The sequence below is a fragment of the Phocoena sinus genome, chromosome 18 (assembly GCF_008692025.1).
Source record: "Phocoena sinus isolate mPhoSin1 chromosome 18, mPhoSin1.pri, whole genome shotgun sequence".
In the NCBI taxonomy this organism is placed as follows: Eukaryota; Metazoa; Chordata; class Mammalia; order Artiodactyla; family Phocoenidae; genus Phocoena; species Phocoena sinus.
Window position 1 is genome coordinate 50,392,594 of NC_045780.1, and position 72,089 is coordinate 50,464,682.

Below are 72,089 nucleotides of genomic sequence, written 5' to 3' on the forward strand. Positions count from 1 at the left end.
CATTAAACTATATGCTTCTGTGCAAATGGCAATTATAGTCTTGAATTATATTAGCGATATTCTTATGTCTTCAGAAATGGTAATCATGAAATTTCCTTTTCTTTCCTGCTCCAGAGATTCACAGTTAAGGTATTTTCCTACTTATATTTATCAAAACATTCCTTGTTACAACTTCAAATGACTCCTTGTGCTGACTTTAATGAGGTTTATCTTCCTTAAAAGTTATGGCCTATTTTACAGATTCTCATCAGAACAAATTCAAAGCCAAGCCAAATTAGAATAGTCAAAATATTTCTATAGAGATACAAAGGAAATGTTTTAAAATGCTTTTCTCAGCTTTTATAAGAAATTGCATTGAACTTTCACTAACTGTCAACATTGATAAGGAGGAAATTATTACAATCTTATATGTAGCTTATGATTTCTCTGAAATGAAATAATCTCAGACTTTAATATTCTTCTTGTCAATTAACAACTTGGCATGAGGATTAAATACTGGGATAAATTATACTTTTAGGGAAGCTAAAGCTTCAGGAAGGCAAGTGTTCTTGAGCTAAGTTTCAAAGAATGAGAAAGGTTCAGAAGGTAGAAACCCTGAACGCCATTCACAGCTGAGGGAACCACGATGATATAGGGTCACAGTGACTATCTCTTAAAAACCCATTATCGTGATTTGCTCCGGTTTCAGAATTACTATTATCTCCTTGGCCTCCTGTTTCTATTATATTTTCCTTGTACTCAATGTCATCCTGCCTACTTTCTCACTTCTGTATATCATGGTGCCTGAAATCAAGAAAATAATTTAGAAAGTTGTTGTAGTAGGTTTTAGGATTTTGCAGTTTGGCATGACCACGTTGCTCTGCGAGGACATGCATGATGGAAAGCAAGTATTTGCCACCAAAAGCAACTCATGTCATAATTTCACTAAAAAAGAAAAAGACCAAAAGAGATACAGAACTTTTAAAAATTTTGTCGTGAACGCAAGAAGACTTGCCGTAAGCATTTTACCAAACATCTTCACATACCTTATCTCAAATGTTATCTTTCTGGTAAAATGAGATTTTCATCAGTAGAGATAAATAGTACTAAATAAAGTGTGTGTGCAAGGAAGAAAATAACTTTTATAGAAAAATAATTATATGTGCTTATATAATTATTTATGTGTATAGTGTTATGTATAGAATATAAGTGGCTACTTACACACACAAAGACTATATATGGAGTGCATGCACAAATATAGATATTTAAAATGACAGCCTAAAAATTATTATTATCACTTCTCTTTTCAGAACACAAATAGTTCCTTTTTATACTTTAAACACAAAAACGGAATTTTCTCGCTCACTCTAAGCAGAAAGTATTTCACAACTTCTCAGGAGAGAGAGAGTCTTAGCAATGACAAGCCAAATCTAAGTCCACAGCCTATGATGATACGATTGTCAACAAGCTGACTTTTGACCATTTATGTCATATTGTAAATAAAACGCCTGCTTGACGGGCTCTCTGAGATGAAAACCAGCTGTGACATGGTTGGTTACTTATTGCATTTTAATTCTTACTTGCTATCCGTAGAAAGGATTAAAATTGTTGTACATGTTTGCTAACGAACTAAAAAATATGAAAACCATCTTATTCTTGGAGGCATTTTTGACTGAGTGTGTATTGACATCAGAGGGGGGGAAAAAGTCCCATATGACAATGTCCTTGGGCTATTGTCTATTAAACTTCAATTAACAACGTGAACAAAGATACTCTGAGTTTAAATTACAGGATTACTTTCTTCATTTCCAACACGTCTTGATGTTTACAAGCTTACAGACTCCTGATTCACATCTCAGCAAAAAACACTCAAATCGTTCAAACCATTTCACTGAGGAATTAAAATGGACTTTTGTGTGAAAGGAGCAACTAAATTGAAAATTTAAAAACCTGATATGTATATTAAAGGCAGGGATAGGTTCCACTATGAATGGTTTTGCATTGCAGAAACTGAGGAGCGGCCAAGATCTGTTTCTGTTTCGTTTATCAGGTCTATCACAGAGCAATTTGATAGTTCCAAACAATTATCCATTACACACTTTTTTTTTGCAGTACGCGGGCCTCTCACCGTTGTGGCCTCTCCCGTTGCGGAGCACAGGCTCCGGACGCGCAGGCTCAGTGGCCATGGCTCACGGGCCCAGCCGCTCCGCGGCATGTGGGTTCTTCCCTGACCGGGGCACGAACCCGTGTCCCCTGCATCGGCAGGCGGACTCTCAACCACTGCGCCACGAGGGAAGCCCCATTACACACTTTTGAAAGATACTTTTTCTCTTTTAGTTTTCAAATTGTGAGATGACTTGAAGAAAAGTTTTGTTAAGAAAACACTCTGAGTGTAAAGGGAAATGAATTAAAGTTCAAGATATCTGAATATACCTCCTAGCCTCTCCTTGACTTTGCTCTGGATCATATGGAAAAGCCTTTAGGTGATTTGCACTTAGATGATTCCCCAGTGAAAGGCCAGATATGCTCTGTCCTAGTTTAAAGAAATATTTCAGATCTTTAGGTCTGACTTAATTTATATGGACTGAATAAACCCTTTCCTGCTTAGAAATATTATTATAGTTAATGTCTCAATGTTTTGCGTTTATGTTTTTGTTATTCATATAGACGTGTCTTTATATTTGTATTGCTATAGGGTTTCTTTATATTTGAAATGGCCCTAAAGTTTTCTTCCCATTTTTTATGTAATTTTGTGACATCAAATGGTGATACGTATATGTGGATGGCTACAGGCTATATTAGCAGAAACACAACTTGATGTTTTGTTCATTTTCGCTTTGCTTAATTGAATCACAGAAAATTAGGACCCCAAAAGAGTAATAATGATCTAGTTCACTTTCTTATATTACAAAAGAGAAAATACACTCAGGAGATTTGATTGGCTTATCCAAGGAGACACACAAAGATGGTGAGCAGAGGACATATGGCTGAGGACAATTTCTAATGGGTTTTCCACCATCTTATAGCATCATTCTCCTGAAAGAGATCTTTGCTGATAGGAGTCTCTCTTGGTTCCAATATGACCAGTAAAATTATTTTATTGAAGCTTTCAAATCCTGTGGAAGTTCTAATACACGAATATTTGGACACATCTTTCTATGAAGTTTAGCTTCAAGATAAGACTATGGACACTTGAAGTCAGCCCAAAAGCAGTTGAAACAATGGCTCTTATAATTCCCAGAATATTAATTCATAAAGCCACTGGTTCAGATAGGAATCTATAAATAACTACAATAATGTCACAACTTTGAGGAGTGAGACCTTCCCTTACATCCAGCCAGCTGTTGTCACAAAGAATCAAACCTAAACCTGCAGACATGTGAAGGGTGGACTTTGATGTAGGCCAAGTTTTAAATTGTCACTGATAAATTAGATGTTCAATTCAAGAAGATTTTAGTAAAATGGCCCAACACTGTGTATTAGCATTCAACAGGCATGACCAAGTCCTAACAAAATATAGGGAGTATCCAGAGAAATATTAGAAAATGAAATGTTATTCTGATGTTTTTCAAAAGTACTCTTTAACATATAACTGTCCCATCAGAGAGTTGAAAATAAAAATAATAATGAGCTTATGCTCTTTAATATTTGATTGTGTGTCTTGATATTATCATGCTAGAGAACTCTATCTTCTAATTTATAAGTTTATGAAAAGTTATATTCAAAGAAACAGTGGTGTTATACTATTCATTTCTTGTGAGGACATTTAGCCATTCAATCTCTATTTAATAGCTTATACTTTTCCAAATTATGACTAATGATACTTAGATCTATTTGTTAAATAAGCAAATCTCTCTGCTTCTGACTTGAGTTTGAAAATACTGTTCTTGCCTTTTTCTCTTGTTTCTTTTTCCTGGAAGAGTGATCAAATAATTCATACAAACTACTGCGATTTCCCTTATTAGTATTTATTTACAATTGAAAACATTAGAATTCAATAAATAATAGTGAAATAGTTCTACTTAATATTTAAGATGTGGGCATGTACTTGGAGTTCTATATATGGCATTCACATACATTTTAAAAATCTCTTTTAAATGGCTCATGTAAATTTAAACCTTAAGCTAATTTTGTGTCATTTAATATTTATTAATCGTTCCTAATTTAGACACTGAATACTTCCAGAAATGATGGAAGACACCTCATAATGGAAAACATATATTAAAAATAACTATTAAAATATAAAAATAGACAAAGCGAGAGAGTGGCATGGACATATATACACTACCAAACGTAAAACAGATAGCTAGTGGGAAGCAGCCACATAGCACAGGGAGATCAGCTCGGTGCTTTGTGACCACCTACAGGGGTGGGATGGTGGGGTGGGAGGGAGGGAGGTGCAAGAGGGAAGAGATATGGAACATATGTATATGTATAACTGATTCACTTTGTTATAAAGCAGAAACTAGCACACCATTTTAAAGCAATTATACTCCAATTATACTCCAATAAAGATGTAAAAAAAAAAAATATATATATATATATATATATATATATGTAATACAATGTCAGAGTGAAGAAGTTATACATTAAGCACAAAATCAGGGGGAAAAAATGTGGCCAAAAAACTATTCCAACTGAATACTAAGTTTAATCTTGACTTGTACTGTAGGCAAGGTGAAAGAGTATATAAAGCAATTCCGTACTGAGCATTCTGTCACCAGCATCTTCAGAAGTTCACACAACTGGACACTTTTCCAAACAATCGTAAGCATGAAGCAATTGCCAGGGCACATTAGTTCAGATGAAATCTCAGGCTAGAAATATCCAGGGCCAGGTTCTCCTGCCTCAGTAGGGGCTATGAGGCTGAGAAATATGGCTCTGGATTAAGCTTTCATCAAAAGGAAGCGGTATCATCCATAGCACAGTGACATGGTCTCACCCAAGTCCACATTAACAATATTAAAAAAAAAAAAAAAAAAAAAAAGACGGTAGGATCAAAGCCAGATAAACCAGTTATTGGCTTCAAGTATGTTTTATGTTGCCTTCCAGTTAAATGAGACTTAAAATTCAGGGGCTTCCCTGGTGGCGCAGTGGTTGAGAGTCCGCCTGCCGATGCAGGGGACACGGGTTCGTGCCCCAGTCCGGGAAGATCCCACATGCCGTGGAGCGGCTGGGCCCATGAGCCATGGCTGCTGAGCCTGAGCGTCCGGAGCCTGTGCTCCGCAGTGGGAGAGGCCACAGCAGTGAGAGGCCCGCGTACCGCAAAAAAAATAAAAATAAATAATAAAATTCAAAGACTTGACTGATTTCCTTTTATGTCCATATTTGCATGAAATTCTGGTCTAGCTTCATTTGCATATACATGAATAGGCATAGATAAGCTACAGAAAATACCTCTTTGGAAATAATATAACTTTAAAACATCTCAAAAGCTATTGGTTAGTGTGAAAAAAATAAAAAGCAAGCTTCCCTTATCTCACAGCATATGCAAAAATCAACTCAAAAATGGACTAAAGACTTAAACATAAGACATGAAATGGTAAAACTCCTAGAAGAAAACATAGGGACAAGCCCTTTGATTGATTTTAGTAATGGTTTTTTGGAATCGACACCAAAAGCACAAGCAACAAAAGCAAAAATAAATAAGTGGGACTATATCAAACTAAAAAATTTCTGCACAGCAAAGGAAGCAATCAACAAAATGAAAAGGCAACCTGTGGAATGGTAGAAAATATTTGCAAGCCATATATTTTATATGAGCTAATATACAAAACATATAAGAAAGTCATACAACTCAAGAGGGAAAAAATAATTCAACTAAAAATGGCAAAGAATCCAATAGACATTTTTCCAAAGACACACAAATGGCCAACAGGTATATGAAAGGATCCTCAACATCACTCATCATCAGGAAAATACAGATCAAAACCACAATGAGATATCACCTCACACTTGCTAGAATGGCTATTACCAAAAAGTCAAAGGTTAAAAAGTATTATAGAAGTTGTGGAAAAAAGGGAACTTTTGTGTAGTGCTGGTGGGAATATAAATGGTACAGCCACTATGGAAAACAGTCTGGAGGCTCCTCAAAAAATTACAAATAGAACTACAATATGATCCAGCAATCCCACTTTTGGGTATATATCCAAAGGAAACTAAATCAGTATCTTGAAGAGATAACCTGCATTCCCAAGTTTATTGCAGCATTATTCACAGTAGCCAAAACAAGGAAACAACCTGTGTCCATCAACAGATAAATGGACCAAGAAAATTCTGGATGTTTATATATAATGGAATATTATTCATCCATGAGAAAGAAGAAAATTCTGCCATTTGCCACAACTTGGGTGAAACTGGAAGACATTATGCTAAGTGAAATAAGTCAGGCACAGAATGACAAATATTGCATGATCTCACTTGTATGTGGAATCTAAAAAAAAAAAACAACAACCAAAAAAACCAAGCCCAAAAAACTGAAACACATAGTAACAGAGAGTAGAATAGTATTTACCAGAGGCTGGAGGGTAAGGGAAATGGAGAGTTACTGATCACTTTCAGTTATAAGATGAGTAAGTTCTGGAGACCTAATGAACAGCATGGTGACTATAGTCAATAACAACGTACTGTATACTTGAAATTTGCTAAGATCCCCTGTGTTCTCAACTACAAAAAAAAAAGGAACTATGGGAGGTGATGGTTATCTTAATCAGTTTGATTGTGGTAATAATTTTACAATGTATACGTATATCAAAACACTTATAGACCTAAATATATACAGTTTTTATTTGTTACAAAAATAAAATTAAGTAAATACAAAATAAAAAACAGGTTTAAGTTTCAAATGCCAGATCCGTACATTATTAGTAAGTATTGAGCAGTATATTTAAACTCGCAGGGTCGCTATTTTCTCATCTGTAAAACAAGGATAATATCTACCTCATAGGAATTTCTTAAGTATGGTAGGTAGTTGCTAAAAGGACACTTGGTAGTCACACCCTTGTATAACCTCTTCCCCTCGAGTGTGGGTAGACATAACAATTTATTTCTAACAAAATATAGCAAATGTAATGGGAAATTACTTCTGATATTAAGCTACAAAAGACTGTGAGTTCCATCTTGCTTGTTTCTCTCACTCTCTTACTTGCTCTGAGGGAAACCAGCTACCATGTTTGGGTTGTCCTATACAGAGGCCGTGTGGCAAGGAGGTGAGGGAAGTCTCTACCTAGCAACCAGTAAAGAACTGAGGCTTTCAGTCCAATCACCCATGGGAAACATGGTCCAACTACATGAGTGTGTGTGGAGACTTGAGACTGCAGCCCCGTCTAACACTTTGCTTGCCTCCCTGTGAAAGACCACGAGACACATGGCCCAGATAAGGGAGGCCCAGATTCATACCTACAGAAACTGTGGAAAAATAAATGTTGCTGTGAGCCATTACGTTTAGGGCAAATCCCTACACAACGATAAATATATAACACAATATTGTTATCCATAGAGCTATTGAAATACAGCTCTGAGTCTTAGGAGAATGTACTGAAATTAGAAAGTATATCAAGAAATACAGTCTGCCTTAAACTGAGTAGAAAATATACAGCAGAAACGAACACAACAATGTAAAGCAATTAAACTCCAATAAAGATGTTAAAAAAAATTAACAACAACCAAAAATTGAGTAGAAAAGAGGGTAAGCCAAATCCTTAGAAATAACCAATCTTTAAGAAAAAGAAGATCCATCAGTGGAAGAGAAACCCATAGTGAAGGTCAAAAGGGGCAGTTATAACACTGAGATGACGGACGCCAAGTGAGGAGAGAATTTCAAGAAGGAAGTTAATACCAAAGTTTAATTAATATTGAGGCAGAAGGAAGAGGAGTAATATTTGCTAAAAACTCATTATGAGACAGGCACTTACAGGTGTTTTGCAAGTACTAACTTATTTTGGTGCTTATAATATTAAAGCATATTTTTTTCCCATTTCACAGATACGAAAGATGCTCAGATGAGGGAGATGCCTTGCCCAAAGTCACACAGTGTGTGAAAGTGTCAAGATTCAAATATAGATCTCTCCAATTCCAATCTCTGGCTTTTTCCACGAATACACAATGACTCACTGACTTGTATAGAATAGCTTATGAAGCTGTAACATCACTGACTTGTATAGAATAGCTTATAAAGCTGTCACATATAACAAACCTACTTAGACTGATATAAAATCCCTCTGAGGTGGTTAGGAAGTTCCTCTCCAACCACTGGATGGTGCTCAGGCTTTACCATTTAACATTCCTGAAGGAACTATGTTCTCTCAGAACCCTGCCCGTGTTGGAAGGGCTACTCTTCCCCCCTACCTTTGTGACTCCTTCCAGATACCATTTAAACATTACCTCCTCCAGCAAGGTCAATGTCCTATCTCAGGTGGAGTTGGTGACTCGAAGTTCAGATGCATACCTCCATAGTAGCACTTACTATGCTCTGTTTTAGTTGTTGCTTTATGTCTCTATCTCTTCCATCACAGGCTGTGTCTATACTTCCTGTCATGATGTCTATACGCCTGACTTATAATAGACAATAGATATTTGTCAGATGTAGATTGAATGAATCAATGAATGAAAAAATTCCTGAAGACTGAATAAGATGAGAAAGGTAGAGGAATGACAAGCAGAAACAAGAGCATATATGAAACTCTGAAAGCATAAAAGAGCATGGGGTATACAGAAGAGAAAACATTGCCATATGGAAATTTAAGCTCACTTCATCACACATATACGAAATTCAGAACCATATGGTTATGGAATTCGCTAGGAGGAGCAGAAAAAGAGGTGGGAAAGCTAAGGGTTGTAACAGACAACTGCTGGCTGCTGTCTAGTAGCCAAACTGTAACAGAGAAGAACAAACCTGACTCCATATTAGATCTATTTCTTTAGCTCTAACCCTTGTGGTCTGTTGCCTATGCTTAGTCATGCTGGCTCTGCACCTTTTGTAAAAGATGTTGCCTCTAGCCTGAAATATACAGGATAGCCCATTCTCAAGGCTCTGACCTTCAAAGGTATAACTTTTTTTTTTTTTTTTTTTTTGCTGTACGTGGGCCTCTCACCGTTGTGGCCTCTCCCATTGCGGAGAACAGGCTCCGGATGCGCAGGCTCAGCGGCCATGGCTCACGGGCCCAGCCGCTGCGCGGCATGTGGGATCTTCCCAGACCAGGGCACGAACCCGCGTCCCCTGCATCGGCAGGCAGACTCTCAACCACTGTGCCACCAGGGAAGCCCAAAGGTATAACATTTTTCCATTTATATGGAGATAAAAATTTGCAGAACAGAAAATAACAATTGTCTTGTTGGAAGTTTATAGGAACATTGTGAACAGACCCACATGGACAACTAACTGTAGGAACAAAGGATTCCGACACCAAGACGTTTGCACAACGAGCCACACCCTCTCCTCTTTTAGTATAAAAGCAGCCTGAATTCTAACACAGGTAAGATGGTTCTTTGGGACACCGTCTTATCAGTATGCTGCCTTTCCAAATAAAGGCACTATACCTTGTCCCAATACCTCCTCTCTGGATATATTGGCTTGTCACGTAGCAAGCCAGCACGAGCTTGGACTCCGTAACAATATCTCCTCTCCACCTTCCTAACAGAACTCTGAGTTCAGAAGTTCACCTGCATGTAACCATGTGCTTCAGGGACTGCTTATTCCCAGGCTTGGGAAGGAAGAGCGGGGGTTCATCTTGTCTAAGGCAGCCCTGACGGGTACATACCTCTTGCCCAGGTTGGTGTAGATATGCGTATGTGATGCAACATATCCAACCATGTGCTTATGCCCGGTAGAAACTTCCTTTGTATTGATTAGTCACCACCTACTAATCGGGGTGATCTCAAGCCACTATCATTACCACATAGTAATAATTGTCATTTATTGCGCATGTGCTGTGCTAAGCACGGTAACAAGCGCTTTAGACACCTCGTGTATAAACAAGCCCTAGGAGCAATCTCTTTGTTGGGGGAAGGGTTCAGGACTGACTTAATTTCTAGACAATGTATTTCAATTTGCATTAGCTAATCCATTTTGTTCACAAGAACAAATCACTCTTTGACCCCAGTGGGAAGAAAAAGATAAGGCCTATTTATTACACGTCAATGTCACAAGAGAGAAGATTCCTTAGACCAGATATTCTTCCCTGGGTAGATGCAGTATTGATTTTCACGAACCTACCTTGGAGAAAGTCCAGCTGCTGCAGGATGGTCATTTGAGTCACGCAGGAATGCTCAGGGTGGCTGGGCTCTGGCTCTCGAGTCTGCTAGGAGGCCGCCTTCTTCTGACTGGCCGGGCAGAACGGAGCCCCGCCCAGCCGAGCTGCTGGGGCCCACGCAGCGCCGGCCAGCAGCGCGGCCGCGTGATGCGTCCCTGCCTTGTCCGCTGCAGTCGCCACCAGCGGCAGGCTGGGAGTTGAAACGCCAGGCGATTCCCCCCGCCCCACCACCAGGCCTCGTATCCTATCCCACAGGACAGTATGCACCTTCAGGTCCTAAAGAAAAGGCACAAAATGTTCAAGGAATGTTTAGAAATAATTTGAGAGGGTGCGTAGGGAAACCATGCCGTCATCAGGACACCAGCTCTGGGATGCTGAACATCATCCTCCCCTGAGTGACAATGACTGTTATGACTCTTCAGCCTCCTCTGCCTTCGAGGCTGACGTGGCAGACAGAGTTCATCGTGGCAGTTCATCCACTTGGGCCGCGGCAGGATCTGTGCCTGTGTCACGTGGCTTCTGGTCACCTATGCGATCTTTCTGGTGACATTGGTCTTGCTGCTGCCTTCCAAAGACTTCTGGTACTCCGTGGTCCACGGGATCATTTTTAACTGCCTGGCGGTGCTTGCCCTGTGGTGTCTCACCTGAGGACCGTGCTCACCCAGCCGGGGGCAGTACCCAAAGGAAATGCTACTAAAGAAGGCATGGAGGTTTGCAGCTGAAGCCTGGAGAAGGGATCTGTACAAGTGTCCCAAGTGCTGATGTATCAAGCCCGAGCGCGCCCACCGCCGCAGTATTTAGAGGGTTGTTTTTTTTTTTTTTTTTTTTTTTTTGTTTGTTTGTTTTGTTTTTTTGCGGTACGCGGGCCTCTCACTGTTGCGGCCTCTCCCGTTGCGGAGCACAGGCTCCGGACGTGCAGGCTCAGCGGCCATGGCTCACGGGCCCAGCCGCTCCGCGGCATGTGGGATCTTCCCGGACCGGGGCACGAACCCGTGTTCCCTGCATCGGCAGGCAGACTCTCAACCACTGCACCACCAGGGAAGCCCCCCCGCCGCAGTATTTAAACCCAGATCCACTCCATATACAATGACAAAGCGGAAATAGAGAGGCTGAAGAGCGAGAAGCCCACGTGGGATCAGTGGCTGCGATAGAAAGGGATGAAGTCCGTCTTTGGGGGGCCCTGTCGAAGCTCTGGATGAACCCCTTCTGCTTTAGGCAACTGCAGACAAGACCCAGGAAAGGGGGCCCCCCGTTCTCAGTGTGAGGCCCTCTCATCATGCTGGAACTTGTTAACGGACTTTATTTGGGGTCGGAAAGGGTATCAACAGCTCATCTGTGACCAACAGGGCAAATGGAACCTACACAGACCAACTGCTCGGAGCAAGCAGAGTTTTATATATTTATGGTCACGGATGGCAGATTTTCCACACTAGTAACTGGGTGGCATTCTGATCAGTGTCACTGTCCAGTAATGAAGGTCTGTGGCCACACGAAGAAGCCAAATGTCATTATCTTCCAGCACAGTTAGGAGTTTTGTTAACGTGCTTCACATTTCCTAAGAAGGTGTGCGGGATATTACACTGTTTATTAAAAATCCTGTGTGCCGAGCTGCTTTTCTCAATCATGAAGAAAACAAACCAATCCAGTGGACAAGAATCCTGCAGCTGGTGGTTTCAGGGAGCTCCCACTGACCCTCTTGTTCACCAGTGACCCCCTCCGTCAAGCAGGAGCCTGTGGAGGCTTCCACAGCTCCCACACTTTTCACTGAGCAGCAGGGGGGCTGCAGCCACGCTCCCCTGCCAGGAAATGGTGGTCCCTGACCCTGTGGGCAGGTCTGCGCGTGTGTGTGTGTGCACGTGTGTTTTGAAGTGGGCAGTGTTGTTCAGGTGATGTAACAAGTAATGGGCGTGTGCAGCAAACAAGCTATGTTTCAGAAACCGACGTTTCAGGGAAGAGGGGAGAGTTGTGTGGAGTCCTCCTGCCCCGGGATTTACTATGAATGTATTGCATATTGGAGAATATCTCGATCCAAAAAACAATTATTCCTGTGCAGTAAAAAAAAAAAACAAAAAAAACCCGATCTAAACACACACGCAAGGTATGGGTTATAAAAGACCCTCTTCTTGACCAGGGCCCAGCAGGCTCTTCTTCCAGATCTTGCCCACAGAAAGGTTAGCATCTCAAATGTCCTTCTCCCTGAAAGTTGTTTCATTTGAAAAAATGAGGGTTCATTGCTCATTGGCTTCACTACAGTCTAACCACCAGGACCTCCTTGTACTTTTCAACCTGCCAAGATTGTCCCCGCTTCAGTCCTCTGCATTCCATGTTCCCTCTGGCCAGATGGATCTTCCCCAAGATATCCCATGGCTCATTTCTTCATATCTTTCAATTTACTTAAATTTTATACTCTCAAAGTAACCTGATGTCTCTAAATAAATTAGCAGCCCTGTCACTCTATCACCTTAGCTGAATTACTTTTCATAATAGAACTTGTTGCTATGTGGCCTTGTACTATTATATTTTTACCCTGGGTCACCCCAACTGGAATGTAAATTCCCTGAGGCTGAGGGCCGGACTTTGTCATTTTGTTCCTGATTTGCCCAGAGCCCAGAAGAAGTGTGCCTGGCACAAAGTCAGCACTCAATAAATAGTGCTGAATAAGCAAATGAATCATATTTATTATAGAGGTAAAATGTATTAAACTAAAAAAATTAGACAGATTCTTAACTGATCAGTACATGTTTTAAACCACTGGATCGTGAATATTAGTATGTTCTGCGTTTTCTTTCTCAAGTGTGTCTATAGTGGGGGAGGAGAGAATGTTCTTAAATTTTTTAGGCTTATTGTAGAGATCAGGACCTTGAGAGTCACATTCTTCTTTAAGGCCCGTCTAGCACTCCTCCCACTCCCCCACTTGTTAGGCTGCCTCTGGCATTTCAAGGTTTACATGGCAGATAAGAAGAGGTTTGTAGTGCAAGAAATATCTTACTTAACTCTGGCATTGACCTGGCCTTGGTACTTTCTGGGCTTGGAGGGTGTTAAGACTACTTCTGTTTCTTAGGGAGTGGTTGTAGTTTCTTCAGACATCACTCCTTCGCTGCTGGGATCTCTCGCTGATGATACTTAGTGCAGGTAAAGTCTTCCCCTGATGCTACTCGCGAATCTCTGCCTTTCCAGCCTCCAGTTCCCTTGGTCCGCTCCTCACAGGATATCATCTAAATTAGGATCCCATCATCCCTCTAGGCAGCCCTTTTGAACCTTCTTTTTAATCACTCTCGCTCAGCCTTCGGAATAACTAGACAGCTATAGCTTCTCACTTTTAAGCTTTGTCAGACTTTGAACCAGCCTTCTCTGCTGGACAGACTCCGAGTAACACAAGTGAAGCAGTCTGAGTGTTCTCCTTGAAGCACTGTCCAAAGCTATACATGGGGAAAATGCAAAATATCTTCTAAATTTCTGAAAGTTCCTGGAGTCTTACTTTCTATAGTCCTTTCTTCTTCAAGCCGCATTGTCTGTGCATCTGCTCTTGAACTGCACTCTAATTGACTCTGAGTTCTGCCAAGAAATCCACTTACACCAAAGCTTTCATGAACCATGTAAACCTTTTTCAGGAATTTGTAGGGGTGGCAGAGGCAATATTGAAATCATACCACTGACAGTAACCAAGTCAAACCACATCGTGCACACAACCTTTCTCTATCGTACAAAGCAATTCAGGCTTCTCAGACTCCTGCTCCCTAATTTGCCTACCCAAGATCAAGATTTTTCAACCTAACAAATACCATTTCTATAAGAAAGGATCTGTCCTCAAAAAAAAGCAGTCATGTTTATAAATATCAAAGTTTCTTTCTTGCATAAATGTATATGTATGTGAATGTACATGTCTATTTACATGAACAGAAAACACTACATGATGGATTTCTTTACACTTTAATTTGAATAATATTAAAAATGCAAAATGTTGAAAGTTACAAGATCATCCCTGCTTTAAATATTATGTGCGTGCACACACATAGGAAATAGGAAGCAAATATCAACCTCAGCTCCCACACTGTCTCAGATGGGACCACTTTAGCAGTTTGATGTATTGTCAAGTGTTCTAAGGCTAATGCAGACATTTGCATGCGTACGTATAAAGGTGTGTGCAGTTTTTATAGAAATATAATTGTGTGAAACACATTGATCTGTAGGTCGTTGTTTCTGTTAACAATATATCCCCAACATCTTTCTGAGCAGTACATACACCAGTCTATTTTTTTGGCTGCAGTACATTCCATTTCATGAATGCAGCGTAGTTGATGCAGACCATGCTAGCCACACCTCCTCACCCCCACAACCACATCTCCAGTCTTTTATAGCACCTAATCGGGGATAAGCACATCTTTTCCCAAATGTTTTGACTATGTTGTCTTTTATTCTCCACCTAAACTTTAGAATAATGTTTGAAAGGTCAAAGAAAAACAAACATCCCCCTGAAATTAACATTACGGGAAATGGAGATATCAATTTGAGGGTGAATTAGCATCTTAAAATGTTGTCTTTCCATCCAGAAACATGACATCCTTTTACATTCATTCATGTTCAAGTTGTTTGTTTGACTGACTTTATGGCCCTTGATAAAGCTTTGTGGTTTTTATCTTAAATGTCAGACACGAGCAACGATAAATGGGTGCTTAATATGCGTCCCAGGAAGTTTTGCAATTAAACTTATAAACGAATTTCTAGATAAAAAAAATTTAAAAGCTGCCTTTGTGTTCTTACTTCTTAAATAATTTCAGTTTTTAAAATTTTAATGGCTTCTGTGGGATGTCAACTTTTTTCATTGCCAATATTTCATTCAATAATGAAAATAATCTAAATCGTAGGAATGTATCTTTTTTTTCCCCTGGAAGGTTCAACAAAGCTATTAAAATTTTGAATGAAATGTGTCAGCTAACGTATATGTAGTTTATTCTCCTGAATCGATATCATGCAACAAACTTTGCTTGCCTGTGTTAGAAGTCCTAAACATTTCTTTTAAATTGAGTCTTCCTAATGAAGTATCCGTGAGGGGTCAATCAGGGCAATGATAAAAATTGGTCCTGTTATTTTAAAACACTTATCTGTGTTTTCTATTGTAGCAAACCATAAATGCTTGCTTGGAGGAAGAAGCTGGTCATTCACCTCCTTACTCTGGACTTACACTTGAAACTTTAAGTGTGTACACCATACACAAATGCTGAGAATTCTATTGTGTAATCTTAACATTTAAATGGTCTATCCGTCCATTTTGGTGGGAAAACAAAAACTACTCTACTTGTTTTAATAGGAAGGGATTTAATAGAGGGAATTGGATATTTAAAGTGCTGTTCATAAGGGCAAATAAAGGTCAGGGTGTGGCACTGCTGGTTTTAGGAAATCAGGAAGAGTGGAGATTCAGAAAAGTGTTGCCGAATCTCTCAGTTGCCTACAGCACTGAAGCAGTGATTAAAAGAAGCTCATCCAGAAGATGCTGCAAACCTTATGTCTACAGTCAGCTGAACATGTCACCTGTTACTGCCAGAAACAAAAAATGACTTCAGTCTGTCCTTCATATCTCTTGTGACTAATCCTCTTGTTGGAATTAAATTTAAACCATGTGGCTTGTGGCAAAGGAGTTTGGGAAATGCAGATATAGCGAGGATCTTAGAAGGGCAAGGATGGTACTCAATATTAAGAGACAATATCTCACCCCAATGTTCTATCATCATTCCTAAGATTGTAGTGTCCCTTTAGACACCTATAATACACATACTCATTTCAGGTTTGATCACTCTATAATTTTCGACTTGATCTGAACTCATCTGGATACCCTGATTCCCTACTTGCAAAATCCTAAGTTAATACTCCCTCAGCCAGCAACCCCTGTTGGCTGTACCCTCTCAGACTTAGAAAATGGTGTAAAAATCCCTTTCCAGAACTGGCCCAGCCGAGCTGATTTATATCCTCTCTACTTTTATTTCCTTCTACTACAACAGTGAGAGAATGAGTTATAAAACTTGGCTAGCACTTCTCCTAGCAACAAACCAAATTAATACCGCCTCATTTCTCTTGGGTCACATTTCTACTCAAGAAGATTAACGTGTTTTCAAGATTGGCTAGGTGGTTTTGAACAACCGAAACTGTCAGTTTTATGGAATCATTCTTGGAATTGATTTGAGTCTTGTTGAGAGTGCTATCTTTAAAGCCTTAATTTGATTATTCACAGAAGGACTTCATGCAGTTTTTGAAATATATTATCCGTCTCCATGTCAAAGAGCCTGGAAGTTTGTATAATCCTGGATAGGTTCCAGCAACATCGTTCTGAGTGACTATGAGAATCGAGATCCAAAATCTTTAGACAGCAAATTTCCATTTATATCCCCTAATTTTCAGCTCCAGAGTCCTATAAAATGATTTCATGTGAATTCTAAATATTTATTAATATCAAAATCTCCACTATGATAAAAAGAACTTTGTACCAAAATTATTTTTCTCTTCTCTCAAAAAGAAAGAGTCATGAACAATTCAGTCAAATTGTTAGCATGGAAAAATCCAGAAATGCAGACAGAAACTAACAGAAAAGAGTCACAAGTTAATGTCACTCTACGTTGAATAATTTAAAGAAAACTTTCAAATTAATCATCAATTATCTAGCTTTTAATTTTTTTAGACTAATAATTTTCTGAATTTGGTTGGTACACAGGAATATATTCTGCCTCTATAGGAATTTTGTGGTCATCACTATGGTTTCATTAAAATCTATACATGTTATACCAAACGAAAGGTAGATAGCTAGAGGGAAGCAGCCGCATAGCACAGGGAGATCAGCTCGGTGCTTTGTGACCACCTAGAGGGGTGGGATAGGGAGGGTGGGAGGGGGATGCAAGAGGGAAGAGATATGGGAACATATGTATATGTATAACTGATTCACTTTGTTATAAAGCAGAAACTAACACACCATTGTAAAGCAATTATACCCCAATAAAGATGTTAAAAAAAAGTTTAAAAAAATCTATACATGTTATAGGAGATGTTAATAATATCAAAATTATTCGCCATACAGTGATATGTAAAGCAGATTTCAAAATAATGTACTCTGACCCCATTTTTACTAAAAAGATGAATTGTATTCTTAGAAAACCATTAATTATCTATGGCCAGTGATACTATGATTGATTCTAATATTCCTGTGTGTTTTCAGCATTTTCCTGTATAACTTTTGTTATTAAACATAGTTATTTTCAAATAAAAGAACCAGTCTTCATCTGGAAGTTTCCCCCAGAGGATCAACCAATCCTCTCCTCTTAAATTTACATATTACAAGTAATTTTTGACAAAAATACAGTCATATTTCTGTGGAAAAGGGTCTTCTTTCCAACAAATTATGCTGTAACAATTGTATATACATAGGCAAAAAAGTGAACTTTGATAAATTCACTCTATACAAAAATTAGCTCAAAGCGAATTTTAGATGTTAAATCTAAAATTATAAAACTTCTAGAAGACCACATTGGGAAAAAAATCTTTGTGACCTTGAGTTAGGTAAAGATTTCTTCGATATGATTGAAAAAACATAATCTGTTTTTTAAAATGAATTGATAAATTAGATTTCATCAAAATTTAAAGCTTCTGCTAGTTTATGACACTACTAAAGGAATGAAAAGCCAAGTTACAGATTGGAAGGGAATATTTGCAAATCATATATGATAGAGAACATATAAAGAACTCTCAAAATTCTAACAACAACTCAATAAAAAATTGGGCAAAATACTGAGTCGAATCTTCACAAAAAAACTTACAGATGGCAATTAAGCGCACAAAAAGATGTTCAGAATGATTAGTCATTAGAAAAATGCAAACTAAAATTATAATAGTATGCAATTACATATCTATTAGAATAACAAAGTTAAGAAATCTTATCATACCAAGTGTTGGCAAGTATGTGAAACAACTGGAACTCTCTAGCAATGTAAAATGAGGCAGCACTTTGGAAGAGAGTTTGGCAGCTTCTTAAAATGTTAAACATATACTTATCATGTAACCCAGCCATTCCCTTGCTAGGTATTTCTTGAAGAGAAATGAAAACATATATCCATTAAATATATGTACATAAATATTCATAGAAGCTTTATTTGGAAAAGGCTCAAACTCTAAACAACCCACCTCTCCATCAATAGGTGAATGAATGAACAAACTGGTATATCCAATGCTGAATATAAAATGGATTACTATTTAGCAATAAAGTGGAATGAACTATTGATAGATGCAACAACGGGAATGATTCTCAAAATAATTCTGCTAAGTTAATGAAGCCAAACAAAAAGAGTCCATACTGTGTAATTCTATTTACACATGATCCTAGAAAATGCAAAGTCATTTATAGCAACAGAAAGCAGACACGATTGCTTTGGGGTAGGCAAGCTGGGAGTGTGAAGAAGGAGGAATAAGCAAAGGTCCTCAGCAACTTTTGGGGGGAATGGTTGGTATGTTTATTATCTTGATTTTAGTGATACTTTACAGATACAGTTCCATATCATACCTATATAATTATATCATATACAGTTAACCCTTGAACAATACTGGTTCAAACTGGGTGGGTCCACTTATACATGGATTATTTTCAATAAACACAGTACTACATGGTCTGCAGTTGGTTGAATCCAAGGATGTGGAACCCCAGATATGCAGGAACCATTATACTGAGAGCTGACTAAAATTTATGGGTAGGATTTTTTCAACTGGGTGAAGGATTGATGCCCCAAACACTTGCATTGTTCAAAGGTCAACTGTATATATAAAAACTTATCAGATTGTATTCTTTACATATGTACATTTAATTTATTATATGTTAATTATATATATTATTATATATAATATAGCTATCAAAAAAAAAAAGGAATACATGCTGTTTTGGGTATCTATTACTATGTAAATAATTCCTCCAAATCTTAATGTCTTAAAATAACAAGCATCTCCGGGAATCACAGATCTGGAAATGGCCTACCTGGATGATTCTCTCTCATATCATGAGGTTGCAATCAGGATGACAGGCAGGGCTGCAGTCATCTGAAGGTTGGGCTGCATCTGGGGGATGCTCTTTCAAGATGGTTCACTCACATGGCTGTTGGCAGGTGGCCTCAGTTCCTCTTCATATGGACCCCACCATAAAGCTGCCTTGTATCCTTTAAAATAAATCATTCAGATGAGTGCAAAAAGGAAGCCATGTTGCCTTTTAAGGCAGATCATCATTTTTGAGATATTCTACTGGTCACACAAACTAACCGTGATACAATGTGGGAGACAAATATACAAGGGCATGAATCCCAGGAAGTAGGGATCCCTGGGGGCCATCTTGGAGCCCGACCCTTACATATGTTCATTGTAGACTATGGCAGTATTTAAATTTGGAAGTGAAAACTCTTTGTATTCCCACAGCCAAAGTTAACATTTTCTGTTTATAAGTATTCCATAAAAAATATCATGCCTACTGTTTCACATTTTTTTCTTCACTTAATACACTATAGACATCCTTCCTTGTGAGTGTGAATTTGCTGAAAGTGACGTCTCATCTTTTTTGTCTTTTTTTAAACAACTTCATTAAGTTATAATTAACATAAAATGAAACACACATAAAGTAAAAACAAAACACAACCAGTTAACATGCCTATTTGAAAAATAATAAATTGACCTATCTCAATAATTAAATTTATGCACTTTGTTTATTAGCACCCCCTGCCTAATAAATTGGTATATGATAACAAGCATTTGAATCTAAGAGTTAAAAAAGTTTAGGTATATTTTAGACTTACCTTTTTCCCTCTAGTCACTTTAGACCTTCTTGGGCTTCTTTGTCTTGACGGAAAGTTCTGGAGATTATAGTTTGTGGCATTTGAGCTAGGCGAGAGATGAGGGATCATTGCAACTTCAAGGCAGGATGAAAGAACAGGAAGAATTCTGGGTCTCAAATTCCTTCCCACAATGCAGGTAGCTGGCAATTAGATATATTCATAGTAATCATTCCATTAATAGTACTTATTTAAGCTTTAGGATATTTATGGTAATAGAAAAGTTATAAGTTTTTAACAAATGAAGTCACGCAATACTATTATATAAGAAAAGAAAAAAAAATTTAACCTCAGTATTTTTTCTTGTACACAGTCTTCATAATGAATTAAGCAACAAACAACCTCTTTTTAAAAATAGACTGAATGGAGTATGAATTTGGCAAAGTGGCTTAATTTTCTTAGTACTTATTTTAGCTACAAAATGGGGTTTATAAAAAAGGCTTCAAGATTTAGATGAAATATTTAATATTTCTAAATTTAATATTTATAGTTCTATGGAAAATCTTTCACTCTCTTCTTTGCAGTTCAATTTATTATAACGAAGTTGCTTTTAGAAATTTTCTCTTGGAGACTTTAAAAATACATAGCTTCACCAAAATGGAGAATTAAAGAGAAATCAACTATAAGCTTGGTGAAGGGAGGCTTATCATTCTACCACCAAGATCTGACACACTGCAGGTGCCCAGGAAATAAGAGTCAAAGAACAAAGCTTAAGAGAGCTGGACATCAAGCATAGCTGCACAGCAAACCAGCTGTGTGCTAACTTAGGCAAATCATGCCTCATTTTCCTTGCTTAAAATGGAGTGTTTCTGATCAGTCCTATTAATTGGGACTTTTAATTGTAATAGAAATTCATATAAAACTGGTCCAGCTAAAAAAAAAAATTTAAGTGGCTGGGGGCAGAATTTAGTGACACAGAGTTCTTGCTTCTCTACATTCAGAAGATTTCTTGTACACCATCTTCCTTATCTGGGACTGGCTGAAAAATCTCAGAAATACCACTTCTTCTATCACATGTCTGTCCACAAATAGTCACTGCCTCTAAGGGCATGTAGTCTTCAGCTAGGCAAGGCCCTTAATGCTGGTGGGACATGGAGTGAGGGAGAGTGATCACTCCATCCAAATCTCATGGAATGGATTTCCTTAGAAAAAGAGATTTTCTTACCAAAAAGGAGAAAGGGGAGCTTGACATATACAGCCTATCCATTACAAGTATCATGGAATAAATAGCCTTCCATATTTTAAAGATGATTAAATACCTGGTTCTGTTTTCAGGATTTAATGCCTCCTAAATTATCTTTATTAAGTAATCCTTCGCTGTTAGGACTGCATATCTTAAATGTGAAGGTCAATCTTGTCAAAATACCATGGGCAGCTATTAATCGTTTAGTGGCATGTTCTTTTCTAACTGAAAACAAAAACTTTGTGATATCTATATGCTTTTAGAGAAGCTTAAGGAAAGTTGCTTTGCAGAATAATCTCTCTTGTCACAGACACAATCCCCCCAGACTGTGTTCCCAACTGGACTTCATTAAACTTTTACTGTTTCTTTGTTTAGCTCAAACTAACCACACTTGCACACTTAGGGCTGCTTCCAAGCGGTGTCTCTGGCAATAACACTCCTGTCTACACAGCCTGTTCTTAAAATTGTGACCATATGAAAGAGGAAATTTAGCCCAGGAGACCAATGTTTATGTTTTCATAACACCAAAGTCAGCCTGTAATCACTTTTGAATTACCATGATATCTGCTTTGGTTAATTTGAATAAAGTTGCAATTTTTAAAGGCCTATAAGTTTTGAGTATGTAAGTACTGAACATTGTAAATGAGGTTTATAAAGTGTGATTGAAGTACATGCCTAGTTAAAAAAAAAAAAGTATAGCCAGAAAAGCAGAAGAAAAGCTTCAGTCAGGTCTTATTTTACCGAGAGAAATGTAATCCCTGGAACCCAATCTAAAAATCATTTCAGAAAGATTTTTGTCAGGGCTGTTTAGGCTAGAGAAGAAAACTTGGAGTGGCTTAATCACTGTCTTGAAGTGTATGAAGGGATTTTATGAAATTGAAATTTATTACTTTTTCCCTTTCCATGGTGAATTGAATGAAATAAAATAGCATTAAATTAAGTCAGAGGCAATTTAGGTTGGACATAATGAAGAACTTCTTGGCTACCAGAATTGTAACACAGCAGAATTCCTCCAAGGGAAACTGGGAACTATTTGTTCTTCATGGTCATCAAAAAAAAAAAAAAAAAAAAGCAAAGAAAGGAAGGAAACAAAATGATAAAAGACAGAAAAGGAAAAAAGAGATAGAGCTTTTCCCAGTTCTCTCAGCTGAAATTGTTGTATCTGCTCCACAAGTAATTGGTGTCACTTCTATTGTGTTGATTGTCACTCTCACCCTTTGTGTTATTCATTTGTCTTGGACAAGAGAGACTCTGCTTTAACTTTGACCACGAGATTTCTAAACTATTGCCAAGGAGAGGCTGAAAAGAGATTAAGTGGAGCTTGGAGCTGTATATCCAGAGCTGCTGATCTCCTGCATGTGGTGGAACTTAATACCTCAGAATCCGGGACATGTGGTGAAGCCAGACAATTGTATAATTTGGGGACCACATGGCTGGATCGTGTCCTTCTGTGTGGAGTGAAAGTAATATCAGGACAGAAAATGAGGACATGGGGGAAGGATACACGTTCCTCCTTTTTCTGGGACTGGTGTCAGTATGGTGTGGATAACAAGGAATAAGCTTGATAGAACACTCCTGGTATTAGAGAGAGGATGGAAGGAACCAGGTTCATCAAGAGAGGAAGCGGCCCAGGAGACCCTGTCCGGATCTGGATATAATCTTTCCTTGCTGTTTTAAGACACTCCACTAGAAGCTGAATACTCCAGGTATATGCACAAGCATGACGGAAGCCTCAATGAAAACGAATATCTTAAGATGTGCATACTGACAAGAATCAAGATGATTCACTCCTGGGAACCCAGGAGTTTTAAGGGTTGTAGGCAGAAGGTGTGCTGGAAAGTGGGTTAAGACATGAGAGACTGAAAACAGGATTGGCTGACCCTTCATATGTGGGACAATCAGAGGGACTGTCCCCATTCAACTAAAGCAACAGCCCCCCTAATACTCCTGCCAGAGATGAGAGATTTATTCCCTGCAGAAATTGTACTAGGAACGTCCTGGCTTAGGGACACCAGGCAGTGAGATACAGTACACATGCCAAAGAGTGAGTCCTCTTCACTCATCCAGAACTAGCTGATAGGCTGCCCATCAAGGCAGAAGATTGAGAACTTTCTCTAGAATGAAAAGAAAACTACAGATTTGGGGATCCCTCAGTACTATAGCTGACCTGACAGACACACAACTTTACTGTGTCTCTTTTAAGTCAGTCAGAAACCAACAGACATTTGAGGAAAACTTCTAACTCTAACAAGAAGACTAAAATACACCACCATCCATATACAGTGTAAATAAAGACACAATGTCTCAAAATAAAAGAGACAATGCAGGAAGAAAAAAAAAAACTTTAAAAAACAAAAATTTTTATCCTTAGAAAAAAATAGAAAATATTAAATTCATGAAGTAAACATGATGCCATTTTTTAAAGAATAGTTAAACAATATGGAAAAATACATATATAGATGAAAGTTAAAAAAATTTTTAAAGAGTGACAAGATAAATTTAAAGAACCCACACAATAGGGCTAAAAGACAGAGATAAATAATAGGAGGAAACAAAGATAAATTATTCTGAATGTGGATTGAAGTTGCTAATCCAGAGTCATTTTCATTTCCAGTATCCTACCTTTTTTTAGTTGCCTTGGACTTTGGGAGTCCTAGGATAACGTGAAAGAAAAACAAATATAAATCAGACTGGCTGCATCTTGATTTTGTTTTTTGTTTTGTTTTCTGCGGTACGCGGGCCTCTCACTGTTGTGGCCTCTCCCGTTGCGGAGCACAGGCTCCAGACGCGCAGGCCCAGCGGCCATGGCTCACGGGCCCAGCCGCTCCGCGGCATGTGGGATCTTCCCGGACCGGGGCACGAACCCGTGTCCCCTGCATCGGCAGGCGGACTCTCAACCACTGCGCCACCAGGGAAGCCCTAGCTGCATCTTGAGATCACTCAGTCATAGGTGAGGTGGGCTGCTCAAAAGCTACCTTTGGCTTAAGGTGTCTATGGGTCACAAGTAGCCCTTCCAGGGGGATGGGTTTCTCACATACACAGCCCCTTAAACAAAATGCAGGATACAGTAACTTGCCAGTGAAATCATTCATTCTCTGCCTTCCATCCAGTGCTTCTGAAGGCTTAGAGCCCTATGATACTCTCCCCTCTTAAGAAGCCAAACTGCATAGTCATCCTGACACTGAGGTATTTTCCCTGACTATATTAGAAGCAGAGTTATATACATCCTAGGAAAAAAGATGAAAAGTGTTCTAAGACAAGGAGAGTAGGAGTTACACACTAGATGGCTCTGTTTAATAGATAAGGAAATTGTGGGTGGAAAGCTGTAACGTTTCTTATTTATGCAGTAGTTATACTTTTCTTATTTCTAAATGACAGAAGAATAACACCTCCCAGCAAAGAGTTCAGAACACCTGTCTGAGGAGCAAGCATAATCCTAGACTCCAAATCCGGCATCTTTCCGAAGAGCTAGACATACATGTTTTCAAAGGTCAAACATTTGAACTTTTCACTGTACTGATCATTGTCCCTCTGTTGATACATTCTTCTTTTAAATGCATTATTTGTTATTACAAATTAAATAGAGTCAAGCAAGTCTAAATTAAGACAATATAACTCATAAAGAGTACCTCTGTTTTCCTCATTTCTAACAGTTGGAGAAGACATCCACATATATAAGTGTAAGCTCTATTCTGCATATATAATCTGTATGCTAAATTGTTCTTTGGTTAGAAATACTAATTATGATTTCTCTAAAGAGGTTTTATTAAATGTATCTTTTCATCACTTAAGTTTCCAAAAAAAATAACATGATTTGACACAATAATTTTTGAATAAAGGCATTTAAAAAGTTTTAATTCTAAAAATGTTTTAATTTTTGTTGTGGAGGGAGGAAAGCCATTCAGAAATGTACATCAGAAGGGTAGTGGAGTCTTTCATTTTTCTTTTCATAAACTGTAATAGTGAGTCTGTACTGATTTATGGTATGAGACTTGCATAAACATAAGACTTTATTTTAATCAACTGAACATGGCCGCCAGAGTTAAATAAAATATTTTAAATATTGAGACACATACTATAAACATGATTTATAGAGTTTTATAATCTCAACATGCAGATCTTAAAAATCCAAGCCTAATCTTTATGCTATTAAACTCTGCAGTACACTCTCTTTGACTTGAGAGAAACTTGAGAAAATTTCTTAACTTGTTTTTTTTCCTCAGTTCATTTTTGTGCCTTATTTAACAACTCGTTTCAAAATCAGAAACTTGGCATTGTTCTTTGTATTTCTGAAAAGAATTCTCCCTCCCACCATTGTTCTCTGGTTAGAAATGCTGATTATGATTTCTGTAAAGAGGTTTTATTAAATGAATCTTTTCATAGCATTTAAAAGTTTCCAAAATAAAAATAACATGATTTGATACAGTCATTTTAAAATAAGGGCATTTAAAAAGTTTTACTTATGGGACAGAGGAGGGCCATTTATTTTTTTTTAAAGATTATTAAACTCTTGTTGGGCCTGTTATTGTTTTCCACTTGGAGGCCATCAATCACGGTAAAGCCAGGTTCCCCTGAACCTGTCTTCTGACCATTAATCTTCCTGGTTTCTTATTTGCTTAGTCCACTTTGCAGACTGGAATAATTCCCCCTGCTTAGAGATCAGTACACAATTTATCATCAGCTAAAAACCTAGAACTATCTTCCCTAAGACTGCCCAGTTTTGTACGATCTTAACCACTGAGGTGCCAAAACCTCAAGTTCCTTGGCCAAATTACAGCCTATAGCTCTGTTTCAAAAGGATCATTTTGATCTTTTGACTGGAAATTTTAATGCTTTGAAGTATATTTGGTTGCACTCAACTATATGGTGGTACTCACACGAAACTAGAAATTACCTAAATGTCCAAAAATAGAGAAATGTTTACATAAAATGTGTTACATTCAAATGTAATAAGCAGTTATTAGCCATTAAAATAATACTAAGGGTGAATATTAAACAACAGGGAGAATGTTTAGAATATGGAGTTACATTTTTAAATAATGAAAGTATTAAAACTGTATACAAAAGAATTCTATTTTTGTGGAAAGTAATAAGAATGTGTATGCATAGTACATATGACAGAAAAAAATGACAAGGGACTAAATACTAAAAACTGTTAAAGTGATGAAGGAAAATTCCCTATTCTTCTTCCTGTATGATATGTTTTCTAATGTTTTGCAAGGTATATATATTACTTTGTAATAACATTGAAAAACCATTTATAAACAAGAGGTCCTCTATATCTTCATCAGAGATTCGCTATTTGTTTGTTTTGTCTTAGGATAAAAATGGAGAGGTTCTTGTCTAAAGAGTGTGGTGAAGACCTGCCTAAAAACAGTAGGAATGAGAGGCAGACTCTTGCAGGGGTGGCTTCAACCCACACAGATCCCTCTTTACTCTGAATTTCCAAGCTGGAAAGAGTTCAACCACACCAACTGGCAAGCATTCACTCTGGTGTTCTTTCTGTCGTCTGTTACAATTACCATCTCATTTTCAGCTGGGGAACCACTAACTTGTATTCCATCCAAATAGGGAAAAAAGAAAAAAAAGTATGATGGAACTAAGAAGAATAGCTCCAGTGCTATAGATTGGCTCAGCTATGCTCCAATATCTAGCTAGGTAGCACGGTTCCATCCCTGACGAGACACAAAGTATTTCCTCCCTGGTGTCAGTTATTCTGTCCCCTGTGTGCCTAATATGGCTTTACAATGCCACATGACAGTTTAGGGATTCAAGTGTGACCTCTCAAAATGTCACCAGTGTCCAGGTGTCCCAAGTTCAAAACTTCAGGGTCTCCTAGTGCCACACTCAGCTCATGTTAGAATCATCTCCATGCCTAATCTAGTGCCCCTTTATATCTGTTCATATCACTGCACTCAGGTGTTTGTAACCTCCTTTGAGGATGTGTCTGATGCACCCTCGTACTTCCAATGATGCTTTGCTTAGTATTTTGCTCATCATAGATGTTTAGTAGTTCTCTGTTAGAGGGAGGATGGATAGACAGACATGGATGATAGATACTGATTCGGTATAAGCTGGTATAAGCCATCTACTCCTGGGCTAAAAGAAGAGAATATTGTTTATTTGTATTTGAGGGTTTGAAGTCGCCCGATAAATGCTACTCCTTTCTCCAACACATGTTGGGACCCACTGAAGGAAGTTAGGAAAACAGAGATAAAGACATGTTAGAGAATGTGGATGGCCATAAAGGATATCTTAATAACGTGCTCCAGGGCTGGACAGACTTATCACGGGCCCAGCTAGGCAGCCGCCCCTAAGAGAAATCCAAAGGGGTCAATAAACCAGTTGTATTTGGAGAGGACTTTATGCTGAAGTCCTCTAAATCACTGATTCTCAAGCTTCACTTTGCTTAAGAACCACCTGGAGAGCTTCTTTAAAAATCAAACTGGCAGCTTCCTTCTGTCCAGTCATTCTGATAGAATGGTCTGGATAGAGCCTGTTACCTGTACATTTTGAGATAGGGCTCTATATTCTATCAGAACAGAATTGTCATTATAAGGTCCCAAACACCACAGCTGAACAAATAGTATTCTCTTTCTTCATAGGGTAAAGTTGCCTCTTCTAAGAGCGAGCGCATACATAAAATTCAATAAGCAATTTGTAAAAATAAAATAATCATTACTAGCTGGCAGAGATGAATATGTAGCCAGCCACTCAAGTTCATACTGCCTCTCAAAGGGCTTTATTTTTCCAAGTGGCAGAGCATACTACTTGGCTGGAAGAACAGCATCTACATCAGGACATCCTGGGAGCAGAGATGTGTGCTTTGGCTTGAGAAACAATGAACCACATCAGAAGATTTTCTATAATGTGGCCACAGTAAGAATACTGTAAGCCATATGAATCTGACTGGGCTTTTGTTTCTTTAGAGAATTGACTTTTCAACCTGAAAAATTAGCCATTTTATTTAAAAAACATTAGTTGTATAAAAGTAAAATCTTAATTTCTTCAAGCTTTCCAAGTGAAAAGGTGGATTTTTAAAACCACTTCTCCCCTTCTCCCTACATACATGGAAATACCATGAAAAAGAGCTGAGTGATGACAGGGACTAAGTGAGGGTGACTGATAAATTGTAGTGAAGAATTCTCGTCTCAGTTCCCAGGGGTCACATTTGGTGCTGGAGATGATGTAATCCTAAAGTTATTGCCACTTCCACTTGCCTGTTCCACTTGCCTGTTCATGAGGAAGAGTTACTGGGATGTGAAAACTGCTAATCAAAGCAAAAATTGTTCTTTGTTAAAAGCAAAATATTTTAAACAAAAGACAAAATATTTTAAACAAAAGATAAAGTCTTGCTATTATTAGAAACATATTTGAGCTGGCAAAAGCAGGAAGCTAACATTTATTGTGTCAAATTTCTACTTTGTGCAGACTTCAGTGGTTACGATCCATTGAAGAAAATGAGGAATTAAATATCCCAGGTATTCACAGGAGCATCAATTATACTGATTGCTGCAATGTAACAATTTACTGATTCTTTTTCTCATAGATGTTAGTCATGCCATAGTGGCTAACCTTTAAATTAGCTAGCAAATGTTTCTCTTCATAATTGTTCCCATTAAAGATAAAATGCTAGTTAATCTCAATAGCAGAGAAGAGCAATTAGAAAATTAAAGAATCTTTCTCTTCATGTTTCCATTTCAAAATCTGTTAGTTTAAGTAGTGTTTTATGCTTTGATCAAAGCTATTAGCAGATGGCTCTATTTTATGAAAGACAAGAGTTCATCTAAAATGCCAACACATTTGTAAAATCCAATTCCAGGTTGCATTATTTAATGTCTATTAATAAGGTATACATTTGCAGTTAAGTACTTATTTCACCTGAACAAAAATGATTATTCATTTAGCCCTTTTCAAGGCTCTTTTGATTATAGTAGCAGAAACCCATCCCAACTAGCAGAAGCAAAAAAGAGGAGTTTTGGGGAGACAACTAGGTTGCGATTCCATAGGGTTCCTTTCTCTGCTACTATGTCTGCTTGGGTCATACAATGTTTCTCCTACCCCCAAAACTCCCTCTCAGTTCTACCAACCTCAAGATGTACCATTTCTGAGTTATTAATTCATGTTAATAGGAAAGAGAAGCTCACGAGTCCACCAAGAGTCAAGTATCTGCTCCACTGTCCAATCAGGACTTGTTTAAACAAGGCTATGCTTTCTCGGGAAAGAGAACTGGACACAGTGGCAGAGACTCGAGCTGTCATCAGAGCTGTTCCTAAATGGTACCTGCGACCATCGGCCACCAATTTAGCCTCATTGCTTCACCAAAATCTCATTTGCAGAATCAACAGGTTAGAATCGATTAGTTCTTTGTACTAGTCAAAGTGTAGCTGATTTACAAAATTATATCAGCTTCAGGTGTACAGCACAGTGATCCAGTATTTTTCAGATTACACTCCATTATAGGTTCTTACACGATAGTGCCTACAGTTCCCTGTGCTATACAGTATATTCTTGTTGCTAACCTACTTTATATATGGTAGTTTGTACCTGTTAGTCCCATACCCTTAATTTGTCCCTCCCCCCTTCCCTCTGCCCTTTGGTAACCATAAGTTTGTTCTTCTCACAGATATAGAAAATAGTTCATTTCTAAAAATCCCTTTAAATCTATATTTTAAGCACCAGCAACAATCATTTTTCTTAAAATAATATCTTCCAGGTCAATGATAAAGAACATTACATCTGCATGTTACATGAAAGCAAACTCAATGGTTAGCTAAAACTTTAAAAATCTGAGAAGAAAACTGAAGGATAATCCCAATCATAATGAATTTCTTTTTTGCTTTTTATTTTATTAAAACAAAATAATTATTTTTCTATCAAAGGAAAAATAATATTAGCTAGCATCTATTGCACCCTAATGATAACCAAGCAGTATACTGAACATTTAAATGCATTAATGAATTTAATTCTCAGATTTATATAAGTTTGGCATCATTACCTTCATTTGGAGATAAATATTTTAAAATTGGATTAAATAACTGACTCAAAGTCAAACAGCCCTGAGGTAGCACATTTGAGAAACAGCTGTGATTCTGAAATGTTTGCCCCATGGTGCCCATCTACTGGACTTTCATTTGACATGAGTTTGCTTCTGCTAGTGTGGGATTCTGAGTGAGAGAGATGCAGAATTCATTCAAAACGAATTCTCTTATTCTGCTTTCATTATTTTGACCATCTACCACCCACTCATGGCTCTATGACCGTCACTACCATCCCAGGTCATACACAGAAGGAGAAGAAAATGAAAAGGAATGTGAAGGAATAGGATCCTTTCTGTTTGTGAGACACCAAGGGACAGGACCTTTAAAAAAGTCATCCAATGCATTTTATGTCTCACCTCCCCATCATCGTATTCCACACCCCTTTATAAAATTATAGACACCAGAATATTTTATTCCTACCTGCTAATGAGCCATGTTAATTCAGCCATGATCCCAGAAGAGTCTCTGTAGTCAAAGGAAAAACAGCACAAAATCTTGATAATCCTCCGAATAGATAACCAGTCCTTGAATCAATGAGAGTTGACATAATGTTCATTGGATTTATCTTTAAATCATTATTAATGGAGGCAGGAACATTTTTCAATTCAATATCCCAAGTGTATATCGAACACAAACTACTGATATATAATGCACGTTAAATGCATTTGTCTAGTCCCATCTTAGATTGTGTCATGGACTAAAATAGTGCTATCTCGTTTAACATATCTTAGAAGGCTGAGAACACAAATAAGCATGAGTCCCCAGAGAAGCAGACATTACGGCTGAAACAGAACAGGAAATAGACTTAAGGAGTGCAAGACTACAAGACTGGTCACCATCTTCATATACTTCATTTTCTTTACTATCAGTAAAATCTTTGTCATTGTCATTCATTCATTCCTTCATTCAAGGAATATATATTAACATATAACAGAAAATATGCTAGGTCCCTTAGAAGCCAGTAATAGAAACAAACAGAAGGAGTTGCTACCTTCGTGGAACTTAGATGCCATAATCTTCATTTCCTACCAAATCTGTGGAGATGCTTGAGTGATCTAAAACACAGGTAACATACAGCTCATCTTCAGGTATGTGTCTTTTTTGCCCTTGGTCTCCGTTGTACCTTCTGTGCCTGATTTTTTTTTTTATCCTGAGATCATTCAAGCTGCTCCAAGCCTCCTCTCCAAGAGAACATATTGAAAAGGGGAGAAGAGGGTCCAAAAAAGAAAAAGAGAGAAAGCAGAGCATTCCCATGCACTCTCTGCAACCCCCACCTCTGGGTTTAGAATGTTTCTTTTGCACTTTCTGTGATGGGAAGGAGATTAGTCTGAGTTACCCCAGGAGTTACGTCTGCATGTGGGAAGAGGGTGCTATCAGCTTGTCACCACATGTAAGTGTCCAATTTTGGTGCTTCCTTTAGCTCTCAAGCAGTACACGTTTTGTTTGTTTTTTCCCTTCATATCTAGTCTTCAGAGTAAGCCTTCATTCCTGCGAGAGAATTTCAAGTTACTCTTCTTGAATGCAGCAATAACTGATGGATACAAACCACAAGTAAGGAAAATACTGTTTGTTCATCACTGCATCCTTAGTGCCTAGAAGAGTGCATGATACGCAGGAAGTAATAATCTTTCCTAAAGGAATAAATGAGTGGATCCAGGAATCATCTATAAACACCTACTGAAGCATCACTTCCTAACCTCCCACTTATGTGGGTAGCTCTGCCAAGTCCCTCAGTTCCAATTGACTTTCCATCCCATCTCCATCCTTCTGTCTGGTTCCCAGGTCTTTTTTTATTTTTTGTTCCAAGACCTGTAATGTACAAGTTAAACTACTAGCTGGATTCTTCTTCTGTATTGTATCTGTCTGGTTCCCAGTCTCTACTGACTGTCACCTTTGGTTTTTGTTGTTGTTTGTTGTCTTGTTCTGGTTTTTCTCTGTGAAATCTCTGTGCTTCCCTTTGATTTGTTGCTCTCTTATTTGGTTTCTCCTAGTGATACCCCCTTTTAAGCCATCAGTAATTAATTCTTTAAAGTTAAACCTACATACATATGTTATATGCATAGTACATTATCCCATAGATAAAATATAGAAAATCAAGTGAAAGAGATAGAGGTACAGAGAATGGTATTTGTTCACCATTGGAGTTTTGCAGATTGATTTGAATTTCTTCTCCAATCAAGAATCGTGGTAGGAGGCATCACTACAGACACTCATCTGGCAGCATGGATCCAAAAAACCCTAACTATGACCTACAGCTTGCTGTCTTCCAGACATACAGCCAGTTGTCATCCCTACCCAGTGGCCGTGCAGTTAGAAAAGGACATTATTGGGCATCTTCCAGAGGAGAGAAAATGTCTAATGCACCCTGATGGTGATGGGAAGTAGGCTTAAATGGAAAAGTGGGCTATCTTGCCTTGAATCAAAGTAGGAATATCTAAAATGGATTTGCTTCTACAAACTGCATGTGTGTTTCTTTCATTCACTCTCTTAGTGGTAAGGATTATGTCCCTCTGAACATAACCATCTGTAAATATCAAAATACTGAAAAAATAATTGATTCTAATAGGAGTTTTTAAAAAAGACTCTAAATGAGGTAGAGTCCAAGAAATCAAGTACTCTGCTGTTTTAAAAGTTTTCCACTGGCTTTCTTACCAAAACCAAAAAATCTGAGTCAAACACATTAACCTATTTTATTGGTAAAGATCTCAGCATGTGACTCCACATGAATAGAATTTTTTGTTTTAAATATCATCACACCTGAGTAACATTAACAATAATTCTTTAATATTATCAAATATCCTGTCAATGTTTGCATTTTCTAAATTTTCCTTGCAAATGCTGTGCAACTTTGTCTATTCACAATTTGATTTATTTGAATCAAATTCCAAATAAGGTCCACATATTAAAATTATACTTTTACTTACCTTAAATCTCTTTTAGTTTATAGGTTCTCCCCCAACTTCATTCTAATGTCTTTTATAGAGAAAAATGAATTAACTTGTTTTGTAAGATTTTTTTCAACCTTCTGTATTTTGCTAATTGCATTCCACTGGGGCCACATTAAATTTTAAGTTTCAGTTTTTTTTAGAGAAGAATTTCCCGAGTTAGATGTCTACATATACAGTTTTTAAATTATAATCCCCAAATCCATGTCCTCTAGAACCATCTTAGTGAAACATTTTCTTTAGAAATTATTTAATAAACCATTTCATTGATGAATTAAATACTTTCACGTAGCGTTAACATTTCCACTAGATCCTTTTTCTTCTCTTTAGAACATGCATAGGAGACGGCACTGTTTGTGTGAAATGGCTTTATTCCATACCCCAAATTTTCTTACTACTCTGCCTTTGCATTTCAACATAGCATTTGAAAGACATACCGTGGGTCGTGAATTAAAGTGCTTGAAATGTGATAAGTTCTTCCATTTATTGACAATATATTGCCTTGTCCCAAATGATCTCCTTTACCCCTCCTGTCCTAAACATAAAAGACTGAGCTTTGCCATTTTTCTTTGAGTACACCCTGACCGAATCCTCGTGGCTCCCCATCTGAAAGTACTCATGACTTTAATTAGACTTGAGCCTGTGTATTTAAAAGCAAAATTTAATCATATATTTAGAGAGTATTTTTATCCAAACCTCAAAATTATTGCTCTGGCTCATGAAATGTTCCTAAGGAAAAGGCAAATAAAGAGTCTGCCAAGACTTGGCTTTTGGATCTGCATGAGTTAGCTGTGGTAGGCCCGGAGACACCAAAATTCTTTATTCAGCAAGAGACCAATCTGGGTGGATGAAACACATGCTGGGCATGAAAATCTGATTTCAATTGTTGGTTGAAGCCACTTACTTATCTTAGCAGCACTTTAACTGGTGCTTTTGGACTCTAGATATTATAAAAATTTGACAACCTGAAAGTGAGTTAAGCCACACTAGGCGTGTTATTTAAATTTAAAGACGGTGTGTGATTCTCGTGTTAACTTTAATATCTTCTGAGTAAGGTCAGTAAACTCCTCCTGCAGGATCGTCTTCATCACCGTCTGTCTCTGCTTCACCCAATGCATCCCCTTCATGCTCCAGGCCAGGGCAGATGCCACACTGTTCTTCCCCATCTTATAATAGAATGACTCTTTCTTTGTATCAGGACTGGCACACTAATTGCAGAAAAGTGTCAGGTTCACTGCAGTTTCTTGGTCCTGAAAGAGTAATCCTTAAGGGTTTTCTGTTGTTTACAGTTTACAGCTCTTACTTTACAGATTGGTGTTGCACACACTATCAAATGTTCCTTTTGTGGGTGCCTGGGACTGTCCTAGGGCACTGTCCTAGGGGAGGAGATTTGAGGAGGGAAGTGGTAGGAGCAGAAGGAAATGCCAATCACTTTTGATTTCTGTAGGCAGAGGATAACTTCTTGGCTAAGCTCCAATTTAAGACTTAAGCTAAACTCTATTTCAAGATGCACTTGCATTGGTAAGGTAAATGAAATAAAACCCTAACGATAATTTAGGAGTATGGTATAGATATTATCTTAGCCTATCCAGAAACCATGTGCATTAATGACTTACGGTCACTATGGAGTCAGCCCCACATGCCAAATCTTTATAGACTTTGTATCAGCAACTAAATGGTCAGTATGAAGCCAGCCTCTAAAATAATAAGAAAAACTGGCAACTACCAATTCGGGTGAATTAGACTGATGTGAGAATGGTAACTTTTAGTAGGAGCTGGATCAAAGGGGCAGGAGCAGATGAGCAATTTAAATGTTATACAGGCTTCATTCGAGTTGATACCAAGACATCCACATGGAAATGCCAGTCTTGTTTGATCATAGGACAGGCGACTTGAGAATCTCAACTCTGTTCTTCAAAATTCTGGACGCTCTCAAATTTGGTCAAATGGAGAAGAATAAAACCAGCAGTCTATTAGTTGGTTTGTTTTCAATTCACAAGGTAAGGCGTAACATTTATCCAACATCCTCCTCTTTAAATACCTTGAATGCACCTGGCAGTTCTTCTTCTGAGCTGTCACAGTGCCTGAATGTTAAACCTCTTGTTGGATTTTATGACCAAGGAAGCATTGTAACAAGAGGGAGACAGCAGAATGGTCTGATTATTCTGGGCTCATGAAGGAAACCACCCATTGGCCACTTCTTGTTGCCCACTAAGCCAATGTACCTTGCTCACTTTGACTTTATTAGTCCACGCCAAGCTAGGAGAAACTCCTCTTGCTGGCCTATTGTCTATATAATATTCTTGATCTGTATGGACATTGAATTAGATTATTGGATTATGCAGAAATCAGAACTCTGAAGACATTACTGTTAGCCCCGTGTAATAAGAAATAAATGATGTTCAGCAAAAAAGATGGATGAAAGAAGATGATTACAATAGCAAGGAAAAGCAAAATGTGGATTCAGTGAGCCCAAAAAGAAATATGAATATATCCAGTGGGGTTGAAACAACAGCCTGTAGTCATTATTTTCCTCTTTGCCTTGAAAGTTCAAATATGTGTTTTTCTCTGAGATCGCTCATATACCGTGCAATGGCTGAGGCGCTTTCATTTAAATCAAGAACTGGCAACCCGCTGATGGTATCAAGAACTGACATTCTTTTCTTTTCTTTCTTTTTTTTTTTTTTTGCCGTATGCGGGCCTCTCATTGTTGTGGCCTCTCCCGTTGCGGAGCACAGGCTCCGGACGCGCAGGCTCAGCGGCCATGGCTCACGGGCCCAGCCGCTCCACGGCATGTGGGATCTTCCCGGACCGGGGCACGAACCCGTGTCCCCTGCATCGGCAGGCGGACTCTCAACCACTGCGCCACCAGGGAAGCCCAAGAATTGACATTATTTTCATACAGACTTCAAAGATAAGAGTCACAGATAATGACAGCTGGAAGGCATTTGGGGTTCATGGAGTCAAGCTTCCTATATTACAATCACTTCTCCAGGGAGGATAGGTGACTTGCCCAGCTAATCGGTAAGGGAGTCAGGTCTCACAAACGGAAATCCAGACGTCCAGGCTAGTGCTTTCGTGGGGATATTTTCCAACACTCTTTTTTTTTAAATCCCTTATACATATGGGCGTGGGGGTGGGGGGAAGGAAAAAAGAAGTCAAAGCCTCATTGGAAAGAACAGAACACTGAAGGAAAACTGAAAAATATGTCATGATGACCAGAAGCTCCAACAAAGTACATCTATGCCTTCCCCTTGATGTCTAGGTAGAATGATCCCAGGACGGGACGTGCAATAATGCATCTAATTTAAACAACTCCTGGGCACACCAGTGCCTCTAGCAAGCACTCCACAGCCTGCTTTATCCTGCCCGGTGTGCCACTTCCTATCTCTGCGTTATAGTGTGAGGTCACACAGGTTTGTTTGTTTTGCTTCATAATATGTCATTGCTTCAGTGAATTTGTTTGGGTACATTAATCCCTTTAAAATGTAGGAGAGAGAGGACAAACTCGGTTAGCCTTACTCTACCCAATTTCTTTAGCAAGACAGGGGCACAAGCAGCATCTCAGAGACCCATGCAAGGGCACTGAAAGGAAATAAGGTAGATTTTCCAACCATTCCTTTCTAAAATCCCTTCCCCACCCCCACCATATAAAAATCGCCTCAGTTCTTCTAGGGTCTCCAAAGTCTGTTCCAAATATTTTTACTTTCTCCATCTCCATCACTACTCTCATGGTCCAGACAATATCATCTCTCTCTGAGATCACCATTTAGTTTCCTAATTGATCTTCTTGCATTTCGCCTCATCTTCTCACCATCTGTTTATCACAGAAAAGTCCGATTCCTCTCTTCTAAACACAAATTGAACCTCCTTCTTGGTTAAAAACTTCCAAAGGTTTCTCATTACAGTCAGAATAAAATTCAAACCTCTTAATCTAACTGGGAGAGGAGGTTGCAATACTTTAAAGTTGGAAGAAGAACTAATTAATAACAAGAAGAGAATATATTACTCATCTCCTTTGTTCTTGGTGTCTATCTTGGATAAAATGAAATTTATGAGTCTGGAAAATAGACCCTATCTGGTACGAAATATTATCTAGAATCATAAAAATGCCCATGTTTATTTCCCCTATTGTTATTCCACATTCTTTACTCAATTCTTGTTTAAGCACTGTCGATTCAGCTCTAAGATATAAATGGAAAGACCATATTTTACACTTGATTTTGGAAGACTAAAAGAAAAAGTTACCACCCCTGAGTTCGGCATAGTAAGAGCAGAAGTAACCTGCAAGATACTCAACCTCAAAAAAACCTTTATATCTAAGAGAATCAGAACATATGTTCTAACCACCATTAATGATTTTAGTGTAAATACTAGGAGCTTAGAAAACAGTTAACTGAAGAAGGAAGTATTTTGTTATTTGAGTGAATACTAAAAGCACTGACAGTTTAAAAGCATGGCAACAACTTCAGAGAGCCAGAGGAAACGAGAATAATCAGAGGTTTTGTGGGCCAATTTATATCTGAGTCAAGCCTAATAAACTTCACCTCAGTGGATATTCTCTACCAGTTAAAATGTGAGTCCTTAGGGGACCTGGCAAAAACAGTTCAGGCTGCTTCACCCTTCCTCCTATCAAGTGACTAGAGAACACAAGACTGAATATCCCCAGATAAGTTACTGAAAACCCAGTAGCTGTGGTCCATGTTTCCAGTTCCCTGAGGTCAACCCAATGGGAAAGTAGGCAGTCATCTTGAGATCCTTCTTATCTTTCTCACTCCTCACCTGTTCTTACGCATGAGAATAACCAGTAGCTTTTGGAAACCACACTTCCGCAGAGATTATGATTCAAAACTCTCTGGAACATTCTGATGTGCACTCCCAGCTAAGAGCCGCAACTCGGCAAAAATGGAGGAAGAGTGCGAGATTGTACCTGTTTTAGCCAGTAGAGCTACTTCCAGGTCTTGAGATCCTACAGCCTCTGCTGCCCCCTGGTGGTAACTGCTAAACTTACTCCTCTCTAGAGTCATAGTTCTCCAATAAAACCAAGAAATACTGAGAACTAACTGTGTCAAAAGTATTATGTAAGGGGTTTGGCACAATGCCATATATTTCTTCATTCATATTTTAACATTCAAGAAAAATAGTTATTCTCCTTGAAAGACGACTCCAAATACCTAAGCAAAAACCTATCAACTACCATGAAAAATTTGATTACAAACGCAGAGTAAGAAAAACGAACCTGTTTCAACCTGTTATATTTATCAATATAACCATAGTTAAAGTAAAATGATTCACTTCATTTTTTAATAATTAATAGTATTTCTCTCTTTTTAAATCACATACTACTTAATTCCTTAAATCATTTAAGTAAAAATCTGTTTTGGTGCTTCTAACCAATCAAAAGTAAATGTACTAGGGTCTGAAACTGAACTAAGAAGGATGAAATCTAAGCCCTCTTTCAGTTGTCTAATCTTTTCATCAACTATTTCTTGTTGTTCATCAAAATGTTCACCAAAAAATGCATTATAAATGAATTGCAAAGTTTTATTTGCATCCCAGGAAAAATACCTCTAAATTGCTAGTCTCTACTTGTGAAATTGGAAGTCCATGGCGGAGATTCCAACCTATCTAATATTTCTTTCCCTTTGACTGGGAGTCTGCTAAAGAATCATTTTTGTCATTGTGTGTTTCATTTAAAGAAACATTTACTAATAAGATCATTTTCACTGTGTGGTCAGACATCTGTTCCCAATTGAATTTCTGGAAGCCAGGCAGAATTCCAAGCAACTCACAATTATTTGACAGTTTTCCATCTTTGTTTCCACTGGTAGCAACAGCCTTCTTAAATGTTCAACTCTTTCAAATAAATTAATAATGTCTCGAATTTATGTTCATGTCTAATCTAATGTTCTCAAACTAGGATAATTTTTAGTCAGAGAAAATTATCCAAAGCTGTTTTGTAGGACAAGGTGTTCTGTACATTATTTTTTATGTGGCTGCATATCATTATAAACATAGAAACCACATTTTAATGTATCTAAATCTGTTTTCCTTTGACGCTCATAAATTGAATATGCGTTCAAGACCATGTGGGTGTTTTTTCACTGTAATAAACTATAGCGAAATCTGAGGAGTTGTGATGTATAACCTTGGGCTATAAGGGGATACTTTTGACACATGAATGTCTCTAGAATGCTGGAAAATTCAATCTATTTTATTGCCTCTCTCAAAAGTTCTAAAAGTTTTGGAGAATTTTAAAACTGTTTGACATACTTCTTAGAAATCTAAAACCTGGGACTGCTAAGAATTAAAATGTCCAGAGCTTGTACAACATATAAAGACACTAAGAATAAATTAATTAGAGTTGGAAGCAAATAAATAAGACTGGCACTGACACAGAGTTTTTAAAAAGCAGCTCAGTTTCTGACCATTTTTGAGGTCAGTACAAGTTAGGATCAAGTTCCCCCCGGCACCAAATGGATTAACTGTTATTTTTTATTTTCTGAGTCCACACGTCAATGTATTTTCAAGACTGAATTTTCTTTGTTTAATGAATGACCTTATAGCTCCTCTGCCTGGAATGTTCCACCCTCTTACAGTCCCCCTCATCCCCCTTCTGCCACCACTTGATAAATCCCTAGTCATTTCTAAGAGTCAACTTGGGCACACTTCATCCGTGTATTGCTCCCTAATCTAAACCCAGTTGTTAGTGATTGAATTTTGTGTAACTTGATCACACTTGACTAGATGATGATAACTGTTCACTTTTCCATCATTCCAATTGGACTAACGAACAATTAGTTCGTTAGTCCAATTGGTGACACATACTTTGTTTAATTTTTAAATCTCCACCTCCAGGAATTGTGCCTGACCTACCACCAGAGGTAAAGAAATGTTGGTTGAATGGATACAGAGAGTATACCATAGAGAAAGAGTCAATTTCCTCTACACATAGAATTAAGGATTATTTCTGTGAAGTTTGGGCATTGTTGCAATAGGAAAATATGCTTCTTGTCTGTTTTTACAAGTTTAATTCTGGGAACAATTTTGTTTATGTAAATATTTGCCTCTATTGTCAAATTCTAGCTGAAACAATTTTCCTTATCTATGGTCGATACACAAAATATAACTTCTGGTTATAAAGCAAAATTAAATTAAAATTAAAGCAAAGCAAATTAAATAGAGCTGAAGTTTTCTTTTCTTTTAATTTGTAACATGTTTAACCACAATTAATAGTTTCTGACCTATTGCTTTTACTGCACTTAATCCTCAGATCTTATCTCCTTAAACGTGTTTATTTACAGTAAGTGTGCAGACATTTACTAATTACTTAAGATTAATAGAAAAGACCAGCTTGGATAAATTAGTTCATTGCTGTCTCATCTGCAGCAAGTTTTGCCTTGCTCTACTGATTCTTTATTAGATTAAAAAGTCCTCAGTACCAAATCTTATAAAATTTGACTGATGGCTATTCTGTAATAATATCCATCCTCCAAAATTCCCACGAGACAGAGCACTGGAATCTAACATTCAGCTCTTGCTTGTCTGCCTAGAGGCTCACATTTATGAAAGAGAGTAAGGACATAAAGTAGAGTAAAATAAATTCCACTACAGCACAGGTTTTAAAATCTGACTATTCTACACACACCCTCATTCTCATCTTCCTTCTCACTTCTGGACATTCAAGAGACCTAAACCAAGATCAGGTGAAGAAAATGCAACCGGGGGAGAGACGGGCTCATAGAATTTTTGTCAGAGGGCCATTCCTCTTCTATGAGTAGAAAAATATGTACTTTCTTTTTTTTTTTTTTTTTTTAACAGCACTGAGTTATCTTAAAGGCTACACCTCAGAGAGAAAATCCATTTTCCTGTGTAGGTGGATATTTGGATAGTTTTAATTTTTTGCCTTTATGAAGGGGGTGAGCGTATCAGTTTGCTGGGGCTGCCATAACAAAATACCTCAGACCGGGTGGCTTAAATCACAGAAGTTTATTTTCTCATAGTTCTGGAGGCTGTAAGTCCAAGATGGAGGTGTCGTCAGGTTTGGTTTCTCCTGAGGCCTCTCCCCTTGGCTTGCAGGTGGCCCCCTTCTCCCTGTGTCCACATCTGGCCCCTTCTCTGTGTGCACGCATCCCTGGGTGTCTCTCCTGTGTCCTAATCTCTTCTTACAACGACAAGATATTGGATTAGGACCCACCCTAATAGCTTAATTTTAGCTTAATTACCATTTTAAGGATGTATCTCCAAATACAGTCACATTCTGAGGTACTGGAATTGCGGAGAGGGGACACAGTTTAGTCCATAATAGGAAGTATATACATTTGTGTTCATGCCCAGAATATTCTGGGGTACTCTGAATGTTCTCGTACTTGCCTCCTTTTGCATGTGAGAAATATTCCTTTAGCTAGAGATCTAGAGTCAATTGCTGAACTGTCAGATACTCCCTTGTTCCTCCTCATTAATGTCTGAAATTGTCAGAATTTTCAGCATTTCCCAAGCAATGCAAATTCTTTATATGTTCTGTAAACTGATATAAATAATCAGCTACATCTGCTGCTAATATCTTCTTCCAACTTGGCTGCTTATGTTTCACTTCCACTATGTCTTAACAAGTAGGTGTTATTTTTGCATAAAAATTTATCAGGATTTTCCTTTATTTTATTTCTTCCCCTGGTGTTATTGGAGTCTTAATTTAAAAATTCTTCCCTGCTTCAAAATCTTAAAATATTCACCCTAAGTCTTCTCTTCTAATGCTTTAAAGTTTTGTCTTGCACAGTTGAGTCTTTAATACACCTGGAATTTATTTTAGTACATGACACGAGGTAGGAATCCAATTTTGTCTTTTTCCTAGAGGGATAAACAAAAGTTCTGGCCCCATTATTGTTTAGTCTATTCTTTTGCCAGTAGTTTACAGTAGCACGTGTCATATGTAATTTCTGTATATTCTTGGACTGTTTCTGGCCTCTCTTTTAGGGTCAATTGGCAGCACGTCTCTTTCTGGGGCAACACAGTAGCTTTGTAATGAGTCTTGCAATGTTCCAGGGGATGTTCCCACAGTATTCTTCTTCGGGAAACTCCTGTCTTTCAGCTTTTCCTATTCCAAAGAAATGTTAGAATCTGCCTGTCGACATTTAAAAATAAAATCTGTTGGGATTTTGACTGCCATTTCCCTGAACCAGTAAAATGATTCTGTGGAGAAGAAACATGATATTGGATTTTCCTTTATGAGGACATGGAATACTTATCTGTTAAATCATCTTTATGAGTAAATAGTTATGGGGGGTTTTTGCACCAAAAATATATATATATAAATAAACAAGTTGTATTTATTTTAGATTTTTTAAAGATTTATTCTTGGTTACTCTACATTGTGATATTAATATAACTACACATTGAAAAATTTGTTCATTTTATATTTTCCTGACATTTACATATATATTTTTCCAATTGTTTGTTTTCAACTTTTTACGTCCTTATGCTTTATATGTGTTTTATATGGTTAAATTTGATTTATTTTAGCCAAAGTGGCAATGTCTGTCTTTTAATGAACAAATTTATTCTTCTTGCATTTAATGTGATTACTGATATAACAGAACTGATTTCTAGCGTATTTCACTGTGCTTTCTGGTTGATCCATTTTTGGATGCTTCTTGCATCTTATTTCTATTCTCTATGACTTATTTTTGCTTCTTTTGGTCTTTTATTTTTCTATACAATTCATAATTTACATAGCCTATTCCAATTTTTTAACTGATTACCATTACAATTTTGCCATGGGCACAAAACTATAAATCAGTTTCTTTACTCTCTTCTTGAAAAATTAAAAGAATTTAACTCTGACAGTGTCTCTCCTGGTGATAATGTCATCCTCTAATTTTGCTTTTCTTTTCAAAATTGACATATCATTATTATCATGTTATGAAGACAACGTTTGTTTGCCTGTAACTCTATGTGTGCGTGTTTGTGTAATCCTTTCTCATTCTGAATCATAACTGACCAGTGTGACTAATAAGATATAGCATAAGCAATGGAATGTGACCACCAAGGCTAGGTCCTAATGACATCTTAACTTTCACCTTGATGTCTTGAATCATTTGTTCTGAGAGAATCTGGCCACCGTGCTGTCAGGACAGCCAAGAACTATGACAGAGGTTTGGTACCAGTACCAACTTTAAAGCCATGTGAGTGAGTCACCTTGGAAGTGTATCCTCTAGCTACAGTTATTTTTTCATATGACTGCAACCCCAACTGGCACATGATGGCAACCTCATGACAGACCCCAGACTAGAACCACCTATCCAAGTCATTTCCAAATTCCTGATTCACAGAAGCTGTAAGAGATAAATAAGGATTATTGTTTTAAGCCACGAAGTTTGGGGCTTGTTACACAGCATTAGATATCTAATGTATTATCCTTATCAATTTCTTTTCTCACAATTATTTTTTGCATCTTCCTTGTAAGATTATTTTCTTTCTTCTTGAAGAAAATCTTTACATGTTTCTTTAGTGAAGCTGATTAGTGGTAAGTGAACTCAGACTTTCAGTATCTGAAAATGTATTTGTTTCAACCTATCCTCTTTTTTTGTGTGTGTGGTACGCAGGCCTCTCACTGCTGTGGCCTCTCCCATTGCGGAGCACAGGCTTCGGACACGCAGGCTCAGCGGCCATGGCTCACAGGCCCAGCCACTCTGCAGCATGCGGGATCCTCCCAGACCGGGGCACGAACCTGTGTCCCCTGCATCGGCAGGCGGACTCTCAACCACTGCGCCACCAGGGAAACCCCCTCTTTTTTTTTTAAGACAAGTTTGCTGAATATTCAATTCTAGTTAACTGTTATCTTCTTCAAAAATTTTATTCTGCTATCATCTGGTTTTCAATTTTTTAAGAAGCCTTTGTAAGTAATTTGTTCTTTCTCTCTGGCTACCTTTTCCCTCAGGCTTTCTACAGATTTACTGAGTCTATATTTCTTTTTAAATTATCCTGCCTTGAGCAAGAGGTGCTCTCTGTGTCTTTGAGTCTGTACCTTTCATCAGCTCTGGCAAAATATCAGCCCCCTTCTTCATTCTATTTTTCCTTCTGGGACAGTGATGTATTATATTGTTAGACCGTCCCCTTTAATTATTATACTTCCATCTTCTTGTTCTTCTATGTTGTGACTTGGGTAATTTCCCTACCTCTATACTCCAGTTTTACTAATCCTTTCTTCACTTATGTCTGTGTGTTGTTGAATTCATCCATTAAGTTTTTTATTTCAACTATTATTTCCTTTAAAAAATTCTATTCAGTTTATTTCACATATGCTCGTTATTTTGGTTTCAAAGATTAACTTGAGGTGTTTACCCCTATGTTCTGTTTTCAGGAAGAGCAAAACTGACATTTCCTACTTTCATGTTTGGTATGAGTCACTAATGGAGGCATCTGGACTAACCAACAGTTTTCTTTTGGGAAAACTTTAAATCACATTGAACAAGTATAGAATCACAAAGATTTTCTACCTTTATTTACATTTTGGTAAGTTATATGATTCTAGAAATGTCTATTTTATTGGATACATTGGATTATTTCTTTAACCAACTTCTTCGTACACTTTTCTAACCTATTAAATGTTTTCTTTTAAATATCTGATATTGATTATTTTTGTCTTCTCTTTTTTCATTCTTAGTCAGTCTCACCAAAGATGTATCCATTTTATTAATCTTTTATATTTCTTTATTTATGGACTTATAATAGTTCTTGTATTCTACATTCTTTGGATTTAGTTTGCTGTTCTCTTTCTAAATTATTAAGATGGGGACTTAGATGATTGATTTTCAGTTTTTCACCTTCTTTAGTCTATGCATTTTTAAGGATGCACATTTCCCTCTAAGCACACTTTAACAGAAAACTGCAAGTTTTGAAAATGGTATTTTATTTTACATTTAATTAAAAATATTTTCTCTTTGCCACTGTGATTCCCTCCATGACCATGAGTAACTTAGAAGTATATTTCTCAGCTTTCAACATATGGGGATTTTCCAAACTGATTTTCTTCCAGATTTCTAGGTTAATTATACTGTGATTAGAGAATACGGCATGTATCATTTCAGTTCTTTGAAATTTGTTGAGATGTGCTTCGTGAGGCAGCATCTGATAAATGTTTTAACTGCCCCATGTGTCCTGGAGGACTGTATTGTACTGTTGTTGGGTGGAGTTGTGTGTGTCTATTAATGAGTATTTCAAATGTTTATTTTTTACTTAATTTTTCTCCATGTTCTGTTAATTATTGAATGGTTTGTGTTAAAAAATCATCCATCAGGGTTCCCTGGTGGCGCAGTGGTTGAGGGTCCACCTGCCGATGCAGGGGACGTGGGTTCGTGCCCCAGTCTGGGAGGATCCCACATGCAGCGGAGTGGCCGGGCCCGTGAGCCATGGTCGCTGAGCCTGCGCGTCCGGAGCCTGTGTTCCGCAATGGGAGAGGCCACAGCAGTGAGAGGCCCGCATACAGCAAAAAAAAAAAAAAATCATCCATCATTTTGAATTTGTCTATTTCTCATTTTAGTTCTGTCAATGTTTGAGGTTCATTCAAATTATTGTTACATCTTCCTGAATTTTAGCATTATGAGTGTCTTCCTTTACTGCTAGTAATGCTTTCTGACAGCTATTTTCACCTTTCTTTTGGTTACTATTTGCATGACATATCTTTTTCTATTTTTCTTGGCTTCCCCCTTCACGTGGGTCTTGGACCAGGAATTCTTAGCTGCCTTTTTGGTTCTCTCATTCCTATAAGCTGGTACACATGCATACTTACACACACACACACACACACACACACACACACACACACGCACACAGCCCTGCAGCTTTGCTTCTTATCCTCTCCAGGATAGTGGACCCAAATCACCTGGGAATTACCAGAAACAAAGCTATGGATTATTTTTCATGGTTCTATTTCCTTTTTCCTCAATCATTTTTGCACATATTTTACTTCTTAAACATTTTACACATAGTTACTTTATATCTTTTATCTAATAATTCCAATATATGAAGTATGTAGATCTAAATATTTTTGCTGCTTTTGTTGACTCACATATGGTGAATTGTTTTCTTGAATTTTACATAATTTTTAAATCTACATTTATATTTAATTAAGCTTATTTCACGGATTCCTAAAAAACTGTAATCAGAATGCTTTCTTCCAAAAAGAATACACATATTTCTCTCTAAAGCTACTTGAGATGCCTTTGTGGATACCACTTTATATTACAAATGTCAGAAAAACCTTCACTCCCGACTCCTAATATCTGATTCCTGATTCCATTGTTTGTTTGGGCATTTGACTCAAAAGCGAGTCCCACTTTCATGTGTATTTTTTCCCCACTGCTTACTCTTCTAGATTCTAAATTCCTCAAGCCGAGAAATATGTATATTAAACATACAAACACTTTATTATAATTTATGCACGATTTGCTTGCATCAAGTAGGTGGGTCCTTGAGAATCAGTCATGTGCCATATCACTTGGACCCTAACCCCTCCCCTCTCAGTCCTCAATCCTCAATTCCTCTGTCCCTCCGTATTATATCAAATAGGTCCATATTTCTAGGGAAATTCTCATTAAAAGAATTAATTCCAAAAAATTCTTAGGAATTTCCCAAAAAGTGCCCAGGAATTTTCACTTTGAAAACATTCAAGAGCCCACTTGTACTATCTCATGCAAAGACTTCAGGTTCTTCCTACTCCCATCAAATATACTTGATTGATTGTCCAACTTACAGTGGGAGGATTCATCATTAAAGTGTAGCTACGATTCCGGATTGGAAGGGTACAAGAAAAAGGGCAGTCCGGGAAGCTCAAGTATAAGTTCAATGCAGAAGCTATTTCATATTGCTAGGCTGCCTCTAGCAGGAGGATGGACTGTTTTAAAAGTCTGAGTGAATTGGTAAGATTTTAGGCTTGTCTTGAAAGGCAAGTTACTATGACCATCTGCTTTGAAATCTGTGTTAACACTAAAGGAAAGATTTGAGCTAAGATATTCTAGGAACCAAATTGTCCCAGTGAAGCGGGGCGGGTGGGGGGGGGGTTACTTATACATCTTATTTCCCTGCAAATATAGAATGCAGCCTTGGTTTTTGGTAAGACACCCTGGGCAGTTTTCAGGAAAAAAAAAAGCTGGTTAAGATGACTTAACTAAAGAGGTCTCCTCCGTTAGTAACCTGCCTCACTGCAATGCCTATTTATGTCTTTCTTTGGAGTGGTTTGAACAGAATTCCAACCTAATAACATTTCTGCTTTCAAAGGACATTATCTATTCTAGACCTCATTTAGCATGAGGATAGAGAAACACAGATAAATGTCTTATCAGGCAAAAAAGTAATTTCATGTTCTTGCAGTTCTTTTCTCTGTCTATTCAAATGCTAGATGCCCTTTCATCTTCTACAAATGATTTTCTCTTAATCCGCAAAAAGTAGTTCATTCTTTCTAACAACATCATTATATTTTGAGTGAATTATCCCAGAACAATTAAGAGCTGTTCTCATGTGACACACTTATCTTTGGCTGTTTGTTTCAAAATTTGATTCAGCTGTGCCCTCCACTGTTTTCTCATTTTGTGAAATGTCTTTGTCAGTGTGGAGGAAAGAAAATAACACAGTAGGGGGCAGGGCAGAAGTCACTGTATTGTAAGACATTATTGCCTTTGGAAACAATGTTCTCTATTCTAGTTCAATGAGCTAATAACAATGCATTATTTTGTCAAAAGGCAGTTGTTACTATCACTGCAACAAAACATCCTGTAATACTAAGCTATTACTATGACACTTTCAGATAAATGAAGAAAAAGATTTTTTTCATCAAATCTTATTTTGTCATGTGTAACATTTTCATGCTTTCTTTTAGATATTGTATTTTATAAGAGCCAACCTATAAACAAAAGCGTGGACAGTCCTCAGTGTGCACACTTAACTCTATTGTTTGAACAAACTGTATGACTTTAGATAATATAATTTCTCTAATTCACAACTGCGGCATCTACAGAATGGAGATTTGTGGAGTTGACTAGGAATATAAGTAATGTGGCTAGCTCAGAGCTTCACACCAGGAGACACTGAAAATGAGGGAGGCATTATTACTACTATTAAACAATCTTAACCTACATTAAGGTTTTTGCCCCAGGATTCCATTAAACCAGGGCAATAAACAAACAAACAAAACCTTCAACCATGCTGGGTGCTATGTTTCACAGGTTTACCTATAATTAGAAGAGTAAAACTCTTCTTTTTATCTTGTCTTAATGGAAGCCTTGAGCAGCAAAGGTATATAGAGACTATTTTCTAAAGTCCATTGAGAAAACTATTTGCCCACTCAGACATTCTCTGATGCTTGTGACATGATGTATTACTGATATCCTTTTCTGACATCTTTTAGTTGCCTGCAATGGAGATAACACTAAAAGATAAATGTGAAGTCAGCTATCCAAGCGCAGAGAAAAAAGTCACATTTTTACATTATTAAGCAGAGCCCTAATCTGGGTTTGTTGTCACTGCTGAGTAACATAGCACAGAAAAATCTCCTGTTCACCGTAGTAAAATAAAGGCAGAGCAAATTCTGCATGTTAATTCATTAACACTTCCTTAATAAGTGCCTGCCATGCGTCAGAAACTGAATTAAACGCTGAAGACACAACTTTAAGATGTGGTGTCTTTCCCCAGCCCTCAGAGTTTAGCTGGGGAGACGTGCACATTAAGAGAAAATTAAAGATTTCCAGTCTGGACAAGAAAGAGGCTGTAGATTCATTTCTCCCAGCTTCTTTTTGCCAAGAGGCAAAAAGCTATAGCTATAAACCCTGGAAATAATGCAAGAGGCAACGGAAGGAGAACTCTGGATGGTGGAAAGAGGAAGACGAATTTGTTTGTGATCCTACAACTAAGGGAAAAACATAGTGGCAGGGGTCTTACAACCTTCCACCCAACAGAGAAAGGCTACTCAGCCCCTCGTGCCAGATCTCCCATCAGAGAAGAGAAGGGAGCCCAAATGAGCTCATTCCTCCCCTGGATTAAATAGTTCTAGGAACACCACCAGGCAAGCAGGGCAATGTATACAAGGGTGAGAGATCAAGACCCACTCTGGAAATCATCAGGCAAGGGACAGGATCTGCTTCCACATAGACAACCTGGGCAGCCAGGCGACACTGCCGGGGAAGCCACAGCAGGCAGCCTGGTCGGGAAGTCTCTTTGTCCCTGTAGACCTGAGACTCCCCTCCCCCACCAAGAGACTGGGTGAGTGGGCACCAGTGGCAAAAGGGATCCAGCTACATTAAGAGTCTGTCCCAGAAGAACGTTCTGTCCCTTGGGGAGAGGGGGAGACTCTCACCATCTAGAGGCACCAGGCAGTCCAGCTTTGGGGGACTCCTTTCTCCTCCTCAAGCACTGGAAGGGCCCAGTGGGAGCCCCAGTGACACCAGATGAACCAAGCAGACAAAATGGCACTCTAAAGGCTCTAAAAATTAAATTGTCCAAAAGAAAAAAGAACATAAGTGTGAGTGAGGATGTAGAGAAATTAGAGCCCTATACATTGCTGGTGAGAATGCAAAATGGTGCAGACACTGTGCAAACCAGTCTGGTGGCTCCTCAAAGGGTTAAATACGGAATTACAGCATTAAATATAGGAGTACCCAGCAATTCCACTCCTATATATACACCCAAAAGAATTGAAGTCAGGCGTTCAAACAAAAACTCATACACAAATATTCATAGCAGCACTGTTCACAACAGCCAATGGGTGGAAACAATCCAAATGTTCATCAACTGGCTATCCATCAACAGATAAACAAAATGTGGTGTATCCATAGATGGAAAATTATTTGGTCGTGAAAAAGAATAAAGACTCATACATGCCACAACATGGCTGAATGTTGAAAACATTATGCTAAGTGAAAGTACAAGTCACGTGTTTGAATTCCATTTATGTAAAATCTCTAGAACAGGCAAATCTATAGACACAAAAGTAGATTAATGCTTGCTAAGGACTGGGAGATGGGGAGACAGGGAGAGGATTTCTAAGGATACAGGTTTCTCATTGTAATGAAAATATTCTAAAATTGACTGTGGTGATGGTTGCATATCAGTAATTATATTAAAACCACTGAAGTGCACACTTAAAGAAACTGAATTGTCCTTGGGACCACAGTCTGCAAAGATAAGCCAGGAGCTGTGTGCTAATCCCAAGCAGGTGACTGTCTGCTAAAATAAAAGATTTAAATAGGACCTGGAGTCTCCTAACATAATTGTTGAAAGGTTGATACAATTAAAAGTACCTATCATACTGAGAAAAGATGATCAACCAATGCCAACACCAAGATGAATCAGATACTGGAATTATGGGACAAGCAGCCTTCAGGAAAACGTTTCAGTAAGAAATTACATATTCTCTTGAAACCAGTGAAAATCTTAGCTGATCTGTCACAAAGATATTTAAGAATATAGCAAATGCCCTTAACTCGCAGAAGTAAGGCAAGGAGGAGTGACTTTTCACCCTATAACTTTCTGTATGCTTTGAATTATTTTCAATGAGCATGATTTTTAATAATAAAATTAAAACTAAAACATCATAAAATTAACTAAATTCCATTTTGAAAAGTCAGAGAAACAGCTACCCCATGCCCCAGTACTGAAATGCCTTCCTTTTCTGGTAAGTAGCTAGTGTACTTTTTAATGGTTTTATACTGGTCATGAAACATTGAGTTGGTGGTTTTCCTTATAGAAAGATTTATGAGCCACAATTTCAAAAAAAGAAAAAAAAAAGTACATCACTTTCTAGGAGCAAGTAAGCTCTATGAAACTGGCTGAGTTGAATTCTGATGGTGCCTATGTACTGCACTGAATTACCGTGTTCAATGTTTGAGGGAATAGAGGACTAAATACGTTTCTATTTTTATTTTTAAATAGTGTCTTTTTGCTCTTTACTATTTTGTATGTCTAATTTATTAGAAATGCTGAATATTATGATTAGAGGAATATTTGTCCTCTGCATTCTATTGTGATTTAGGTAACAAACAAGTGTGGCAGCAACTTTTTTTTTTTTTTTTTTGAGTTATCACCACATACAAGGCTATAGGTACACTACATTCAGCTTTAAGAAATTATCATGTTTTTTAAAAAACTACCACCACTTGGGAACAATTTTTATCTAGTTAATGATGTTGAACTCAGAATAGAAAACATGGCTAGAAGTGATCAGTATTTACCCTACTCTTTTTCCTGAAGAAGCTTCAAGCTGAGTTCCACACTTTTGACTTAATAAGTGGCATCAGCAGAAATCCTGGATATCAGCGCTCCTACAGAATAAAAGGACAATAGGAAGGGAACCCTCCATGTTTTTTATTTTGTTTTCTCATCTGTATTTGTTACCTTCGAACTTTCCAAAGATCTGACCAACCATGGTGTGATATTGTGATTTATAATAAGAAATACAAATTTGGTCTTCACCCCATTCCTGACACACAGCTCTTAAAACCCTCGAAATTTCCTGAGTGATGAGAGAGATAAAGTGTCATGTGTATGTTCATTAGGTGACTTTTGGAAAGTATCTAGGTCACCTAAGGCTGGGGGCTGGTTGTCAATGGAGCTAACAATGTGATTAGAGGGTTGAAACTTTCAGTCTCACCCACTGATTGAATTCAATCACCAATGGCCAATGTTTTAATCAATCATGCCTATGTAATGAAGCCTCCATAAAAACCCAGGACGGGATTTGAAGAGTTTTGGGGTTGGTGAATACGCAGAGATGCGGGGAGAGCAGCGTGCAGAGAGCATGGAAGCTCTGCATTCCTCCCCACACCTTGCGCTACACATCTCCTTCCTCTGGCTGATCCTGAGTTATATCCTTTTATAACAAACTGGTGATCTAGTAGGTAAACCGTCTCCCTGAGTTCTGTGAGCCATGCTAGCAATTAATCAAATATTCATCAGAGGGGGGTTGTGGGAACCTCTGATCTATATATAGCTGGTCGGTCAGAAGCACAGTTGACAACCTGTACTTGTCACTGGTGTCTGAAAAAGGGGTTGTCCTGTGGATCTGATGCTATCCCCGGGTAGATGGCGTCATAATTAAGTTCAATTGTAGGACACCAAGCTGGTGTCAGAGAATTGCTAGGTGGTGTCGGGATAAAAAAACCACACATTGGAACTGGGTACAAAACCACACGTAGTCATCAGAAGAGTCACTCACCTAAGCAGTTGTACCTGTAGTTACATGATTGAGAGCCAAGCTCCCATGTTTGGCAATTAGAGCACGTAGAAAGGCAATATCTATCCCTCTTATTTTATCAGGAAGCAACAGAGAAAATAATAATAATGCAAAATCTATTTTTCTACTAACCTGGAAGGCTGTGCAGAAAGTAGAGGACTAAGAAAATGTATGATGTACGCAATGCCAAAATAAGTGAGGTTGTTCATCGCCAGCGAGCTGCCACTCCTTGTCATAGGCATCCGTTCTTTCTTCACGGCGGCAGCAAGAGCCTCTGCTTGTGCCAAAAACATCCTAGCTACGACACGCACATGCAGATTTCAGCGTTCCTGTTAGAGCAAAGTATAAATGTAAAAATTAACCCCAAAAGGGACTTGTCACCATCAGGGAGCCTGAATATTTCAATTTCTGGATCCATCAGTTACTGGGAAGACACATGGTGTCTTAGAATAAAAAAGTTATTCCGGAATAACTCTCTCAGTCTTAAGTGACAGAGGTAAGAAGAGTTGTCATTTTTGGAAAAACTTAGAAACCTATGGAAAACAATTTTTGTTAGGTTTATAAAATGATTCCAATAATACAGAAGTGTTGAAGGTTATACTGTCCCCTTGCCATCTCCCCTCCGGTTCAGTTGTTATTCCCCAGATTTAACTGTGTTAGGTTTCATGACTTCATGTCCGGAAAGATATATGTACTATTGCATGTAAATGATTCTTTCATTTACACAAACATCTGTGTTTTACAATTTTTTTAATTAACTGATATGTTGGTCAACTTTCCATTTAAATAGTTAAATCTACCATTTCTAATCACAATTGCAAAAATAGCACAATGTATGAATATTACTAATACTTCTCTTTTTGATGAACATTTTGTTGTTTCTGGATCTGAAAATCAGTGAACATCTTTGCATTTAAGTAAAACTGTTAGATAAATTCCTGTGAGTAGGATTCTGGATCACAAGAAATCTTGGTATTTTAAAATTGCCTTTCAACATGATTTGAGAGTACTTACTTATTCTAGCCAACACTGGCTATTATAAAACATTCTAGTGTTTCCAATAAGATAGGGGAAAATGGTGTCTTCTTGTTATTTAAATTTGCATGTATAGTTATGTGTTAATTTTAGCATTTTACCATATGGCTAACTATTCACTATTTGTTATTTTTTTCTGTGAAATGTTTCATTTTTATTCATTTTTCTATTGTGAGAACGCTTTGTGTAGTAAGAAAATATGGCATTTGTCTGGCATAGATTTTATACTTTGCATACATTTTCCATAGTTGTCATTTTTCTTGCAACATGAAATTTTTTTGTAATACCAAATTTATACTTTTTTATGTGGTCCAACTTATGACATTCCCTTCTCAATTTCTAAGTTAGAAAGAGTTTTTTCCATTCTAAAGTTTTTAAAAAGTAAGGTTATTTCTTCTGGTCTTTTTAGAATATCTCTTTTTAGTTTAAATGCTTGTATATCTGGTATTTATTTTAGACTAAAACTTCCAGTGGGGATTTAGCTTTAGTTTTTTGAGAAGAGCTATCCAAATGGCCCAATAGAACCTTCCGAATAATCTATCAGATGCTCAACAATTTTAAATATCCTCTTCACCAATATCTTGATTATGTTTATGTGTCTGTTTCTGAATTTCTTTCAATTTTCTTCATCTATTTATGAATTTATACCAAATTACTTTAGTGTAGCTTCATAGTACTTTTAAACCAATAAAAATGACTTTCTGCTAATTACTTTTCTTTATCAGACTATCCCAAGATGTTCTCACATGCTGATTATTTTACATGAATTTTTGCTAAGTTAAAAAAATCTGTTGTTAGTTTAATTGAGATATAAATGAGTTTATTGTTTAATTTTGGGAAAAATTGCCAATAGGAATTCTGTTTTTCTGTCTAAAAACAGGGTATGACTTTCCTTTTATTTAAGGCTTACTTCATATCCTTTAGTGAAATATTAAAATTCTCTTCATATAATGTCTGGATATCTTTAATTTGTGTTTATTCTTAGATATCTTATCTCTGTTGTTTTGATGATGACAGTCTCTTCCCAAAATGCTGATAAAAGAAAAATGGAGAAGATATGATTTATGAACTTGAGAAGCTCAGAGTTGAACTAGGAGTTTACAAACAAGTAAAATTGGGAAAATAAACACATGCACCAAGTGATGCGAGGATTCAGAGGAGACAGTGTCCATCTCTGCAAAATAAGTTTCCTAATAAAATGCAACATTTGATCTAGATGCTTAAGAATGAGTGGAGTCTCTAAGTCAATCAAAGGTTAAAGGACTTTGCAAGTAGAAGGCAGGGGAAATGCAAAAACAGGGCAATGAGAGAAGAAGCCACTCCTAGTGAGATGCTCCTGCTGGAATGGCAGGATGGCTGGAGCCAGAGATGTGTGGAAGGGGATTAGAACTGAGCTCCCAGGGCCATGGTCTGGGCTATACATGCATAGTCAAGGGTCTTTCGTTTCAAGTTAAGGAATTGGAATAGATTAAATGTGTCCTATATTGCAAGAGGATTTAGGTAGCTGTGAAGAGGTTTATCCAAAACAAGGAGAGACAGGTGGCAGGGAACGCCAGCAAGGGGAAGAAAGGTCAGGTTTGGACAGAGAATTTGAGGTCTTGGAAGCACATTCCAGTGGTAGCAAAGCTCCTAACATAAAGATGATTCTCATCAAATATTGAATGAATTAAAGAAAAAATAAATGGAAAAGCATGAATGCTTTGAAGTCAGGTATTTCCAGAAGTGCATAATGTATAATAATTTAATCTCAAGGTTTAAACCACTCATTCTATAAAACCAACAGACTTCCAAGAAGCGTAGTATTTTGCCTAATAAGCATGACAATATTAAAGAACTAGAATCTGGAACAGAGCTCTGTTTGAAATACAGCAGTAATTAAGTAAATTCATTAATGTTTCAAAGCACTTGGGACAGTGTTTACACAAACTAAGTGCTGTATAACTGATATAACTGTTAAGTAAATACTGAATGCCCGGATGCACAGGCCCTGGATTAAAAACAGTAAAGTAGTCAATGTTTAAATCAGACCTCAGTTCCCTCTTTCTGAACTACTTACCTCTCTCTGGCTGTCCCCTGAGTTTGACTCATGCCATCTTTCTAAGTTCCAAACATCTCCATTAATCTGCCTTTTCTCCAAAATATCTCACAGAAAAGGATGTATTTACTGCAGGAGTGTGTTCAGGAACAGAGGAAGGAGGGAGCTTGTGTCACCTGACACATGAAGGAAAGCTCTGTGCAGCTGGACCATTGTGAACTACAGCAGGATGATGGGCAGAGATGGGCAGGGCTCAACTCAGGCCACTTTTAAGGAGTTCAGACTTTCTTAAGAGCAATGAGAAGTCAGTAAAGGGAATTAACAAGAGAATTATGTGCTTAGACTTTCATGTAAAAATGATCCTTTCAGTTCACAGCGGAGAAAGAGATCTGAAGGAATCGAGAGCAAATGAGGAGTAGCTATTCCTGTAGTCAAAGTAAGAGATGATGATGGTTTATACTATAGGAGGCTCTGTGGAAAGGGAGAAAATCACGAAGAGGAACTGGGGACCCATTCAGATGGAGAATTGAAGAGGGGGCAACCTCAAGAATGATGACTAAGTTTTGTGCCATGAGCAACTAGGTACCATTTCCCAAGATGGGAAACTTTGGAGGAATTTCATGGAAAACAACATGAGTTCAGTTGGTTATATGAATCCAGAGGTCAGTAAAGTCTGTCATAAAGAAATATGCTTGGGAGTTGTATCAGGCCCATCTCACACATCCTATTACATCCTTTCAACCCCACCTCTTACTCTAACCGAAGCTGCTACAACCACCACTGCTATCCCCTCTCATCCAAGTTCCAACCAGATACTTCCAGGTCTAATTCGATAATGCCTCTCCTCAGCCTTAGCCTTGTACCTCTTGAGGGCTGCCTGAGGCTCGTATATGAACCCCCTAGAATGTGAGGGAGCTAACTCCTGTGACGCCATCCTTGATCAATGGGAAATAGAAGCTGATGCATAAATACTTCTTTTTCTTCTCCCCTGGATGGGCAAATCTGAGCTGCATTTTATAAGGCTGCTCAGAAGACCTCAGAAGGATCCAGCACCAGTTGCCGCTGCAGAAGTGGTTAGCTTGATAATGCACCTTTCTGCTGGTTTTCCTCCTTCCCTGTCTTGCACGTCCCATGCGTTTCTGCCACAGCCTGGAATAACTTTCAAATAAACTACAAACGTTTGCCTCCTTCTGCTTTTGGATGAACCTAGGTAAGATAGGAGTTATCAGCGGGTAAGTGGTAATTCAAGTGCCAAGAGTGGATGAGATCACAGAAAGAGAGAGAAAAGAGTGAGCAGTCTTCAAAATCTGATATTTACTGATTGGATAGAGCTAATAAAGAAAACTGAGCAGAGACTCCAAAGAGGAGGGAGAAACAGTGAAAGAAAAAGGGAGAGAGGGAGAGAGAGGAGAGGGATGTATCATGGAAGGCACAAGAAAGGAATATCAAAGTAGGGAGTGGTCAGTTTTGTCAAATATTTCTGAGATCAGGAAAAATAAAGACCAAATGTGTACCGTAGATTTGGCATTGTGGAGGCTAATAATGCTCACGATTGGGACCAGCCTTTTTTTATTTTTTTAACAGAACACACGTTTAAAAGAACACATGGAACTGAAAAATGTCATGAAGAACCTAGAGGTAAGACAGGAGGAAAGACACAGACCTACTAGAGAATGGACTTGAGGATATGGGGAGGGGGAAGGGTAAGCTGGGACAAAGCGAGAGAGAGGCATGGACACATATACACTACCAAACGTAAGGTAGATAGCTAGTGGGAAGCAGCCGCATAGCACAGGGAGATCAGCTCTGTGCTTTGTGACCGCCTGGAGGGGTGGGATAGGGAGGGTGGGAGGGAGGGAGACGCAAGAGGGAGGGGATATGGGAACATATGTATATGTATAACTGATTCACTTTGTTATAAAGCAGAAACTAACACACCATTGTAAAGCAATTATACTCCAATAAAGATGTTAAAAAAAAAAAAAAGATCTTCTCAGACTGGAACTCTCGGTATTGATAAGCTCAATAAGCAAATAAGCAAGGGGGCTTTAAACACCCCTGGAGTCACATCGTGCTGGGGGCTCTCTCCTTGTGAGATGGGTTTTTTTCTGACGGCGTTTGGCACCACAGTGCTTAGTTCCGGTTGAGGGACACTTGAGAAGCTGGACTGATGAGTCTGCGGCTGATTTTGACATTTCCCAGCATACATTTGCTAACACCTGTTCCAAATTTAGGACAATGTTTAGATCAGTTGTCATCTTCAATCTTGTAAACATACGGTGGGCTTCTCATCTGCAAGAGATTAACCCGAAATTGAACCTGCAGTGCTGTCTTAAGGTAATGACTGTATACCAAAAGGAAACCCTCTTGTACTGTTGGTGGGAATGTAAATTGATACAGCCACTATGCAGAACAGTATGGAGCTTCCTTAAAAAACTAAAAGTAGAACTACCATACTACCCAGCAATCCCACTACTGGGCATATACCCTGAGAAAACCATAATTCAAAAAGAGTCATGTACCACAATGTTCATTGCAGCTCTATTTACAATAGCCAAGACATGGAAGCAACCTAAGTGTCCATCAACAGATGAATGGATAAAGAAGATGTGGCACATATATACAATGGAATATTGCTCAGCCATAAAAAGGAACGAAACTGAGTTATTTGTAGCGGGGTGGATGGACCTAGAGTTTGTCATACACAGTGAAGTAAGTCAGAAAGAGAAAAACAAATACCATATGCTAACACATATATATAGAATTTAAAAAAAAAAAAGAAAAAGAAAAATAATGGTCATGAAGAACCTAGGGGCAAGACGGGAATAAAGACACAGACCTACTAGAGAATGGACTTGAGGACACGGGGAGGGGGAAGGGTAAGCTGGGACAAAGTGAGAGAGTGGCATGGACATATATACACTACCAAATGTAAAACTGATAGCTGGGGGAAGCAGCCACATAGCACAGGGAGATCAGCTCGGTGCTTTGTGACCACCTAGAGGGGTGGGATAGGGAGGGTGGGAGGGAGGGAGACACAAGAGGAAAGAGATATGGGGACATATGTATATTTATAACTGATTCACTTTGTTATAAAGCAGAAACTAACACACCATTGTAAAGCAATTATACTCCAATAAAGATGTTAAAAAAAAAAAGATGCACATTTCACTCAAAAAAAAAAAAAAAAGCATTTTGTGGGAATTTACCTGGTATTTTAACCACTCCCCAGCTGATGTGGGTTACTGATACCAAACACTTTCTGTTAGAGCAAAGGCAGCAGATTTGCTAGAATTCCTCCACGTGTGTTTTACAGCTAAGGTGACTTCAAATTCTAGCTTGACACCACCACAAAAATACCACCTTTTGTTTCCCAACAAAAGCCTGCCTGATTATCATTTCTAACAGTTCATGGTAATTTTTCCCTGATTTCTACACAAAGCTGGCAGAGTACTTGGAGGAAACGCTCATAGAAATGTAGACATATTTTGAAATATAAGATTTCTCAGTGTCTAAGGTAAAAGAAAGAGCTCAGTATTGTATTCTAAGACTATGGTTATAACTTTTGATGGAATATAATGCTAATAAAGAAAAATTTTGGACTAAGAGAAATCGTTTTGATATTTCACACGAACACATCAATGATGAACACGTCAACGCTTGAACTGAAATGCTTCAGTCCCACACAGACATGTTATTAGGATGATCAGGCATCCTTAATAAGAACAGCTAATACTGTGTGCCCAGCATGGTTTTAATGCTTTACTTATCCTGAGTCTAAATTTTTAAAATAATCATATGAAGTAGGTATCATTCTCTCTATTTCGTAAGTAGGGAGACTGAGATATAGGAAGTTTAAATAACTTGCCCAGGTGAGCAGAGCTAAAATGTAGCAGAGGTAGGATCCAAGTTCTAATGACCTTGCCTCAAATCCATATTCTAAACCCTGAGAGTAAGAGTGAAACATAAGGAAGCAAACAGACCACTTAATTCCTCCTTTATGTATGGGAGCTTTTCATATTCTTACATGTCCAAAGCTAACAGTCAAAAGTAAGAGAAGTTCAGAAACCAGTCTAAGGTAGCCCATCACTGAACACACAGAACGGAGGACCCAGTGAGACGACTGACTGATGGTTAATTTCAGCGGTTATCAAATCTACATGGCACTACATTCAACAGACTAGAAAAATCAAACTTTGTAACCTGAAACGCACCCTGCTCATGCCATTCTTCATCGGATTTCAAAGTCTCTAGCGAAAGGGAGAGTCTACACAGACAAAAATTCAAAGAAGAGGAGGAATTACCAGTCGGAAAGAGTAATGTTTGCTTCTGCCCTTTCTGCACTGCTGCTGTAACAGTCCGGTCTGGACTCTGTCTGCTCTGAGCCACCACCCTTGGGGTGACGGGCAAAACCTCTTCATTGCATTTGGCTTTACTTCTTGCAATAATGTTAATGTGAGAAGGCTGTTTAAAGGTTGTCCTAAATTTAAAAGCAGTTTCTAACCATTAAAATTTGTCTATGCTGAAGTTTAAAAAACTTTTTACGCTCAAAAATTAACATATAATACCAGGAAGATTTAACTGAGCATAAAACTAGTTGCATCTCATTTCAAAAAAAAAAATTCATACTGAACATCTCTACTTATTTTCCTGTACTTTACAAGGCCAGAGATTTCTGATATAAAATATCATATTCTTCTGTGTCTTCAAAATCTGTTTCTTAGACATATTTTCCTTCGATGATGCTATGATCCTCAAAGTGATTTATACAAGAAACGTTCTTTTTTTTTTTATGGTAGGCGGGCCTCTCACTGTTGTGGCCTCTCCCGTTGCGGAGCACAGGCTCCAGACGCGCAGGCTCAGAGGCCATGGCTCACAGGCCCAGCCACTCAGTGGCATGTGGGATCTTCCCGGACCGGGGCACGAACCCACCTCCCCTGCATCGGCAGGTGGACTCTCAACCACTGCGCCACCAGGGAAGCCCAGAAACGTTCATTATGAAATATAACCATGGCTCCAAATCCCAACTAAACATGTATGCCAACATCTTATTTTATTTTATTCATGTATTTTATAAATTTTATTTATTTATTTATTTATTTATGGCCGTGTTGGGTCTTTGTTGCTGCGCGGGGCTTTCTCTAGTTGCTGCGAGCGGGGGTTACTCTTCGTTGCGGTGCGTGGGCTTCTCATTGCGGTGGCTTCTCTTGTTGCCGAGCATGGGCTGTAGGCACGTGGGCTTCAGTAGTTGTGGCACGTGGGCTCAGTAGTTGTGGCGCACAGGCCTAGCTGCTCCGCGGCATGTGGGATCTTCCCGGACCAGGGCTCGAACCCGCCTCCCCTGCATTGGCAGGCGGATTCTCAACCACTGCGCCACCAGCGAAGTCCCAACATTTTACTTTAGACAACATTTTAAGCTTCAGCATTCTCACATGCAAAATAAAAATAACAGTACTCACTTTATAAAGGTAGTTAAGACCACGTCTGTGAAAGTGCCCGTAGGATGACTGTCACATAATAAAGGCCTTAAAAACAGTGATTACATCTCAAATTCAGTTCTTCACACACCAATTCACTGGTTTCAATCAACTGTTTTGTCATTCAAAAGACGCTCATTCAGTGACCCCCATGGGTCATCAAGAGACTCTACAGGATTCTTAGAAATAATTGAAAGGGATGGTTCTTGGAATATTTAAGCACCACACTTCCACCAGGCAACAATGAAGAGGATTATCTGCTTCAGATGCTCTCCTTGGCATGAAATGCTGGTTTAATGTCACAGAGGGAGACGAGAAGTCCATTGGCAGGTTGGGAAATATATCCTTCCTCTTTTGAAAGTTTTGGACATTGGGATTGTTGATTCTTGCCTCTAAATACGCTGTGTGCTGGTTGGCCTCTTACAGAGCAGAACCCAGCCCATGAGGGAACCTGGATAAATACACTCAGCCTCCTCAGGTCAAGGTGGCAGCTCTCCTAGGGCACCTGACTTATACGGTTCAGGGCTGGGCTGAAAGCTACCATCTCTGAGCATTCAGGATGCATTCCTTTCAGAATGTGCGGGACTTAAAAATGTTAAGATGGTTCTTTATTCTTTGGGATACATGGAAAAATAGTCCTGAGGATGTGGGCCATTCTGAATCTGTTGCATTACTTCCATTAGGTTGAACCTTTGGCATAGGGATGAGTTAGTTTATAAAAACACAACCATGTATGAAACAAACTTTTCCATTTTCAACTGGTTTCTGGAGTAGTATAATCTAGAAATTGCATTTTATATTTCAGCTGAAAAGAAGCAAATAAAAAGCTTGTGTATGACTGTCTCCTATCAGAAAATTTCCTGTGTGGCTCAGTAATCTGCTGACATGAAAGGAAGGTCAAGTCAATTAAAGTATCATCTAGAAAGGAGAAGATTTTGTCAGATGCAGAGACCATTTCCTGGGACTTAGTTGTATCTTGGGAACGTCTATTTAACATTCCACATGTGTGTATGTGTGCATCAAAACGTAAGTATCAACAGCTTGCATGTGTCACCTTGATGGTCTTGAAATAAAGTTAAGAACAGAGCAAGATTAGAGCAAGGAAGAGCTGTACTACAATTTCTGAGCTTTGTGAAGTGGCTGGTTCTATCCCTTAACCATCTCAGAGGAGATGTGGTGAACACAGCAAGGTGGAGATTTTTAGGCAAGGGTTTCTAAGAATAAGGAGGAGAAAAGAGTAGTTTTAGGGGGGAAAATGTAGCTATGGAAAAGTTGACAGTCTAATGTTCATGTAGATGTCTTTTTGGAGGAATGAAGAGATTTTCCTAAAAAAATATATTCAGCTATTTGCAACTTTTATCTTTTTGAGTAAAAGTTTCCTGGAATGGTAAAGTTGTACTAGTGAAAATAGCTCAACAGAATGAAGAGATTTTCCTAAAAAAATATATACAGCTATTTGCAACTTTTATCTTTTTGAGTAAAAGTTTCCTGGAATGGTAAAGTTGTACTAGTGAAAATAGCTCAACAGTACAATTTTCTAAAGGTATATAGTAAGCTGTATGTGTGTAAATGGTTTTGGTTCTCAAATGGATCTAAATTTTAAGAAACCGAATTCAATTAGGATTAAGGATTCCAAAATTGGATTAATGATTGAGGCTTAAAGAAATTAAATAAGTTGTATAAATCCAATTAGTTTCAGAGCCAGTATTTTCACCCAATCTATCATGTTCTTTCTACTTCCACGTTGCCCCTTGTGTAGAAATTCTTGTTATAGTCATGTCACCACAAGGTAGAGTGAAATGTCTAGCTCATAACTGAATTAATCATGATAATTTGTATATATTCCAGTACAACTACCTTTGTAAAATATCACACTTGGATAGTAGAGTACCCTGGTTAGTGTAATCATGATGTACTTATTTATAATAAATATCCCACCCAACTCCAGAAACTAATTCAAGGTGTCTCAGTTACTGCCTAACACCTTATGGAAAGGGCCTTGTGGTTAATTTAATTTGGATCACGGAGTCTAGTACAGCAACTTGTACGTGCTAGGATAGATAAGGATATGATCAAATATTTTTGGCACGTAAACTACATTGAAGATAACTTCAATAATTTACTTCCTTAATAAATGAGTTTTAAGGATCTCTTTTTTGACTGAAGTATAATTGCTTTACAATGTTGTGCTAGTTTCTGCTGTACAGTGAAGTGAATCAGCTCTACGTATAGATACATTCCCTCCCTCTTGGACCTCCCCACCCCGCCATCTAGGTCACCACAGAGCACTGAGCTGAACTCCCTCTGCTATAAAGCAGGTTTTTATGATGCTTTATTTCAGAATTCTGTCCTCCAGAATGCATCTACCCTCATTTAAATTAATTAACAAAAGAGAACATGAAATGCTGGAGGAATGAGTTTTACCAATACTCTTTCAATAGTCGTAGGAAATTACTGAGATTGAATTTCAAGACAGCATAAAGTTGGGAAGAAGGGGGAAACTTTATTTTGGAGAATATGATTTCTCATATCTGTGGCTCATTTTTTATTGCTTCTTTTATGCAAGTTTTACCCTTTTCTACAGCTCTTCTTTGAAACTCATATTGTCCTCGCAGGAATGAGATTTCCTTCTTCTCAGGGTTCTCAAAATAGAAGCCTCTAAATCCATTTATATAAATACCCTAAACCTTAATTTCTAACTATTATTACATCTCTTTCCTATTACTTCTCTAATAAAACCATTTATTCTAGATAAATCTGGTTTTCCCTCTATCTATTCTCTCACCTCTAACTTGCTTCTTTGAAAAAAAAGAATAAGAGATACTTTCTTGTTGATCTTATTTCTTCTCGAATCTATTAAAGAAAATTCTTAAGTTAAACTTTCAGCCTCTTTATTCAAGTACCTCCAGAAATGGTCCTAGAAATCACCTGAAGGAAGAGTAAGCAGAGTTCCCTCAGGATTTGCTTCCTTCCACAAATCCATCACCACTACCATCCTGCATGCCAGGGTCATGTTTACATTTTAAAAATGAATTCCACTTCTGCTTCAAAAGAGGAAGTAGACATAGTTTTCCCTATTCCTCCTGCTAAGTACAACTAAAAACCTTGGAAATGTATGTAAAACAAGCATAAGGAGGCTCTCAAGGTTGGAGAAATGAAAACTTTGAGCCCAAGGAATAACATGGTGGTGAATTTCCAGAGTTTTCTTTTTGTCTCACATACCCCAGACTGGGTTCCAAAGAAGCCAGAATCCTGGAAACCCTCAGGCAGAGACAAAAACAAAAACAAAACAAAGATACCAAAAGAGGCTGCTCTCTCTAGCTGAAGAACCAAGAGTAGGCAGCCTAGAAAGACAGAATACTTTTACATGATAATTGTTCTTCTTCAGGCAAATGCCACAGACAAATAAAAAGAAAGAAAAAGAAAAACAACTGTAAGCCAGGGGGAAATTAGGTTTCCACCCTCAACAAGCTGCAACAAGGCACCCTAACACCCTGCAGGGTGGTGGCAAAAAAGCCAAGTTGGGAGCTGTGACATTCTCACCAGGTAGTAACAAGGTAGCCCTACTCTGAGATGGTTCAGGGGCTGCACAATGGAGAGTCAGGACTTTCATCATCACTGCTCAGTGATAATGTGATAATGAGGGATTATTATCAGTGACAATGAGGCAACACCCTCCTATGGTTTCAGAGAAGGCCACATGGGGAGCAGCTCTCCTCCAGTTCCCAGAGAGAATGGTACCAGTTGAGGACTGGTGAGGATGAGGATGAAAGCCTGGACCCCCAGCCCCACCTAGCAGTAATGAGAAGGCTCTTTCCTGCCCCTGCACTTGAGTCACAGCAGATGAGCAGTCAACTTGTACCTCCTCCACTTCTTGGCAGTAGTGAGGCAGCACTCTACAACTCCTGCTGGAGCAGTTTCAGATAAACTCTGCTAAAACACAGAACTGAAACAAGATGCGGAACCTCATAATTTAATGCCTTAAGTGTCCCAGTGTCAGTGGAAAATCATTCATCATACCAAGAACCATGAAAATCTCATTGTGAGTGAAAAAAGATAACAGACACCAACACCAAGATGGTATAGATATTAGAATTATCTGACAAGAATTTTAAAGCAGGCATCATAAAAATGTTTTAATGAGGAATTATAAACACACTTGAAACAGATGGAAAAATAGAAAGTATCAGGATGGGAAACAGAAAATATAAAGAAGAACCAAGTAGGAATTTTAGAACTGAAAAATACAATAACCTGAATTTTAAAATGAGTACATGAGCTCAACAGTAGAATAGAGGGGACAGAGGAAAAATAAATCAGTGAACTTTAAGATAGAATATGAATTACCTAATCTGCAAAGCAGAGAGAAAATAAACTGAAAAAATAAAAAACACAAAAACTGAACAGAGCCTCAGGGAAGAGTGAGACTATAACAAAAGATCTAACCTTTGTTATTAGAATCCCAGAAGAAGCAGAGAAAGAAGACAGAGGTAAAAGTGCTCAAACTTTCTAAATGTGGCAAAAGACATAAACCTATAGATTCAAGAAGCTGAGTAATTCCCCAAAGTAAAAGTACAAAGAAATCCACACCAAGGCAAATCCTGGTCAAACTTCTGAAAAATAAAATGCAAACAAAAAGTCTTGAAAGTAGCAAGAGGGAAGTGATACACAGAGGAAAAACGATTGGAATGGAAGTGCATTTCTCTTTGGAAACCACAGAGGCCAAAAGAAGTTGCTTGATATTTCAAGAGGTGAAATAAAAAAACTGTTGACAGAGAATTCTATATCCAGCAAAAGTATCCCTCAAAAAGAAAGGGGAAATCAAGCAGTCTCAGATGAAGATGCTAAAGAATTAGTCACTGGCAGACATACCATAGAACTACCATACAACCCAGCAATCCCACTACTGGGCATATACCCTGAGAAAACCATAATTCAAAAAGAGTCATGTACCAAAATGTTCATTGCAGCTCTATTTACAATAGCCAGGACATGGAAGCAACCTAACTGTCCACCATCAGATGAATGGATAAAGAAGATGTGGCACATATATACAATGGAATATTACTCAGCCATAAAAAGAAACAAAATTGAGATATTTGTAGTGAGGTGGATGGACCTAGAGTCTGTCATACAGAGTGAAGTAAGTCAGAAAGAGAAAAACAAATACCATATGCTAACACATATATATGGAATCTAAGAAGAAAAAAAAAAAGGTCATGAAGAACCTAGGGGTAAGACGGGAATAAAGACACAGACCTACTAGAGAATGGACTTGAGGATATGGGGAAGGGGAAGGGTAAGCTGGGACAAAGTGAGAGAGTGGCATGGACATACATACACTACCAAACGTAAAATGATAGGTAGTGGGAAGCAGCCGCATAGCACAGGGAGATCAGCTCCGTGCTTTGTGATCACCTAGAGGGGTGGGATAGGGAGGATGGGAGGGAGGGAGACACAAGAGGAAAGAGATATGGGAACATATGTATATGTATAACTGATTCACTTTGTTATAAAGCAGAAACTAACACACCATTGTAAAGCAATTATACTGCAATAAAGATGTTTAAAAAAAAAGAATGATTAAAGGAAGAACTCTAAGCAGAAAAGAAATGGAAAAAGAAGGAATCACCAAATAACAGAAGAAAAATGGAGAGAGAAAATATGGGTAAATTGACCTTCTTTTTCCTCTTGAGTTTTCTCAACCATATTTCACAGTTGAAACATAAATTATAACATAGTCTAATGTAGTTCTCAATGGATACAGAGGAAACAAATTTAAGACAACTCTATTATACAAGTTACACAAATTGATAAATGTGATAAAAATCATTTAGAAATAAATGTACGAAGACACAAGTGCATGTAAGACTGGGAAAATCTGAGTAAGGTTAAAATTAGATCAATTTCCTTTTGGTGACATTGAACAGTAAATTTTGCAAGATGCTATCATTGGGGGAACTGGATGAAGGATACATGACATCTCTGTGTATTATCTATTGCAATGACCTATGAATCTACAATCATCCCCAAATAAAAGTTTTAATAAAAAATGCATTCCTGAAATGGAAATTTATAGGAACAAGCCCCTATAAACAAAGGCAGATATCTTCAAAAATAGAGAGAAATGTTAGCCAGAAAACACTGTTTAGCTCTATATAGTAACTGGTGTGCTGGAATAGACAATCAATCAATCAGTCAATCAGTAAGTAAGTAAATAAGTCATCTAGGAAAGACAGGTAGTAACTTGGGAAGGATCTCATTATGTGGTCACAATTTGACTCACTTATCAGAGTTCATGGTAGGGTCCTGATGTTTGCAAGTTCAGAGTCTTCACTTAAATCAAAGCAACCCAAATTTATCCGTCTCTGCAGACTGGCATATTAATTCAACTCATAAGAGACTGATGTTTACATGAGCAGGAACATTTGGGTGCCCTTTCTTTGCTGACCCTCTCTCTTTAATCCCCCTCCTTTCTTCTGGATATTCCTCATCCGAGGCCCCCAGTCAATTACCCCATCTTCATTTGGGAAACATATCTCCCTGGTCCCTGCTTGAATTCTTTGAGATAGATTCTTTCAATGGAATATTAATGGACCTCATTCATCCCTAAAGGCGAAAATTGAACAACAGTCCTGTGTTGGAACAAAAAATGGGTACTCTGATTTCACTTTAAACTGAACTATAATCTCAATTATAACTGAACTGTAAATGTAAAGTAAAGTGTTTATTTCTTCATTAAAAAATTGGTACACCTCACCCAAGTGAGCATGAATTTTTCACAAAGACCATACACTCAAGTCTTCTCTGAGGAAAGGAAAATTTCTCCCAGGAATTTGACTCTGCCCTTTATAAAACAGCAATCTCTGCATTATTCTTACTAAGAACATCTGTTTCCTTCCTGGGATTGACCTGTATTATAAAGTCCACAGCTCTAGCTCCCTCTTTGGCATCCAGTACAAGCTCAATAGGTACTTTATTTTTAATTTCACAGTAAGTGGAAGAGGAAATATAGAAGAAGAATGTGTCTTATTACATTAACCTCAGACATCCTTTATTACTTCATTGCTGAGCCTTACCTCAATTTTTTCTTTCCCTACCTAAGTACTTCCTTTATGTACTTTTCATAATTACAATTAATTAGTTAGTTATGCAATAATTATTTTAATTATACCATGCTTGATTCCATGCTGGACTCTAAGATCCTCGAGGGCAGGAACCATGTCTATCTTGCATGTCCGTCTGTTCCCCACACCTGTCACAGGCAAACAGTAGGAACTCAATAAATATTTGTCAAGTGGATGGATGGATAGAGAGGAAGATGGCAAGTGACTAAAGCTCTCTGTGCCTAGTGTTCTTATATGCAAAATGGAGATGTTATGAAGATTAAATGTGATACCATAATGCACATAGAAGTGTTCAGGGCCCTTCTTTCCTTCCTCTGTATCCATCCATCATCCAGCTATGTATTTAACCTGCATCATAGAACACAAAAGGATGATTAAGGTCTAGTGAAGGTTAAAAGTAACTAGACTCTGCATTTGTTATAACCTAAGACAAATATATAATTATAAACATTTCCCCAGCTACTAAACATTTCTGAAACCACTTCATTTGAAGAATAATCTACTGTTTTAACAAGCTGTAATTAAGATACTTATTTTATATTGTTGAATATTTGTTATATATAATTGTTCAATATTATGATATCATAAGGGTAAAGTTAAGGCTTTTTGTCTTTATCTATGATTTTTTCCTTGAAAGAGACTCTTGTACTTTGAATTATGGGTTAAAGTATATGAACTATTTTTTTTACTTCGTCTAATAAAAATATGTGGTTTTTATGAGTTTAAATATTATAGATGTGTATAAAGGTAGAAAGCCTTCTGTAATTTTTCATGCCACAGTTCCCAAAGCTAACCACTGTTGGTAATCTGGTATGCGTCCTTCTAGATTTTATGTGGGACTTTGCTTTCCATGTTATTTTGTACCTGATTCCTACTTAACACCAAAATACAAGGAAGAAGGCAAAAAGAACTTACTGCAAAAGTCTTGGTCGGGGTGAGGGGGATGGATATTTATCTATCTACAGATACATAGACAGATACATTTTATGTTAATGATAAAACTATATACTCTCTAGCTTTGAAAGCTGGTGCTCTGATTTTATTCTTTATATGGTTTCTTGGGGATTTTCTTAGCATAAACACTACGTTAACTTGGCTTTTCCTCATGGGAGATTATGAGTTCATGAAGCAAGAGAGAAATGGTCATTACTTTTTCTTGTTCAAAATATGAATATACAGGGCTTCCCTGATGACGCAGTGGTTGAGAGTCCGCCTGCCGATGCAGGGGTTCGTGCCCCAGTCCGGGAAGATCCCACATGCCGCGGAGCGGCTGGGCCCATGAGCCATGGCTGCTGAGCCTGCGCGTCCGGAGCCTGTGCTCCGCAACGGGAGAGGCCACAACAGTGAGAGGCCTGCATATCGCAAAAAAAAAAAAAAAAAAAAAAATTTCAGTGTAAATTTTTATTAAATAAGGGATGATCTTAGCCAAAACATCTCTTCTGTCAATATCTATATTAATGATGCTGTGTGTTTATATTTTTCTCCTTACTTAATCTTTTCGCCTTAGTCATACATGATTAAAAGATTTGTCGAATTCTGTTTTCAGTCTAAAGAACCAGCACCGCACAGATCTGTTTTTGTGGTGGTGGTGGTTCTTACCTACTTCATTAAATTTTGCTTTTATCTTTACCTTTTTAACTTTACTAATTTCTTCTTTTGTCTCTTGTTATCTTTTCTAATTTCAGTTTTGTTCAATATTTCCTATTCATTAATATACATCTTAAAACCATAAAGTTTCCTCTGGGTTATAGATTTGGTAATGCCCTATAGGTTTTGACATATAACATTTTCATCCACATTGATTTTAAAATGTCTTTTATTTCACCTTTATTTCCACTTTATTTTTTTTTTTTTTTTTTTTTTTTTTTTTTTGCAGTACGCGGGCCTCTCACTGTTGTGGCCTCTCCCATTGCGGAGTACAGGCTCCGGACGTGCAGGCTCAGCGGCCATGGCTCACGGGCCCAGCCGCTCTGCGGCATGTGGGATCTTCCCAGACCGGGGCACGAACCCGTGTCCCCTGCATCGGCAGGCGGACTCTCAACCACTGCGCCACCAGGGAAGCCCTATTTCCACTTTAATTCAAGAGTTAAGAGTGTATTGTTTATTATTATTATTTCCAAGAGATAATATTTGAAGGACTCTCTTTTCACTACAACTTGTAGCATTTTTAACTATGAATTTATTGGATTTTCTGTTTCTCTAGTATGGGATCAGTTTTTTGTATATTTTCCATGAATATTTGAAAATCATGTATATTTCTTGGGTTTGGAGTCAATGTGTCTATATTAAAACTCATCTGCACCTTTTATATTTGTCAACTTCAGCTGTTAAATTCTGAAAAAGATACATTAAATCTCCCACTCTGGCTGTGGTTTGGTTGAATCTAAGAAAATGTATATCTAGATAGATAGATAAATAATATCAGTGGGTATGTACTTCAGTGATTATGCCCTGTGTTTATTGAGAACAAGCATCTTCATGTGACTTAAACCATTAGCTTCCACTTTTCTGAATCATCACTGTGATTTTTAGCATTATATTTGGCAAAGGACCTGGGTTCAAAATCTATCTTCTCTTTTGTCATTAGAACTTCAGACTCTTTGTTTAAGCTCTTTGAGCTTTAGTTTCCTCATTGGTAGAACCAAAATAATAATAGTCCTTCCTACCTTAATAGATTATTGTAAGGAGCAAATGAAAGTCAATAATGTAAAAGCTTTTTAAAAGTTGAATTTTTTCAAATATGAAATTATTTTTATTATTACTTTGTAAGTTTCAGACCTATGGCTGATATGTCTCTAAGACTGCCTTTGGGTGGCATAAATAGGTAAAATATAAAGTTTGAAAAAAATGTTTTAAATTTATTCTAAAGTATGAAGTATTTGCTATGCACCTGGACCAAAACTGTGAAAGCCATTTTTATATAACTTTTCACTAAAAAGTCACCGATAAATGGATGCTAACTCTTTAGCTTTCTTAAAAAGTTATTTCATTATTTTATTCACCAGAGCATTATGGAAGAAGAGATAAAATGCCACTCTTGGGTTTAGAAATCAATTCTGCTCCTTTACACAGCTAGAGCATTGAATGTGAATCCTCTTGAAAGTTTATTTTATCCCCTAAATTAACTTTGGTGCGTTTGTTTTAGAACATTATGCTCTTATATGTGAGTCAAGGGGCATATGGTCTCTTTATTGGAAAATAAAGAACAGATGTGTGGTTTAGATAAGTACACATAAACATGTGAAGGTCAATGGCAGGTGACTCAGCGTTTTCACCATATTGTGGAAGGGATATGAATAATTTCCTTAGAGGAAATGTAATCCTTGATACAGTGACATCAAAGAAACCATTATTTATTTTATTAGATAAGCATAAAAAGATCTAATAAAAAGACAGCTTTCTTCTTTGAGTTGTTAATAATTCTCTGGAAGCCTGGGAGATGAATTTAAGAAAATGTGCTGAAAGTCAATCCAAGTACTGAACACACAGATCAACAGAGAGCCACGTTCACTAAGAACAGCAACTTCTTAACTATACCTTACCTTTAATTTCTTTGAATATTCAGTTCACTTTGCATGAGAAGACTGTGGGTAACTTGGCTCGGTAGGGTTTTTACTTATCTTTAAATATTAAAACCCTTTATTGGAATCCCTTGAAATCAAAGCAAAGAATCTAACTTTGGATAGAAAAAAAATTAAACCATAAATTTTTGAAAACTTTTGACATCTCTTGTTGTAATTTTGCCTTTCTCTGCTAGAAATTTCCATTTTGGTCAATTCAACAGTTTTCTGGATAACAGAGCAAGTCTTAAATCTGAAAAGCTGCATTCATTTTGCCTTCAGAGTGGATCACTTTCATGTTCTCTCAATTGAGGCCAAATCCTTTCCGGCTCCACATTTTTTCCCACAGCTTTAGGAAGCTAGTTCAGACTCGAAACCCTTGAACCTAGACTC

General features: G+C 37.9%; 1 long non-coding RNA gene and 1 pseudogene across 1 annotated transcript; one reads left to right on the plus strand and one right to left on the minus strand.

The window, feature by feature from the left end:
* Nucleotides 1-10,153: 10,153 nt before the first annotated feature.
* LOC116742963 lies at nt 10,154-11,030 on the plus strand (annotated as a pseudogene).
* Nucleotides 11,031-19,156: 8,126 nt separating this feature from the next.
* On the minus strand, nt 19,157-52,782 carry LOC116743258. The gene is made up of 3 exons (XR_004346714.1): nt 52,595-52,782; nt 20,039-20,217; nt 19,157-19,411 (listed from the first exon to the last, which is right to left on the minus strand). It is a non-coding gene; the product is annotated as an uncharacterized LOC116743258 (long non-coding RNA).
* Nucleotides 52,783-72,089: the final 19,307 nt, after the last annotated feature.